General features: G+C 41.2%; 1 protein-coding gene across 4 annotated transcripts; it reads left to right on the top strand.

Moving 5' to 3' along the window:
• Positions 1–17,967: 17,967 nt before the first annotated feature.
• On the top strand, positions 17,968–44,734 carry TFAP2B (transcription factor AP-2 beta). Of its 4 annotated transcripts, none has more exons than XM_074947444.1 (8): positions 17,968–18,166; positions 21,486–21,512; positions 22,554–23,012; positions 27,937–27,997; positions 35,687–35,906; positions 38,528–38,646; positions 41,431–41,572; positions 44,312–44,734. In XM_074947444.1, the coding sequence occupies exons 1-8, from the start codon at positions 18,086–18,088 to the stop codon at positions 44,610–44,612; spliced, it is 1,410 nt and encodes a 469-aa protein (XP_074803545.1). In that variant the 5' UTR covers positions 17,968–18,085; the 3' UTR covers positions 44,613–44,734. The 4 variants fall into 4 exon arrangements, with proteins under 4 accessions (XP_074803545.1, XP_074803546.1, XP_074803547.1 ...); XM_074947446.1 differs by lacking the exon at positions 17,968–18,166 and adding an exon at positions 20,951–20,974; XM_074947445.1 differs by lacking the exon at positions 21,486–21,512 and having other exon boundaries at positions 17,972–18,166.
• The last annotated feature ends 27,355 nt before the right edge of the window (positions 44,735–72,089 follow it).

The following is a 72,089-nucleotide window of genomic DNA, read 5'->3' as shown; positions in this document are numbered from 1 at the left end:
GCTGTAGCTTCTGTCCCAAGGGGCTAGGCCGAGCTCCCCACTCCAAGCATTGCGATTCTGTGTGCTAAGTTGCAATGCCACTCAGGATTGGTGCATTTGCTTCATCTATAGAAGGGTGGACACACCAAACATGAGTGACAGTGTGTCTCCAGAAACTAGGTCACAACGACAATCAAATTTGGCCCCTCTATCCCTCTATCTCCTTCTGTGGAGGGGCAGACATGCCAAGCCTGGGGGGCAGTGACCTTGTGGGCAATGACTGGAGCGGGAAGCCAGGCTCACAGGAGACACTGTTGTGCAGGTCACAGACTTTATTAAAATTCACGATTACCATGAACACCATGACTTCTGTGCCAAAATCATAGCCTTGCTAATGAATGATGAATATCATGATTCACTGGGAAATACCACTTCTGTAGTCTAACTGCTTTTCTCCACGATCAGTTCTGTGAGTCCCTGCCCTTTGGTACGTACCAGAGAGCCAGAAGGAGATCAGTGGGAAATTCATTGCTGGTGTGAGTTCAATGCAGTTACACCAGGGATGAGCTCAGCTCATTAATTTCACATTGGGGTGTAAGTCATCCTCCCTATCTACAGGAAAACAAGAACAACAAGAGAGATTTGCAGGCAGATTTGCAAAGCGCATGTTCACTTTTACATGAATTAAATGCCAATGTACAGAAATAACCTCTGATTTGTACACATGTCTGTATGTGCGCGTGCAAAGTAGAAGGGGAGGGGTCATCCATCTGCATCATAATTGGCCTCTGAGCAAACAAGGTGCATGCAAATATGTCCATTCTGCTTTGTGCATGCACTGTTCGAAATTCTAGCAGCTCGTTTCTGGGGGCCTGATCCAAAGCCCAGTGAAGCTAAAGGGAGTCTTTGATATGACATGATGGAAGCCACCAGAATAACACATGAAAATGTTTTGTCATGGACCAGCAGCAGCATCAAAGTGCAGAGCACATAGGAGGCCTTAGACCAGATAAGTAATAAAACACAACAGGGAACCTGATCCTATGAAATGGTGAGCACCCTCAACTCCCAATCTAATGGGCATTCAGGATGGTCAGACGTTATCAGGATTGAGCCCAGCAGATATAAGGTAAAATCCTGCCCCCATGGAAATCAATGGCAAAACTCCCATTGCCTTCAGTGGGGCCAATATTTCACCCACAATGTACAGAGATATCAACACGGTTCGGGAACCTAGCTAGGCTCGAGGCCTATGGTTTTGTGATGTACCTATCTTTGAATTGCTGATATACCACGAGTGGAGACATCCCCTCCAGATTCCTGAACACTCCTTTGAAAGAACCAAAGAAAAGACTGGCCCAAGATCATCCATCCCAGATTACACCCTCTGCCCAGGGTATGATGGGACAATACTTTGGCAGCTCAGTGAGCTGTGTGTGAATGCATAGCCTGTGCAGACATGATCAATGAATCTCTTAGTTAAGTACATTAACATTAAATATCATTACAGCCTATCACTACTGAGTCCCAGGGCTTTCATTTAAGGCCCGTCCATTAACTGGGAATATAACAATCTCATCACTGAAGTAGCGCCTCTTTTCTATTTAATGTTTCAATGTACAGTTTTCATGTCCCAGACAGCATTGGGGGAGGGATAGCTCAATGTTATGAGCATTGGCCTGCTAAACTCAGGGTTGTGAGCTCAATCCTTGATGGGGCCGCTTAGGACTCTGGGCAAAAATTGGGGATTGGTCCTGCTTTGAGCAGGGGGTTGGACTAGATCAGTGGTCTCCAAACTTTTTGGCTCACGCACCCCCAGGGTGAAGACCGGAAGACCCGCCAAGGCGCACTGCTGGAGGGGAACACCAGCCGTGGACGTGCAGAGCTGCCGCCAAAGAAAAAAAAACGGCGGAGTGCCATCCGGCAGTGCTCCTGCTGCCGCGCACCCCTGGGATCATCTTGCGCACCCCACCCCAGTTTGGAGACTACTGGACCAGACAACCTCCTGAAGTCCCTTCCGACCCTGATATTCTATGATCCACTTGCCCAACAGCAGGCCTACATGGTGGCCCCTGCATGAAAGAAAGAGCTTAACTTTGCTTTCCTGTTCAGCATAAACTAAATTATGACTGGCATTGTGCGTTCCAATGGAGGGTCCTCCTCTTTTTAAAGCAGACTATTTTTCCATTTCATGGAGCACTCCCAGGCAGGGGCATCATTTGCTATGGAGAAAGGGGGCAGTTACCTCCCTTCCACGCCCGACCTTAGTTTGTCTCCCCTTCCCCACCGACTTTTCAGAGGTCTGTGTGCTCCATTATGTCTTCTACTTCCCCGGCTCCCTCAACGTTGCAGGATATAATATAGTCACATATAACGTCCCCTATGCTGACAGCTCCCACACCTCCCTGAGAATTTTTCTGAAACGATGGCCCTGCTCCCAGAGTATGAATATCAGCAACACTGGATTCAATGGCTCAAATCACACATACTCTTGTTCATTTTCTAACACTGACGTAACTGAAGGGGGAGCAGAATCATGGCGAGACAGACAGGTGGGGCAATAACTCTGACCCAGATCAAATGCCAGGGGCTGGGATATAGTTTAATACCTGTGTCATGTGATTGGCATCAATATTCGCTGACTCTAGCAGCTAGCGTTAAAATGAATCCCCTCCCCCCCCACCAATTTTCAATACTACTTCTATTATGAATTAAAACATAAAAGTCATCCTGTGCACAAGGGGGCAGCAGGGAATTTGAATGTAGCAGGACAAGACTTTTTGAAATAGGCCAGAATGACTTTCCCTGAAAAATGAAGACACTAAACCTCTCTTCAAACTATTCTATTAGAGCAAGGCAATTGGAGGAATGGGCAGAGCAGATAGCAGAAGATTGGGTAATTTTTTTTAAAATAAAGTATTTATTTGAAGCTGTAATAGGGCTGTTAAACAAAAGGCCACATTGGAAATAATTAGAAAGGGCGTGCCTCAGTGAGTACCCCCAGGCAGCATTGTGACTGACTCAGCCAGAATTCCTTGACGGGGCTGTCAGGAAGTGCACACAAGATGGGTGCTCCTAGATTTTAAGGCCAAACGAGACCATTATGATCATCTCGTCTGACTTACTGCAAAACACGTGCCACAAATTTCACCAAGTGGTTCCTGCTTCAAGCCCATCATTTTTGGTTGAGCTAGAACATATTTTTTCGAAAGGTATCCAATCTTGATTTAAAGACTTCAAGTTTTGGAGAATCCATCACAACCCTAGGTACATTTTTTCCAATGGTTAATTACCCTCACTGTAAAATATTTGCACATCATTTCTAGTATGAATTTGTCCAGCTTTAGCTTCTAGCCTTTGGATCTTTCTGTGGCTTTGTCTATTAGATTCAAGAGCTCTCTACTGTCAGAAATCTCTTCCCTGTGTAGCTGCTTACGTTCCATGACCAAGTCACCTCTTAACCTTCCCTTTATTGAGCTAAATAGATTGAGTCTCTTTAGTCTCTCACTGGAAGGCAGGTTGCTCAGACCTTGAATCACTCTTGTAGCTGTTTTCTTCACCCTTTCCAGTCGGTCTGCATCCTTTTTAAAGTGTGAACACCAGAACTAGACACAGTATTCCAGAAGTGGCCTCACTAATGCTGTATAAAGTGGTAATAACATCTCCTTAGTTGTATTTGATATTCCCCTGCTTATACAACAAGAATAGCATTTGCTTTCTTAGACTCCTCATAAACCAAGGAGTTACTGTTCAGTGGGTTGTTCACCATGACTCCTAAGTCCTTTTCTGAGTCACTCCTTTCCAAAATACGGTCCCCCCATATTGAATGTGTGTGACCTACATTGTTGGTTTCTAGATGTATGACCTTGTAGTTAGCTGTATGAAAATACATGTAGTGACCCCATCTTAACACGAGATCCAAATCATTCTGTAGGACTGACCTGTTCTGATTACTTACCATTCCACCAACTTTTGTGTAATGTGCAAACTTTGCAGGCTATATTTTTTTTCTTCCAGATAATGATATTTAAAAGCATTGGGTTAAGAACTTATCCCTCAGGGACCCGACTAGAAATGCCCCGGTAGGACAATGATGCCCCATTTACAATTACTTTTTCAAGATTCATGAGTTAGATATTTTGTAATCCATCTAATAATATGATGCATGGATTTTGTATAGTGCTAATTTTTAAATCAGAATGTTGTACAGTACTAGGTAAAAATGCCTTACTGAAGTCTATTATGTCAACACAGTTATCTTTATCGGCCAAACTTGTAATCTCTTTAAAAAATTGAGTAAAATGATCAAAACCACCTATGTATTTTAGGATTCAGATTTTTAAAGATACTTAGGCATGTAAAGATGCAAAGAGATATGCAATGGGATTTTCAAAAGCACCTAGGTACCTAACACTCAGTGTAACGCTGTGGCCAGAAGGCCTAACGTGATCCTTGGATGTACAAATGGGAATGTTGCACAGGGGTAAAGAGGTTACATTACCTTTATATTTGTCAACGGTGCAATCACTGCCGGATTACTGTGTTCAGCTCAAGAAGGATGTTGAAAAATTAGAGAGGATTAATAGAAGGGTCATGAGAATGATTAAAGGATTAGAAAACATGCCTTTTAGTGATAGACTCAAGGAGTTCAATTGATTTTACCAAAGAAAGAGAAAGCTAAGAGGTGGCTTGATCCCATTCTATAAGTACCTACATGGGGAACAGAAATATGATAATAAAGATCTCTTCAATCTAGCAGACAAAGGTAAAACAAGATCCAATGGCTGGAAGTTAAAGCTAGACAAATTCAGACAAAAAATAAGGTACACATTTTTAACAGTAAGGATAACTACCTGTTGGAACAACTTACCAAGTGTTGTGGTGGATTCTCCATCACTGGAAGTTTTAAAATCAAGACTGGATGTTTGTTTAAAAGATATGATCTAATTCAGTGGTTCTCAACCATGAGTACACATACCCCTGGGAGTACTTGGTGGTCGTCCAGGTGGCACGTCAACTCATCTAAATATTTGCCAGGTTTTGCAACAGGCTACATAAAAAGCACCAGCAAAGTTAGTGCAAACTACAATTTCATACAGACAAAATGAGAAAGTACGCAATTTTTCAGTAATAGTGTGCTGTGACACTTGTATTTTTATGTCTGATTTTGTAAGCAAGTAGTCTTTAAGTGAGGTGAAACTTGGGGGTACACAAGACAAATCCGACTCCTGAAAGGGGTACAGTAGTCTGGAAAGGTTGAGAACCACTGGTCTAATTCAACCACAGCAACAGGATTTGAATCAGGAATTAGTTCAGGGAAGTTCTGTAGCCTGAGTTATGCCGGATGTCAGATTAGATGATCACAGTGATCCCTTCTGGCCTTAGAGTCTGGGAATCTCAGTGCTTTGGAAAACATTACCCAACGTCAAGTTTATCTGGCAAGACCTATTTTCCACAAAAGCAGGTTGATTGTTATTAATTATGCTACCATCCTTTAATTCTTTACTGATGGCATCCCATAGCAGCATTCCCATGTTCTGCCATCCCTTTACAGTGCTCCTCTCCCATGCCTGCTCAGCTATACGGCCTGGTGCTCATGCCTCCTCACTAGTGCCCAACTACAGGGTCACTGGCCATCTGTAGGGTGACCATATTTCCCAGTTCTGAATACAGGATACCTGGTTCTCCGCACAGTGCTGGGAGTCAGATGTGCCCCATCGTGGGGGAGGGGAGGGATATGGAGGAGCAGCGGGGGGAGGGGATGAAGGGGCAAAGCAGGGAGAAGACAGCAAGAGGGGGAGCATATAAAGGGTAGCTGGGTGGGCAGCAAAGGTGGCATGTAACTGGCTGTGGCCTAGTGCCTGCCCACACTCACCAGACACCGCAGCTTGCGGCTTTCAGGCCGTGCCGGACGGAAATGGGATGGGAGGTGGGGACCTGCTGGCCGAGATCCGGCATGCAGCAGGGGCTGCACTGACGGACCAGCAGGGGGAGCAGCCAGCCCCGCGCACTGCATCTTTGCCCGCCACCAGCCTTGCACACCCACCCGCATCGCCGGCCACTGGACTCCCCCACTCACTGCTGGTGGGCGGGCGGCTGGTGAGCAGGGATATGGCCAGCAGCAAGACCTGCCTGTACTGATGGGCGACAGGCAGAAAATATGGGACAATTTGCCCATTTTTCAGAAAAAGACAGAACATCTGCAGGAGGGCTTAAATACAGCACTGTTCCTTTAAAAACGGGACATCTGGTCACCCGAGCCATCTGACCCGTATTGTTTCAGACTGTTTTAAGGGGATTTCGTGAATGTCAAAGCAGTTTGTTTGGCAACAATAAAAACATAGAGTCCTGCCAGAGCGGGATGAGCAAGAATGATAGCAAGGCACTTTCTCTGAGCCGGCGTCCATTCCTGAATCCGTGGCTTCCAGGAAGGACAAGATAATTCAGTCTTTGTGTCCATAAAACCTTTAGCCTCTCCTGAAACTATCGAAAGAAGTGTATGTATGACCTAGATACCTGTAACAGCGATCACAAAACTCATTTTACAGAAACCGCTATACAGCCATGAGAAGGTAATGACTTTTGTTTATGACTGATCTGGACTGGATTTGCAATAGTGACCTAGATGAAATACTCCATAGGCCATTACTGTTCTCACCCGTGAGCCATCTAGTCTCCATATGTTTTTATTAATATGTATTTAATAAAAATATTAATGAACCACCCTAGGCAATGTCATTATGACCACTGGAATGAAGGAGTCATCAAGATATAAAAAGTTTGCCAATTACCATATACTGTGAAGTGGGTAATAAAACTGCATGAGGAATTAGGAATGGTCAGCAGCCATAGCGTAAATGGAGGGGCAGGAGATAACAGATAGACTGTTTGTGAGACTACTCAGTAAACACAGGCACTTTCAACTATGATGGTGTGTCACACTATTACCAACCCATTTTTTAAATTGCGGTCTGGTCGAAAAACAAAAATTTGCCCCATGAAAAAGTTCCAGTGTCATAAAAAATGGTTGTGTCCCCAGAATGGTTTGGGTGTGGAATGTACTGATTTTTCAGTTACACAATTTGAAGCAAAAAAACGTGTTCCAATTGTTTCCAAACTTCTTTGTTGTTTCAGATCATTTTGTTGGAAAATCTGAAACTATCTAATGACACAATTTTGCTTTCATTTACATTTTCATATCGTTCGGTGGAAACGAATTTTTCATCAAAAAGTTTTGATGAAACAAATTGATTTTAATATCCCTTTGAAAGGGAATGAAATACTTGCGAAAGGGGTCAGGTGGAAAACTTTGAATACAAAATGAATTGAAATTCAAAAGTTGTAGGAAAGAACTTTTGCTTGTGAAGTATACAACGAGAAAGTATATTATGAGTACTGTCAGTGACAGCTCTCTTATATGGCCTCAATCGTGTTCTGGAAGAACCAGTTTGAAGATTGACAGAAGTAGTGACTGGGTCCTTGCCCACTGAGTAAGGCAACCAATGTGGCCAGTTAGTGCCAGTTGTGATGGTGGTTTTTGTGATATGAACTGGGACCACTGATTCATTTTCCATTGGTCTCCAAGTGAGCATCAAATGGGAATGACTTTTAGGCATTATCGACTTGGGCCACATTTGAATTGGTGACAAGTGATGAAAAGTGATCCATATTTCTTTAAAAACACTACAGTCCATCCAATCCCTCCCACATTCCTGGTTCTATAGATGGATCAGAAAGCAAGATACCTTAATATCTATTTTAATTAGCTATAGTTTCTGCCTCTGAGCTAGATCATCAGCTGATGTAAATCATCAGAGAGACGGCCTCATTGGAGTTGTGCTGATTTACACCAGCTGAAGTTCTGGCCCACTATGTTGTATTTTCCTATAGCACCATAAAAATGTTTTACTAATGCACATGCCCACATGATATAATTGGCTATAGCAAGTATATGCCCTTTAAGAGGAACAGTATGTCTACTACTACCCTCTACTGAAGTATATATGTCACACCAGCTCACCTGTATAAGAAAGCAATAATAAATACTCAACACTTAGGTGGTTCTTTTCATCTTCAAGCCACTATGAAAATGTCAACTAACTAATAATACCACATGCTAAGCAGGACTGTGTGAACCCATCTTATTTTTCTCAATTTATAGATGAGGAACAGATAAACAGAGAAATTAAGTGCCCTGCCTGAGATTACACAGTAAATTTGTAGCAGAGCTAGGAACTGAACCCTTGACTCCCCAGCCCAGTGGCTTAACCACAAAACCTTTCCGTTCAATTGCAAAACAATGGTAGCAATGTTCACTCAAACTCAAATTGAAATTGTGAATTCAATGGGAGTGTAGGATCAAACTTCGCAATGATCTGGAAGTAAATATAAAATCAGTTCTGATAAAATTTTCAGATGACATAAAGATTGGTGGAAGGGTAAATAATGGTGAGGACAGGACTTTCATACAGAGTGGGGCGGGGTGGAGGCAGGGCAGAGATGGGAAGCTTTTGAGACAGTCCCACATGACATTCTCATCTGCAAACTACGGAAATGTGGTTTAGATGAAATTACTATAAAGTGGGTACACAACTGGTTGAAAAACGAGACTAAAAGAATAGTTATCAATTATTCACTTTCAAACTGGGAGGACGAATCTAGTGGGGGCCTGTAGATATCTCTTGTGGGTCTGGTACTTTTCCATATTTTCATTAATTAGTTTTATAAGTCTGCTTATAAAATTGGCAGATGACACCAAGATGGAAAGGGTTGCAAGCACTTCGGAAGTCAGGATTAGAATTCAAAATTATCTTGACAAATTAGAGAATTGGTCTTTAGTCAACAAGATAATGAAATTCAATAAAGATGAGTGCATAGTACTACACCTAAGAAGGAAAAATCAAATGCACAAATACAAAATGGGGGATAACTGGCTAGGCAGTAGTACTGCAGAAAAGAATCTGGAGATTACAGTGGATCACAAATTGTATATGAGCCAACAGTGCGCTGCAATTGCAAAAAAGGTTGATCTCATTCTGGGTTGTACAAACAGGAGTGTGGTATGTAAGACTTAGGAGGTAATTGTTCCATTCTATTCAGCGCTGGTGAAGCCTCAACTGGAGTATTGTGTCCAGTTTTGGTCACCACAGTTTAAGAAGTGGACAAAATGGAGAGAGGCCAAGGGAGATCAGCAAAAATGAACAGAGGTTTAGAAAACCTGACCTATGAGGAAAAATTAAAAAATCTCGATATGTCTAGTCTTGAGAAATGAAGACTGGCAGGAGTCCCTGATAACAATCTTCAAATACATTAAAGACCATTATAAACAGGACAGTGTTAAATTATTTGCCATGGTCACTGAAGATAGGACAAGAATTAATCGACTTAATCTATAGCAAGGGAGACTTAGGTTTGATATTAGACAAATGTTCTAAATATAAGGTTAGTTAAGTACTGGACTAAGAAACCAAGGTAAAGGGACCTGTTTTTCAAAGAGCAGATACTCAGCACTTTCTGGAAATCAGGCCCCTTTCAAGCACTCAAAAATTGAGCTCCCTGATTCACTAACCACTCTGGGCCTTAAACTATTTAATAGAGCTGTTTGAAATTTTTTTAGTGGAGCAGTTTTGCATTGGAAAATGTTGTTTTATTGAAACTGAAATATTTCTCAGGAACGTATTGATTTTGACAGAATTTTCTATGGAAAATTTCGAAACTGTTCTGATTTTCTCATTTTGATTCAGAATCATCAAAAGGTTTCGTTTTGATAATGTTGAAATGTATCAATTTGACTTTTTCACTCTATTGCGTTTGGTTTTGACATTTATATTAGAATTTTAACTATATTACATTTCTATATTATATATTACAATTAAGACTCTATGTCATAATAAAGTACATGATAATGTTTTGACTTTATCAAAATGAAGTATTTCAATGTTTCTGTATCATATTTTTTTCGGAATTTCCATGTCACAGGAAATTTTGACTTCTCATTGCAATGTGGAATAGTTTTTTGTTTTGAACTGCCAGAATTTCCTGTGGAATGGAAATTCTTTTTTCCAACCAGCTCTACTATTTAACAATATCCCTTTACTAAATAATAATAAATCCGGTCTTTACACACATATACGTTGAATAGCCAGCTCCTTGTCTTCCAAAGCAACCTTTCTATGTGTCTGATGTAAAAATCCAGGATATTTGAGTGTCAGGTTATAAGGGCTACAGCTGTGTGAAATAAGATCCAGCCACAATGGTTCCCTTTTCAAGCACTGTGTTTCCTTCATATCTGTTCATGCCCCATCTAAAATATTGTTGAAACTGAGCATGGTCATTTTTGGCATTAATTGAACATCAGCTCCCCCTACTCCCCCAGGTTCACATTGTCACCTCTTCTTGAAAATGCTACCAATACAGCGTGTGGCAGTGGATCTATCTATTCTATCTAACAAAAATATCCGTGGCTACTGTAGACATAGAAACATATAAATGTGGTAGGGCTGGATGGGACCTCAAGAGGTCATCTAGTCCAGCCCCCATGCTGAAGCAGGACAAAGTAAACCTAGATGATCCCTGACAGGTGTTTGTCTGACTCTAACCTGTTCTTACAAACCTCCAATGATGGTGATTCCATAACTTCCCTTATTGTCTTATTCCAGTACTTTGACATTTGACAGAACTGAAAAACCAAAATGTTTCATTAATGTCAAAATGGAATGATTTGTTTCCAAAACATTTCTGTTTTTCAGGCTGGAGTCACAAAATGGCCAGAGGAGGAGAAGGTAGTGGTGATGGCAGTGACCTTTTTATAACTTTTATCCCAGTGGTTAGGGCACTCACCTGGGATGTGGGAGACCTAGGTGCTCTTCTGCCTGATGTGGAGAAAGCAATTTGAACTTGGGTCTGCCACATAACTGTCTGGACCACTGGGATAAAAGTTATAAGGAGGACACCAGCTCTGCTACCTCATGCTCCTCCCGCCATTTTGGGAATCTAGTCTTCCTTTGCTTTTTGTTAAAAATGCCTGAAAAAAAAAATGAATCAGGTCAAAATCACCTCGCTCACAACATATCGCGAGAGTTGGCAACCCTGGGTGTGTTAGTGGTGGGCTGTGCTGGTGCATGATGGGATACATAACCCAGCAAGATGCCTCTTTTGTCCCCTATGGGCCAGGCTCCCTGTCAGGACTACACCGTGATGTCCCCAGAGTCAGGTGGCTCCCCTGATTCTCCAAGCAGCTCAGTGGGCTGGACCACATTGCACTGTGGGATATATAGTCCTCCAGGGAGCCTGGCCCATAGAATGCCATGGGGACCTGAAGGACAACTCCCAGAAGGCAAGAGAAGTGCATTTTGATACTGATCTGACTGAAAAGGAAGTGTTCGGAGTCATCTCAACAAAGCAAAACATTTCAGTTTCAGGAACATCAGTGTGCTCTGTTTCAGGCAACAACACTGAAATGAAACACCTTGACATTTCTGATTCAAAATGGGTCAGAATTTCCACTAAAAAAAAATCATCTTTTTCTCCCATTTTGGGACAAAAACAGATGTTGAAAAGTCAGAATTTCCTGTGGGACAGAAATTCCCAGTATCATTCAACTTTAGTTCTTATACTGCAGCTATACTGGGAAGCATTCCATCCATTCATCTAAGCAGATTCTTATAATGATGCCAATGATTATAGTATCTAAATATCTAATTAGGGAAGCCACCATCTCACTGATTTACAGAGAGGAGTCAAGAGAAGGGGAAAAAAAAGCCCTTGAAAAAAAAAGAGAAAGGTTTTCTCCAGTCAGACAGTAGGTTAGTTTACTACCTTTTCCTCTCACTCCTTAAAGTCTGTTGACTCCCCTGTGCTATGAAATTTAAGTACTGTATCATGGCCACAGATTATTCACTGAACAGGCTGGTCAGGGAGCATCCTATAATATAGATGTTTTTGTATACATGGAAAGCAAATCTGTATTTCAAAGCACCATGAAGCAAATTGCTTACACAAATACTGTATCAAAATGTATACAGCAGAATTGAGGTAAAACAAATAAAATCAGATCTTCTGACTTTCTGACTTTACATCTCAATCTTTGAACAGACTGAAAACTTCCTTCAATTTTATTAGTATGAATATATCTCCACTAAAATTAATTTCTGACTACAACTGTACATCAAGTGATAGGTTATTTCAATGGGAACATAGCAGGAGTTTAAACAAATAAGAAAGGTTAGCTTTAATCTGATTAATAGTCCAATGATCAGTTTTGGTTTCAATATCCAATCCAAAGTAGCAGGGAAATTGAATGAGATCTTATTTTTATTTCAAAACCTATATGCAGGCACACTGACCAACACTTTTTTGTCTTGGCTTCCAGTCTGAATCCAGTTAAAAACCATTGGGGTCTGTTAAACCAAGGATTATTCTATCATATTCTTAAGCAGGGCTGCTGGAACAATTTTTATAGTGGGGGTGTTGAGAGCCATTGAACCAAACTGTAAACCCTGTATATAATGGAAACCACTTCAAGCCAGGGGGTATAGCAGCACTCCCTGCACCTCTAGTTCCACCACCTATGTTCTTAAGGGTGGGAAAATGGAAGGATGGAGAGGAAGGATTAGTCAGTGGTTAGGGCATGAGTCTACATCTTGAGAACCTCAGGATTCAGTTACCTGCTCCCTACAGAATTCCTGTCTAACTTTGGGCAAGTCTTTAGTCTCTCTGGGCCTCAGCTCACAATCTGTAAAAAGAAGATAGTAGCACTTCTCCACCTCACAGGAGGGCAGGAGGATAAATACAAATAAAAACAGTGAGGCATCCAGCTACTATTATGATGAGGACTATAGAAGTATCTTAGATAGATAATATATATGAGTGAATTAATATTAGCTTCAGCTCAGATAATTTTCTCTCCCCAATTTAGACCATATTTTAATTTTAAACACTACATCCTTCAGTAAACAGAAAATCTGGATACTCATATAGTTAAGATTCCATTTCTGGTCTGCATTCTTTAACTTCTGCTATATTTGTTTGGGGTTAATTGGTTGTGGATGGATAGTTAATACAAATCTCTCCAAACCAGATGATCAGTTATTTTATTTAGAGTTTATTTACTTTCTATTCTTAATCTTAGATCATGGGCATCATTTTTTTAAAAAAAACATACTAATTGTTCAGATATCTATCTATCTATCTCCATACACCCATCTATCTATCTATCTATCCATCTATCTGCTCTCTTTCTCATCACCTTTTGCGTCCTCCCTCTCTGATATTTTCCATTATTACACATTAGAAGATGTTGTATTGTTTGTTTCCTACAATGAAATAGGCTATTTCCTCAGTTGGAAATATTTACCCAGGAGACCTCCAGCGGTAGGGGTTGGAGTCTGCATGAGATTGCATTAGATTTTCCTGAGCTATTTCCTTCTACCACCCCCTGTACCTCTTCCCTGCCCCCAGCACACACAGATGCAGAAAAGGATAAAGAAAATCTTCAGCAAAAGACACCAAACAAAGAGTGTTTGTAGAAATGTCTAAGTGCCTTAGAACACATTGCATATGATTTATTAATAGGATTCTTGTCTAAATTGTGAACAAGGCCACAAAGTATTAGCTTATTTTGCCAGATACTTATAAATCATGCACACTCAGAGAGAGAGAGAGGTGAATTTATGTTTTGTGACTATTTAAGTGACAGTTTCATTTTTTTCTATTTGTTTGTCATAGGGTTTTATGCTGCAATCACTGTAAAATCTGAGCACCTTCCTTGTAAAATAATTAACAGTAGTGAAGTTCCCAGTGGACTTCTGGAGTCTCTGACACTTCTCCCTTGATGGGGTAAAAACAGGTACTGTTGGTTACCAAGTTGACCATATCTACCTCTTAACAATCTGTCGTCTTTGGTACATTTTTTCCTTCACAGCCTTTTTAGTGAATCTGGTGACCTGACTAGGATCATATTGAGAACTGACTATATACTGCTCTTTCACTATATACTGCTCTTTCAAATTCTAGCCAGTCTAACATTCAGGGCAGTGAATCTGTTATGCAGCCTCCAAATGAAGAGAACTTGAATTTATATTATTTTCTTAGTATACTTTAATAACTTGTAATGATTCCACTCTGATTTTAAACAGATATTCTGAGAGGGGTTATGGGGGAGGTTACTGGAAATGGAAACTGCAATCAATAACAATGGAAGATTCCTATGTCCACATTAGGATCAGTCCCGTCAGGAAAGATCCTCCGTTTAAGATAGTCAAATAACATTAACAAATTGTAAGATTCAATGGAAGTTTGATGCTTTTGTGTAGTCACTTGGGTTTATGGGCTTGATCCAAACCATTCCTGCCACTTAACAGCAGGTGCAGCTTCAAGATTATTTTTCATGGGAAAGGAGCATTGATGATTTATGCAGACTACCCACTGGAGAAGTATAAATGAAGAGTACGGATTTAAAAGGAATAAAATCAGAAACTGGATTTAATTTCTATTTAAAAATATGTGTATATTGTGTTATTCATAGATGGGAGAGCTGAATGGTACAGGGCCTAGCATCAGAACAAACGAGATTTCAGGTGAAAAAAGCAGATAAATGGTGTCATCTGAATCTTAACCATGGGTAAAAATTCCACATTTTTCCAAAGGAGTAAAGTTTAAAGAGAGCAAAAGAAGGACTGGATTCTGAAATTGTGTCTGTGTGTGAAAAAAGAGAGAGAACTACCTATAGTGCCGAGACCTACTGAATAAAAGGCATTTTCAGTTAGAAATGGTTGTCATAAAATTCACTTTGGATAAGAGCCTCCAGCTACCAGCAGAGGGCCTTGCACTAAATTGATTTAGTTTTAAACTGTAGCCAATAATACATGGGGGGGGGGGGAGTTGTTTTTATAAAGGTCCATTCTGGCTTCAAAATATAGAGAATGGATGCAAGCTTATTAGATAGATAGATAGATAGATAGATAGATAGATAGATAGATAGATAGATAGATAGATAGATAGATAAAATGGGAGTTAAAATAGAATAGTTGTTGAAATAATGTAGTATTGCCTTACTTTTTGACAAAGTAACAATAGATTATGTTGTTTGGGGGAAGAGTTATTAACTTGGGTAAAGAGACAGTATTACTTATTTTGTATTTTTATACACACTACATTTAAAAGATAGTATAAAGGAACCATTGTTACTTGACTGTGAAAGGATAAAACTATGGACAGTGCATTTTGACTTGTTTCATTTATTATTTTGTAAAAGCGTTCAACAGAAGAAGAGATGTCTGTACTAATGTCTAGACGTGAAAAGCGTTAGCTATTTGTTACTCTTAGTTGTGGACGGTAAACAGTAAGAATCACAGTTGTAGTTGAAGTTGTAGACGGCAAGAATCACAAGAACTAACAAGCTTTTAAACTCGATAGTCAAGAGTTAGTGTGTTAGGCAAAATCCCAACAGAGGGCGCTGCTACCCCGTTCAATGATGGATTTCAAAGGGATTTTAAAGCTCCGTATTAAAATATGCAGGATTTTTCAGATGTGGTCAGTTTGAAACAATTTGCTTAGATTTTGATCGTAATAACGGTGAGATTTAGCTATGGACATTTTTATTCCATATTGATAACCTACTTTTTAAATATGTATTTCCTCTTTCAAATATGGTGCTGAAGAATAAGACATAACAAATATTATATTGAAATTACATCATTTGATCAGTTCCAACAATTCTGAGTAGTTTGACGTGAAACTATTTGTTTGCATTAATTTCAGAATGTATATTAAAATGGTTTTAACACCAACGCTAAACATTTTAAACTGTAACCTGCATATTTATATTGATTGATTATTATTATTATACCTCTGACGTCTTTAATATGAAGCTTATTATACATCTTAGATAAAATAATATAATAATACAATATAAAATAATATAATTCTATTTTGAATGACCACACCAAGCAGAAATAAACTCCTTAGGGGGAAAAACAGATCCTTGATCAATCAAATCGTTTTCAAAATGTTCATCGGACACATGGCTCGATTGCGTTTTGTTCATGAGAGTCCTAATAAATCTGAGACTTGTGAATCCGAGGGCACAGTCTAAAACATTTTGCTGGTGGAGCAGCATTGGTCGATATCTCGATTTTATCTTTTTGTGTGTGATTACTTTGTTTTCTGATACGTGGCACTTACATAATCTCCCGTGCTATTCAGTTGTAACTCGTAATAACGCACAAATAGGTCATAAACCAGAGTCACTCTGCGGAACCAGCCCTTTCGAGCGTGATCCGGAGACTTCAGCGAAAGGGTGGCAAAGTGTCCCTTTAGCTGATATTTGTTTTAATCGGAATTATTGCTCACTACAGGCAGAACCGTATCGCTTGTGTGCGCGTGAGTGTAACATAATGTATAAGCCTACATGCGAAAAACACATGTAAATTTCCCTTTTCAATATCCTATTTGTACTACTGCTTGGGACGGGCGTCTCTCTCGAACCAACCGAAGTCCTATTTGATAGCCCCACGCAGCAATGGGTAACAAGACAATCTTTGCTGAGAATCCCTCTTACCTGCTTTAATAACTTCCCACCACAAAAATTGCCCTGCTCCTCTTATAAAAACTATCTGCTATTTGTTTCTTCCCCTTTGTGGGTTGAGCTTCCAGTGGAAATGCATGCTTGGAAATGGGGTGTATGGAGGGTGGGGGAGGGAATTGGGAAGGGAGAGAGAAGAAAGACGAATTTACACTTTCTAGTTTAATTTGCGGGGATGAAAAATCGGAGCCTCTGCTTATTAAGTCTCCTCACTCCTAGATTTAAATCGATCCCGATTTCTAGGAGATTAAAAAGTCCAAAGGACTATATATATATATTCCTCATGGGGGTAGTCTCTAAGGTGCCACAAGTACTCCTTTTCTTTTTAGGGACATTAAGGACGCCCTGCAGTTCCACAGATAGGACCCTGACGTTAGAAACATCCCTTTGCCTTACCCATTAGTTCACTGGAAAGCGCAGTTGTTTTCTTTCAAAGCAAGAGATGGTCTCTCTTTGCTCTTAATAACTGCTCGTGTCTTGGCAATACTAAAAATGGACAATGCAAACGAATGTTTGCCCGGGCACATCAAGGATAGCTGTGTTCCAACGCCCCAGATCAACGGAGAAATGTAAAAGCACAAATATAACTTCATGGTGTTAGTGTCTTTTGAAAGTAGCGACTAGCTCTTAGAAAGGTGTTCGGGATATTGCTAAGATCTACGCTGTGCCGAGAAAATGTCCCAAGTTATGAACTATCTGGCTTAAGCCATGAGTACAGGGATTCCAGATGAAAAGCTCTTACTTGAGATTTGCTCCTTCCGCTTTAATGTCCAAGTCTCTGCTTCTGTGTTTTACTGCATACGAGGGAGAATTTCTGGACATGTACATAAAAACAGAGTATGTGGAGGGAAACATAATATCTCATTGCAAATGGTGCATCGTTTCTCATAGAGGCAAAATAGTCTGTATTTTAGTATAAATAAGGATATACAAATATCCACTCTTCTGTCTGCTGTGTATAAACACACACAGTGGAGAGAATAGTGGATATTATTAATAAGTGGGTATATATGTGTGTGTGTTCTTGAGTAACACACTCATATTCATATATTATGATACACACAACGATAAACTTGTGTGTATGGTGGAGTATCACAGTATATGAATATGTGTGTTCATGTAAGTATATGTATATACACACACACAATGTGATCTATACATATGAATGCATATATATCTATTTGTATGCATGTATTTGTATGCTTATGTGTACATATCCGACTATATCTAGATCTATATATGTCTGTATATGTATACGTGTGAGATTATATATATATATATATATATATATATATATATATATATATATATATATATGTGATGTCTGTGTGTGCATATATATAACCAATAATGTTTTTACTATCCGATTGAGGTTTACTTCTGCAGCCTATTGTTTCAGACAACAGATATAAGTTGCGATGGAAGAGGAACGTCGGATTTGCTGTCTGTCCCCCATTTCCAATTATAGATGGATCATTACAGACAGAGAAGTACTGAGAATCCAGACATCTGCTCTTCACATGAATGCACTCACCTCCTAGAGAACAGCCTGCCATCATGCTCTGGAAACTGGTTGAAAATGTCAAGTATGAAGATATCTATGAGGTGAGTATATAATATGCATGTGTGTGAGAGATATGTTTGCAGTATATAAATATACATCTACATGTTTATATGTACGTTTATACAATACATCTATAGATAGGTACATACATATGGAGAGCTATATAGATAACACACATGCACATTCAGGAAACCCAGAATAAATGTTCATATGCTTCTTTATTTGCTTTTTTTTCTATTCAGCTTTTTTTTAAAAAGCTGTTTGGTGAGATTTAAAACATCAGCGAAACGATCTGGGGGTTGGGATAAGGCAACTTAAAGGCAAAAGTTTGATTTTTAGATCTCCAATTAAACATAATTCCATTAAACGCGGACAAATGTCAAGAAAAAAAGCTTAAGAAAGGAAACACAATCTTGTAATCCTATGCTTTGGTACATTTGTGGGTTTTGGTTTGGTTTTTTTTCCCCTATTTTCAGCCCCAATCTTAGAGCAACCTGAGGTTGTTGTTTTTCTTGTTGTGCCTTCCTTATAAGATGCATCTGTGTGTTTTTTTATAAATACACTGAAATATATACATACATCAGTGTCTATACACACATAGACACATACATAGTCAGAGGTAGCTACATAGATACAGTCAGAGAACAGTGAAAGTTATAGGGATTATTCAGAAGGCTTTGATTTTTGAGGCTCAAAAGCAAAAATGTAAAACATTTGCTAATTTTCTACTGCTTCGTGACCTGGATTTTTTTTTTTTTAAGTATGCTCAGTCCATTTGGTTCTTTTAAGTTAAACAGGGACTACATTTTCGCAGAAAGGAAAAAGACGTGTAGGGAAAAGCCGTCTGTATTGTCCCTCTCGCTTTTTTTAATTATTATTTTTTATTTTGGGAGGGGGGTTACTTTGCAAATGTGAGCAGCGCTTTTGCTAAGGAGATGTTAAGAAGGGTCCCCCTTCAATTTCAGTACAGTGGAGTTTGTTGCGATAACAGAACTCGTTCCAAACGGCAGGATATGGTGCCGATTGATTGTTTTAGCAGTAAAGTCTGTGTGGAGTGTGTTTGTCCAAAAGAAGGAACCCTGTTCCCTGCAGTCTACGGAGTGGATACCCTGTCACGGGCCGGCTGGTCAAAAGTCAGAGCCTTTAAGGACTTAATTCTGGAAGTGAGTTAATATTTAATCCAGAGATCTGAAGGAGAAAGAAAGAAAGAAAGAAAGAAAGAAAGAAAGAAAGAAAGAAAGAAAGAAAGAAAGAAAGAAAGAAAGAAATCACTTGCAGGGACGTGTTAATCTGTAGGAAGTGTTTCATAAAATGAAGTGATCGAGATAAAATGTACAAAGGTTATCAAAGTGCCTCATGCCTGAGAGTAAAACAGTAGTGAATACGATTCCGTGTGCGCTCTCTAAGCAGTCCTATGATCCTGGCGGGGAGCTGTCTTCCCGTTAGAAGGAATGTCTCAACTCTCAAAAGCTCCCGTCAGGCTAATTATCAACTGAACGCTCGCAAAATCCAGCATATGCAGAATTAGTATCGGCGCGGGCACGGCTCTGTCCCCTTCGAACAGCCCCCCCATCCCACTTCTGCTTTTCCTTAAGCAAATACTGATCAAGTGGAAAGCCATGATCTGCCCTTCACAATAACAGCCATCCAGAGGTAGATATGTCTCTGGACTCTTTTTTCTTTTCTGCCAGAGGACACTTTTAAGGCTCTTTGCCTGCTTTAAATTTTATTCATACTTGTAGGTTTATTTTATCTTGGATGCAGGGGATTTAGCAGTGGGGTGCATTTTGTTTGTGTTTTGTCTTGAAACATGATATACTCTGAGTTTGTGATGCTTGGGAAGTGATTCTGTAATGCCTAGAGTTAACAAAAAATATCCATCCTACTACTTTCCCTTGGAATCGTGTAGTAGATAGATAGATAGATAGATAGATAGATAGATAGATAGATAGATAGATAGAAACTTTCCAGGGTTTTTTAAAAAATCTCTCTCTGTCTCTCTCTCTGTCTCTCTGATTTATAGTTAATAGTATGGTCTAAAAAACCCCTTTCTACTTAAATTGATGTGTTCTTAAAACAAAAGTGGGAGAGGAACTCGCTCTGGGAAGTGTGGGTCTCTTTAGGAGGGAACGTAAGTTGAACTTTAACAGAAATGGCAGGCGGGCCAGTCGAACGGGTTCCTGAAACATCAAAAGGGTTTTTATATCGCCCCTGGCTTTGCCTAGAAACTATAAATTTAGTATCCTTTAAAATTCATTGCATAAATTTTACATCTGGGTGAAAACTGGGCGCATTTTTGGCATAGTTAGGGGGCAAATTAGCATGGAGAATTAAATGGAACCCGACTTAACACTGATTTGTTTGTACGTTTGAGATATTTTGCTTTTATAAATAAATGCGATCTACAACATTCAGCCAAAGTCCTTAATTGCCGCTCTAAACAAACACATTATAGTGGCTGAATAGTTTCTATATTTATTTTTGAAGAGAGGATCAGGAAGGCTCTCCCCTCCCCCGTTATAAGTTTACAAATATAGATAATATGAACAAAAGCACCAAAGGCAATCAGATTCTCCTATCTGGATGCATAATTAAATGTAAAAGAAGGAAATATGATTTTTTTTCTTAGCCTCTAGCATTGCTCCATAGCACTTCCTTGCTCCAAACCAGCAGTGTCTAGTTTACACTTCTTCCTCCGCCTGAGTTAATTGAAGTTATGTCTTTTCCTTGCTAAACTTCCCCCCCCCCCACCCGGACCTTCTCCCTCTCTCCCCCAACTCGGCTTCTGCCAGCCCCCCTCGTCTGATTACATCTAGTAATTCTCCACTGAATGAACGTCATTTACAATGGTAGGGGAGCTCTCGAGCTGGCTGCAAGCTTCACGCTCCATTTGGTCCTGCATTCTCCCTTTAAAGTAGTCGTGTAATATTAATAGTCATGAATATCAATTATTATGAGGCGGCGTAGGGGAGGACAGGGAGGAAGGGGCATCGGAGCAGTCTCAGCCTAGCCTTGGGTTGAAGAGGATTGCATCTGGAAGCTCAAAGGGAAATAAAAAAAAATAAAAAAATAAATAAATAAAACCAGAGGGGGAGGGGGGGATCATAGATGTCTACATAGGTTTCCAATCTCTCTCTTTCTTTTTTTTTCTTTTTTTTTCTTGCGGGGGGGGGGCTCACTGGCTAATTTTTTTTTATGATGATTTTTGATGGCTAGACTTGGAAATACCTCAAGCTGTTCTCCTGTGTCCAACACGTCCCTTTGCCGAGCTCCTTGATATTTTTCTCCTATTATTACAATTATTATTATCAGCACCACTCTTTTATTTGTAGCTGTTACAAGACTTTTTTTTATTTCCAGATGTTAGTCCACACCTATTCCGCCATGGTGAGTTTGGATCCATGTTGTACCAGAATTGCATGTTCTCTCTCTCTTTCTCTCTCTCTCTCTCGCTCTCGCTCCCTCTCCCCCTCTCTCTCTCTCTCTCTTGAACGCCTTTGGCTTGGTAATTTAGCACAATAATTGGAGGAGGCTTGCAGCTGCTTCTCCTTTTTGCATTGTGTGTTCTTGGTTTGAGCTGGGGGGAAGAGGAAAACTTTTTTTTTTTTTGCCATCGCTGGTGGGGATTTGGACACCACTTTGTGGACTAGATGTTTTCTTGTTTACTTTAGCCTTGCAGCCTCAGCTAGGATGGAGTTGGACAAAACTCCTCTCCCACACTTTCTCTGAAGACTTTCACATCCCCCCCTCCCAATACACACAGCAAGACTTTTAATTACTATTGTAATGTCCCCATCGCCCCCCCCCCCCACCCTTTGGAGTATAATACTATTTGAAAGGGATAAAATACATTCGAAGTTGCTGCAGAAATCACAGTGGCTGGATTTGTTCAGGACGGATGTTTAATGTTTTTTATATATGTATTTATTTTTTAAAAAATCCCAGAGGGCTGACTTTACATAAAGACATATTTTAAATTTATTTTCACCCTCTCCTTGTCCTCCGACTCTGACAACATTTCTTCTGACCTTCCCAGGCAGAATGAGTGGGTGATTTTTTTTTTTAACCAGCGTTTAGTGGTGAAGGGGAGTGAATAGATGTTTGAAAACTTTACACGCTGTAGTTTGGAGGGGTGCTAGGCAGCCAGAGAGTGGATCAAAGCCCCACAAACTGCACATACACAGAGAGCGCCACTCCGGCATTTTAAATTATGACATTTTAGTATATGTCTCTCCCACCTCCCCCTTCTCGCTTGTTCTTGGAAACTTACATGATCAGGACAGGGAAATGCTGGACTATTTCGATTTAAGGGGTCAATTTAAATGCATATTTTATTTTATCTTGCGGTGAGTGATTTGTTTTTCATTTCCTCTTTTTTTTCTTTCCCCCTTTTTTTTTTATATATTCCTTTCCCATTTTTGTTTTTAGGACCGGCATGATGGAGTCCCCAGCCACAGCTCCAGATTGTCCCAGCTGGGCTCTGTCTCCCAGGGACCCTATTCCAGCGCCCCGCCGTTGTCTCACACCCCGTCCTCGGATTTCCAGCCGCCTTACTTCCCACCCCCCTACCAGCCTCTTCCTTACCACCAAAGCCAGGACCCGTACTCCCATGTCAATGACCCTTACTCCCTAAACCCCTTGCATCAACCCCAGCAGCACCCTTGGGGACAAAGGCAGAGGCAAGAGGTGGGATCAGAAACCGGCTCTCTGCTGCCCCAGCCTCGGGCCGCCTTGCCTCAGCTCTCGGGACTGGACCCCAGGCGGGACTACCACTCAGTGAGGCGGCCAGATGTTCTCCTTCACTCGGCACACCATGGCCTGGATTCCGGCATGGGAGACAGCCTTTCTCTGCATGGCATCGGACACCCAGGAATGGAGGACGTGCAGGTAAGGCGTTCCTGCTCCTTCCTACTGCCAGGGAGCCTGAAGAAGTCTTAGAAGCTGGGAGACACATAGTCAACAATGATCAATTATGAATCATAGCAATTAGACAACGGAAGGACCTCCCCCCTGCCTTTTCTGTGTCGTTCCCTACTTATATTTTTCTTAAAAATAATCTTTCTTTCTGTCTTTCTTTCTTTTTCTTTCTTTCTCACACCTCACAATTTACATTAACAAGATGAAAGCTACAATAATGAACTAAGAAAAAGAAAGAAAGAAAGAAAGAAAGAAAGAAAGAAAGAAAGAAAGAAAGAAAGAAAGAAAGAAAGAAAGAAAGGCGTTTCTGAATAATCTAGGCATTTTGAAAAGGGATAAAGTTTATGGAAGCTTTTCTTATTTCAGATATTAAGCCATGTGAAATATGGGTCTCCCAACCAGCTCTTTGCAGTTTGGGGATTTCAGTGAGATCTTTCAGAATAACAAATTTAAAAAATTACTACCAGTTAGGAAAAAACAAAACGAACCCCCCCCTCCCCCCGGTGTATAGGATCAAGGATATATAAAAGGATTGCACCGGGTACTGTTTTTAAATAGTGTGTGTGTGTGTGTGTATTCTCTTTCTATCTATCTATATCAACATCATATATCATTGTTCTGTTCCATCCTTTAGGAAACAATGGAGTTTCATGGGCCTTGAGGTACAATATTTCCTAGCTCTCTCACTCCCCAGCCAAAGTCATCACGGGCTATTTCCTTAAAACAAAAGCCCCATAACAATTTCACTCAAAATGGCTCGGTTCAGATCTTATTAGCGCAGAGCTCCCACAGTAGGTGGATGCATGATTTTCGGCCCACATTTTACACGAGGGTTGATGGTTGCTGGTGTTGTTGTTTTTCCTGCTTTTTTGTTGCCGTTGCGGATATTTAAAAGTCTTGATCGCATTTTTAAAAATAGCAAGGGAGGGATCTGCAAAAAGGAGAATAAAGAACTCACTAAAATGAAATGCCTCACTAAAATAAATGGGCTTCCACCTAGTTCAACATAAAAGTACCAAACAAGCATGAGGAGTAATTGGTTTATTAGACAGAAGACCTATTATTGCCCAGCTTTAAAAATGCAAGACTGCTGAAAATACAATCCGTGGAAAGGGAGAATTGCAAATGTGATTTGCTCGGGTGTCACTTTAAAGACGCGCACGCCCCTGTACCCTTGTGCGGTAGGGTTTGCGATGATCATGGAAAAGGCTTTCCTTGGTATTTGTTTACTGCTCCCTCTGAACTCGATGGCAATTGGAGCATCGGATTGCACGGATTTAAAACTGTATTTGTAAGACCTACGCGGACTCCCTGAGCTATATGAACAGGCTTTATGGGGCTCATCCTACATTCCCTATTCAGGCAAAACTGGCAATGGGGGTGTTGCCTGAGTAAGGACAACAGAATAGGATCCCTTATCTCTCTATATCTAGTACCAAAAAGATGTAGAAAATATGAGTGCATTGTCATTTACAACGCCAAAAGAAAACGACATAATTAGCTGGTACACTCGTTGTGCTTCTGTTATAGATAGATAGAGAACGGATACAGTTATTCCAATTCAAGCATTTTTTAAAGCAAAACGAACCCTTCTATTAAACTTCCCTGCTGATTCAATAAGGCGCAAAGTACTGAATAAAAATAAGGGGCATGTCGCATGGTCATTTTCTAAACAACATAATATATCCATAGCCTACGGTATGGAGGAGCGAGTTTAGCTTGTGTTGTAGCTGAATTACTCATCCAAATAGCTAAAGGGGCGTTGCAGACAGGGTATTTCCGTGCAGGAGTTTATCTCTGGAATTCTGTGCATAATGTTTATGCAGGAGAGTGCACTGGAAGAATGAGGCAGGTACTTATTTTTAAAAGGTCGGATCTCAAACTGAAAACAAAAATATTCCAAGAGATAATTTATGAAGATGAAAGTGCTCATCGGCAAGTTAGTATAAATAGGCACAGAGGGGGTGATGGGATTGTATTTATTGACAGGCATTTTCTATTATTTTCCATCTGTGTTTGCGAGCCAGGTTAAGTGGGCGGTTTTCTTAATATGTGATTCTTAATATGGACTTTTTTTCTAGGACAGGTAAAAAAAAATCCTGTTTAGCCGATAAATACACCTACTTTCTATGCCTTATGGGGGGGAAAAAGTATTATTCAGGGGGGTTTACTCACAAAGTTTTACTTTTTGAGTAAAGTTTTTTTTTTCCTTACACCATCTGATTAAATAGATTTCATAAATTTGTGTTTGGTTGGCAGGGAGAGAGAGGGGGGGGGGAAGAGAGAGAGAAAATGGGGATATGATATAAACCCAAGTCCAGGCCATGTGCAATCCGTTGTCCAGGAACATAATTAAGTGGTTGTAACATAGGGTTCTGTTATTGTAAGCACACTGCTGTCCTTTGCGACGAATTAGGTTTACAATCTGCAATTTACAACCGACAAATATGCACAGAGAAAGAAAGTATCTTCACATTGAAACCAAATATGCCTCCCGTAGTAGAAAAAATAAATTAAAATAGCCATTGCAGTTTTATCCTTATTCCTCACTGATTAGGGGATCTGCACCTTTTGTACCTGATGGGAACTCATTCATTGTTATAGCCAAAGCTACAGGAAAGAAATGCAACTCCCCTCCTCCCCCACCCCCCCACCCCCCAGACAGACAGACACACGCATATACATCCAGAGTTTGCAAAATAAATGACAAACTCTGTGGGTTGTACTTCAGTTATTTTATAGCTGCTGGGTAAGGAGATGATGTTTAGAACGGGTCAGTGCTATCAAGTTTATTTGCAAAAATACATCTCCAGATTTGCTAAATTTATGCTGGAAACTCATCACCTCCCCCATTACAACCTCTACTCCTTCCCTTCCTCCACTCCCCCCCCCCCCCCAGCCCCAATCCCCGCCTGTGTATGCAAGCTAGGGAGACTGAAAGTTAAGTTGCACCAAAACACCCGAGTCTCTTATAAAGTAACCCCTGGTATCACTTTTAACTAAAGAAGTCTAGTAATTAAAAGTCTGAGTTGTTTTTCCACGTTTCCGCATGCAGTCCTAATTAAATCTTTACGATCCTCTCTGTGACTATTAACTGCCAGCATGCTGCGCGAATATCCTGTACAAAAACCCAGCAGGGGGGCGTAATTAGATAGAAAATCAGACAAGAGTCTTCTCATTAACTGCAACAACTAACCCACGTTGCTGATGAAGCGAGTGGCGTGCATACACATACATATAGGTATGACATAGCCATGCAATATCGAGATAAGGTGAGGTTAAAAAAGGAAAGAAAGATGGCGCTTAATATTTGCCTCCATTTTTATAGCATCGTGTTGCAAAATGATGCTCTCCATCAAGCTGCACAATTTGTCCATCTTCCTCTGTCTCGTTGAAGACAGTAGAAGCTGCTAAAGGAGAGAGAGAAAAAAGGAAGGACCTTCTAATTGTATTTGATATTTTACCCATTATTTTCTGTGATACCCTGTAGGTACGTGGCCTATTGATTAAGGGGGAGTAAAAAAAAAAAAAAAAAAAAAAAAAGACAAAAGGAACCGGGGGGGGGGGAGGGGTAATTGGGAGGCTGGAATCAAGAGGGAAAGGAATCCAAGGAAATATTGTTTATTGTTCCATCACACTTTGGATGTGCTGTTGAAAATATAATTTTCTCCTAACTCATATCCCACCTTAGATGGGGTCTCCTGAGAATAGAAAGATATTTACATAAGCTCTTGATTATGATAAACTAAGACACTACTTGGAAAGATAAAGCTAGAATAAGAGGAGAATTCCATGACTTAAAGGTGTTTAATGTGTCTTTGGGGAAAAAACCAAACCAAACCCAAAGCCATCTATCTATCTATCTATCTGTCTGTCTATCTATACAACCATCATCTATCTATCTATCTATCTACACCCGCAGTTTAGAACTGACCACAAAACTGAACCACTTATTGAAATCTATTAAAAATGGTTCTTTAGTCACCTCTGTTCTCTCCGATGATTGTTGCTCATTGAGGAGGGATTCTGTATCAGACCATTTATATTCAGAAATAATACCTAACATTTGCCCCTGCTACAGTGTAACCATCTTTGTTTGTTTTCCTGCTAAAGAAGTTAATGCCATAATAACAGGTGTGCTTCTAACCAGGGTGAAGGTAGACAGGTTGAGGAGAGAGATTGAGTGACTTTTCTAGGCAATCGATTTAATAGCTCTTATATTTTGGCTCTGTGTAATTCCCTTCCCCCCAGCTCTCTCGCTCTCTCTCTCGCGCGCGCGCGCCCACACACACACACACACACACACACACACACACACTTCTAACTTGTAACCAAACCGTGCGAGCTGTTAATCTGTTTGTTCCCTATACTATGTGGGTGTTGCACTCCACTCTGAATTGCTCAAACTTTAATTACAAGTCTATAATGTAAACCTTCCTATATAAAAAGTAAATGGCCCTTAAGTTATCAAGATGCAGCAGGGTCAAAACATAATCATAATAATAATAAAAAAAGAAGTTGTCCTTAATCGTGTTCATTTAGATACTAGATCTTGAAGATGTTACCAAATTACCAAATTTTCAAAGAAAGAAATATAAAGCTTTATTGAATGCAAAAAAGACTATGTAATATCTATGTTTTATAAGATAACAAAAACACTATTGCACCCCATATGCTTCACACCTCTTTTTTATTATAAGACCATATAATTTGGAACAATTTCATTTCCATGTCGATTTGGGGGAATAATAACAATACTACTAATAAACCTTTCTTCCCCCAGTGAATTAATATAAATGGAAATAACCGAAACTCCAGTTTGGAATGACATGATTTATGTACGCCATTCTTTAATATCCAGTCAATTTGAATAGTGATGTTTTTATATTCACAGTCAGTTGAAGATGCCAATAACAGCGGTATGAACTTATTGGACCAGTCTGTCATTAAAAAAGGTATGGATTATTCCAACAAGCTTGACAAACTTACACTGTGTAGCAATGTCTTCCTGATATGATTTTACTTTGAGGCAATTAGTTTACCCGGAAAACAAACACGCATGGGAGATAGATAGACAGAGGAGCTAAAAGGAACGAGTATTTTCTTGTCTAGGAGTTAGATAATTACATTTTATCTTAAATATTTCTTTTAATTGTTGCCAACTGATTTAAAATAAGTAACCAGCCAACAAGTTTTGAATTTGCCAACAATTCCTATTTTGATATTGGTGTAAACATGGCACCCCATATTATAAAATAGTTTTCACAGATATACCTTAACTTTTCCCCTCTAGTAGTTCTTGATCTGCACTGTGTGACTCTTAAGAATTGTCTGATTCCATGTGTGGCTTTTATGCGTTTTCCAATCGTGCCAAATGTGTTGGGGGGGGGGGGAGGGAAGAAACACATGCTTATGGAAATACAACCTTCCCCTCCAACATGCCCATTTGAAAAATCATTCTGCATATGCATACATGATTTAGTATAACTGCAGAATCACCCCATACTGGTAAAGGGAATGTGATATTAACAAATGTTTGTAGTCTCTCGTACAGCTGTAAGCAAAATAATTAACTAATTAAACTAATTAAATGTAATTACAATAACTCATTTTGGGCGTGTTGCAGCTGCTTAATTTTTTTTACATTTCTCTGACAGTCACTTGAAGATGCAGGGCTATTAGTATGGGTTGTGCTGATAGACATTAAACAGCTCTCACACTGCACATTTAGGGAGAGCTATCTTTAATTATCCAAGGAATTTCTATTTCTAGATTCAGTTTTAAATACTAGAGCTGACGCTTAGCAATGCTGGCCCTTATGTTTACTAGCAACAGCACTTATCTTCAGTGGTTTATTCTTCATCTAATACACATGAAACCGATACTTTAATAGGGATGAGTTTCTAGAATATTAAGAAAAGAACGTAAGAGTGTTGATGGAATACGAATTCAAGGCAGGGTGAGGGTATTTCAATCGTTTGTTTCCTTTAAAAATGTAATTATGTAAATTCGAGCAATCATAACTTTGGAGACGGGTGGATGAAAACCTGAAGCTCTTTTGACAACATAATTTATGACTGGTGGTGGAAGAACGTAGGGTTTTGTGGGAAACAGTGAATTGTCTTGCTCTGAGAAAAAGAACTGCTCTGAGCTTTTCAGTTCACATGGATTATCAGCCTGTGGGTTTAGGTGTGTAACGTATCGGTTTGCGAATGTATGCGCTCGCTATATCTATCTGTCTCTTTCTCTCTCGCTCGCTCACACGCAATGTTTTCTCTTGGGTCTTCTCGATTAATTGGTGGTTGATTTGTGGCTGAGAGCCTTCTTTTCAACGTTGATCTGCCTTCGTATTTTCGTTGCCTCATAAGCACATTTTGTATTTTGTTCTGTGCAGAACACTGTCATGTATTGTATGTGACCCCTTCCTCAAAACAGGTTTTTGGTTGTTTTTTTTTCAAATGAAAAGGGTAGCAGGAACATTTGGTGTCAATACACAGTGATTGTAGCTGTAAAGGCAGTCAGTGTCAAGCAGTTAAGCACATCTAATGATACTAAAAATAATATTATATAGAGAGAGAGAGTGACAGAGATCAGAAGATGCTGATAATTCTAGTGTGTATGTGAACGTGTGCACACATCTGAACCCACAGGTGTATGCTTAACCTTAGTCTATATCAGAAGACACTTAGAGTGATAACATCTCTATTTAAAAGTATAAATACACACTTTTAAAATCATATCAGTAAAAAGATACCGACATTTTCTCGGAGAGAAGGCATAGGGGTGTTATTTTTCCCCCTTAGAATTAATGCTGTGCTTTATTGAACTTTTAGTGTAATTTTGGGAGTTAAGTTTTTCTTTGAACACTGGTAGAGGGGAAGAGACACACATGGGGCCATATCTGTGGCTGACGATATTGGATCAGACTGATAGAAGGTGCAAAATGGAAAGGGTTCAGTGTGAGTTTTGCTGTGGTCCAACACTTTGCAGCCATAAGAATGTACTTTGAAATAAGAATAAGTTATCAAAGACCCGCAGATCATTCTTGCTGGCAGGTGATAGATAGATAGATTTTCTTCTTGACTATTACCAGTAAAGTACACTTGATGACAAATGGAATCTGGACAGGAGGAAGGTTGAAGGATTTGCCTGTTTCCAAAGAGGTTACTTTACTGTTTAAAACGTTCTCATAAAAATTAAGTGTCACAGATAGGATATAGAACTAAATTATTAACACAAATATCTCATCCATCCTCTCGGATATAAGTGCCTACATTTTTATGATCTTTGAGTGTCCTGGAGGTAACGATGGTCATCTATCTATCTACCTACAGCTTCAGAAAGCTTGCCTAAAATTTGAAGAAAGCCTTGTAAAAATAATATAATCATCATCGTCTTGAACTGTTCAATTTATCATCCGTGTTGATCCCACACAATAGATTACACACACACACTCCTGTTATGTTTGCTATCTGGGCTTACTTGACATTTCTGAAGTAATTTAGTTAAGAGGAAATGAGTTGTTCCCAGTAGAGAGAGCAAACGAGTGGAGTGAAGGTAGCCAGCGTGATAAATGGCTCTTTCATTTGGAGATCTCCAGAGCTCGTTTAAGGCTAATTTTCTGTATTAGCCCCCTTTGAGCTATTAATGCAATAGGCAGGGACCGTGGCCCCTCGTCTCTTAGCTGCCCCATTAGAGAGCGCATTAAGCTGCCAAGCCCTACTCTACTGTGGGGGTGATGGTAGCGGTGGCGAAATAATGAAAGGTGCTTTTTAAACTCTCCTAATCTAAACTGGCAGAGGGTGGCTAATACGATTTGAAGGGGTCTGGTCAATGAGCAATCAATAAAGTAATAATGAGAAGGACGCGGTACATTAACAGTCTAAAAATCCAACGAGACATTAAAAAATCATTCTTAACTCTTAGTTCCATTAAGATTGGCGTGGCAGAAAGGAAAGGGAGGAAGCCTAGATAAATGACTATGATGATCATCATCAAGAGTATTAATATTAGATTTATCTCAGTTTTAAGGAGTGATCCGCTACGTATTATTTGGGTTTATCCTCACTTTCCCTGTCACCCAGGTTCCTGCTGAAATCAAGGGGAGGTTTTCGGTGTGTAAAGAAGGCCGTGGCAGGTCCCCTTGTCAGCAGCTCAGTTGTAATTTGTTTGGCACAATCTATGACAAAATAAGTTGCCCTCTTTCAAAATCTCGCGTGGCCTGAGTCCAAAGTTCAATGTTTGTGACTTTGGGGGCATAGTCGGTGACCTTAAAAGTATCCTGATGTGTTTACTTTAAACTATTTCTATAAATGTTCTGCGTGTACACACACACACAAGCACCAAACGCTATTTTAAACTGAATATGTTAACATAGTGCAAAGTCGCTCTAAGCACCCCCCCCCCCAAGAATCACACAAAAGGAGCCTTTTAACCCTTTAAAAAAGTGACTCCCTCAATAAAAAGAAAAGGAGGACTTGTGGCACCTTAGAGACTAACCAATTTATTTGAGCATAAGCTTTCGTGAGCTACAGCTCGCTTCAAACAGGATAAGATCCCCCCCCCCCCCCCCCCCCGCTTCCTGAAGTGGCCAGCAATAAATGATTAACTAAAAACCAGGATATCTGGTTACAGCTTTTTAGGTGATCGAGTTGTTGAATCTGTGGAAATGTAACGTACAGAATTTGCCTAGGTTTATTTATTTATTTTTGGTTCTTTTCCTGGAACACCAACTGTCTTTTATTATCGCGTTTACTTTAATGGGAAACAGTTTCGGGGTAATAGATTTCACTGTGAAATTAGCTCCTAGCTTCAGATGCAAGGAGCGGTGGTGGAGTCGAACTCTTGCAATCGGCTCGTGAATACACGATAGATAGATAGATAGATAGATTGCTTGGTTTATAAAACAAGGATCGAGTCTCAGTGTAAGGGGGTAGTATATATATTATCGGGTTTCTAAGTTTACCTACAACGCCAAACCAAATCACCCGCTACCGAACCATTGACTGTTATGATGGACATAAACCTTTCTAACGAAGGCTAGTTCCCAATCCAGTTAATACTTAGAGATCTGTAGACAAAATGTTAATATTATACTAGCATTTGTTGCCCAGTGTAGATGATTAAAGACCAATATTTCTTTAAACCATGTTTTTGTCTTGCAATATAAATGACGGTGCTCGAACGATGTTGAATACTTACACCCCATTTATTAATTTAATCCGGGTGTGTGGGTGAAATGCTGCTTTCGCATTGCCACGCAAGTTGTGTAGAGCAACCCAACAGAGAAATGTAAAAAGACTAAGCCTTAATGTATGCACAGAAAATAGTAAACATGTAAAGAACTGAAAGCTTCACGCTGAGTTTTGCCATGCTCCATTTCCTTACCATTTCCTGCTGTCGTTTTAAAGCGTTCTCACTCATCTAGAGATTCCGTTTGCAGGAACAGTATGCTCATAATTACTAACAAATCAAGCGGCTACTGTTGCTCTCTCGGTTTATTGATAAGCTGAAGAGAAATGGAAGGGGAAATGACAATGGGGCCTAAAGGACCAGGAGAATCACTTTTTTTTTTTTCAAAGATGGAGGAGGCCAGGGGAGGTTTTGAGGGGCAATGGGAAAGGAGACACACGCAAAAGAGTTTGGGAGAAAACTATTTTGTGAAAGTGACAAGAAAATCAGCATCAATTGGACAAAGCAAAACATGCAAGAAGTAGGCAGAAACTTGTGTGTGCATGTGTTGTGTCCTTCTCTGGACAATTATTATGACGCATAAAAGCAGATTTGGAAAACACATAGACGTAGGTAAAAATACGCCAGGGAATAAAGTGGATAATTGTTTAAATAAATGCATAGCCTCTAAAATCTCAACCTTATATTATCTCTGGTAATGGTTCTAATATAGTTGTAAGGATAGAGATAGATAATTAATCCATTCCATGGTAAACTCACTTTTTTAGGAGTGGTAGGTAATTTTAAAAAGATAGAGTATAGATTAGACTACATATCTCGGAAGCTATGAAATTGCAATAGATATGCTCTCACAGGCTTGTAAGACCCCTAAATGTGTTTAGAATTGTTATATTCAAGTGATCTTGATGTATACCTAGTCCCTTTTGTACAGTTATTGTAAAGAACAGTAGCAGAAGTTTGCAAAACATAGCAGGAAAGAGGACTAACTTGCTTATCAAAATAAATTTGCACGAAAAAAATATAGGGAACATGTTAAAACCATATTGCAAAGGTTAACTAATGTAATAAATGCTCCAAAAAGGGCAAAGCAAATTGGGCGAGATATATTTAAACATATCATGTGTTCAGCTGTCTCTGTTGTGAGTTTAGACGAAGATCAAATTTTCTTAGGACTGTTGTCTCTTGTTTAATTTCTCAGTTCACTGGACAGTGACCTGATAAACTAGTCACTAAATATAGGTACTGGAAAGGTGTAGCAAAACCTTTGTGTGTGTTTGTTGGCGTGGAGAAAATTGTAAAGTGAAATGATTTCAGTTCAGGTCCTTTAAAGGATTAGTTATTTCAAAGCATGTGTATGTTCATTTATTTTCAAAAGAACTCGATTTTGTCTTGATGGGGGCACTTGAGTGACTCTGCAAAACATCTTACTGAAAAATGGAGCGCAAAGGGGAGGGGAGCGGAGCGGGTTTTTTGTTTTTAAAACATATACCCCTAAAGCATCCTAAAACCAAAGGATCTGACTGATCTGTGGAGTCGATGACAACATTCCTATTAATAGCAATGGAAAAACCGCATCGGGCTTCTGTCCCTCTTTTACAGTTGTTTTTGTGCCAATTTCAAGTTATGTGACGGGCTAGAGTTGAGAAGCTGGAAACGTCCTTTCGAAGGTGTATACATTGTCTTACTCAGAATAATACGAAACGGGAATCCGTTTCAGTTTCTGATCCCGCCCCCCCCCCCTTGTAAAGCCACTCAAAATAACTTGTTTACATCCGAGACCATATACAGTCTCTATTTGAGGCAATATGTATATATGAAATCTACATGCGTTTGGGGTTTTCGCTGTTATAGAGCTTTTATTGTGGGAGCCTGGCCTGGCGGTAGGAAATAATTTATCATAAAAACAGCGAAACCCTGTTTTGTCTCTTGCATACATTGAGGTCATACAATTGGTAGTTGCCCAGGTGTTAGCACTTGTTAAGGTATTAGGATCTCCTATCTTATTGTTCAGCAGCCCCAGACGACTTAAATATCCCCCCAACTCCAATGGGTTGATTCTCCAGACATGTTGCAACTAAAGAGGGTTTTATGATTTAACTGACACGTATTAGAAGTACCTAAATAGCTGGTGTATTTGTGTAGGAGAACCTATTACTTGCAAAATTGGTTTTGCAATTGATTGCCTGGCAATGCGATATTGCAAAGGAGAATCTGCTGTACAGGGGTGTGTAATCAATTAGTCTTCTCTGTAAAATATGCCCCCTAGACTACCACCAGCAAAGCTAGAGTTTAGGAACACAGGTTCTATGCGGAAATGAGGCTGCAGTGATTCCAAAAGGAAGCAGCAGTAGCAGCTGTCAGCTCTTATTAACTCCTGCATAAAACATACCTTAAGTACGGTTTGTTATCAATTACTTGCAGAAATGAAACAACGGGGCAAATGCAGCGACGCTGTCTATAAATTAAAGCGATTGGTTGATTGAGTAGAGCACCTGCTGTAAATCATAACAGTTGCACACAATTATGAACAAGCTCTTGAAGTTGCTTGGTAAACAAAATTCGTATCAGGAGGGGACTGCTTTCATTTTTAGTTTAGCAAAATAAGTGTTTGTTATAAGAATTAGAATAAGTCCTTCGGTTTTCCCTAAAGCCATCTTATTTGTTTCTCAAAGAAATTAACTACTTTTTCTGGTACTAGTTAGGGGGCAAACTTTTTTTTAAAAAAAATCCCCTGATGTATTTATGTTGCTGTAATCAGGCCAGTTTTATTTAGAAACTGAATCGTCCCACTTTTTTTTCTGTTTGTTACATAACATGCTAAACAATCTGATATGAGACTATTTTCTAATGCACCTTTTTAGGGGAAAAATAATTGTGCTAATTATGTTGCAAAAGCCTGTCTTAATAAAAGCCCCAAACAATAATAAAGTAATCCTTTCCTTGCTACATTCTGTAGTCCCGATTCTCATTTAAACCAGTAACTCCTTTGACTTCATTAGATGTATTCCTACTTGTTATCATTGTTACTAGTAGAAGTGTCAGGAAGAGGAGTATTAATATTCTTGTAATCCAGCAATGTGCCAGGAGCTGTCCATTACACAAGAAGATATAACGCCTGCATCACAGGGCTTACAAACAAATAATTTAGGGAGAAATACACTTAAAATACATTTATAATATACATAGTTTTTTTTTTTTAAATTGTCAAACCAATATACATCAGCTGTACTCCACTGCACCTCTACCTATCCATTATCACCCATCCAGGTCAATTTCCTGTAGACTCAAGGCAACGGTGACTCTTATTGGTGTAGCTACTAGGAAATTCTGGGCCTATGAATTCACTTTTCTTCAGCTATGCTATGGATGGCAGACTAGCCAGTCTGGTCAGTTTGTACTCTTATGTGTGGTCATGTTCTATACCTCCACTCACCCCTTCTTTCTCTCCCCAGTTCCAGTTCCTCCAAAATCCGTTACTTCTCTGATGATGAATAAAGATGGCTTCCTGGGTGGAATGTCAGTCAATACGGGAGAGGTGTTTTGCTCAGTACCTGGCCGCTTGTCCTTGCTCAGTTCCACTTCAAAGTATAAAGTAACTGTGGGAGAAGTTCAAAGACGCCTCTCGCCCCCAGAGTGTCTGAATGCATCCCTCCTAGGAGGAGTACTTAGAAGGTAAGGGCTTGCAGCAAGTGTGGGTATTTACGTAGACACATACATAGACTAAGGATTTTGTCTAAGGTCTATACTATGGTAAAGGCATTTGCAAATATGTGTTGTTCTTATTTTTTGTAGTTGTGTGTGTAGAACTCAAGGCAAGGCAAAAATAAGCAGCAACATAAAACCATGGAAATTAATGCATAAAGTTATGACAGTGTACAAGACTGTGAGAAGGCAGCTCATAGTAAGGTCAATAAGGGATCTCTCTCTCTCTCTCACACATACACTTTCTTCCCAACTCTCTCTCTCTCTCTCTCAAATACATATATTCATCTACCCAAACATACATTTTAGAGGAAGGCTTCTATTTAAATAAAAGGTCTTCCCTATGAATACAGGAGTATAGATAAGAAAGCTCAGCTATTATGATTTTTGCCTGTAAAAGAAGCAGAGATTTAAAACAAAGAAACACTATTTTATTATTTATTTATTTATTTATTTAAGTTAGGAAGTTTTAAGAAGTTTACAAATCCTTGCCAGTTAAATATCAGAAACAAAGCGTTCATTACAAAAGCTAGCTTTTGTTTAAAGAGACGTTATGCAAGAATATAGTCATCAGATATTCCTATTTAAAAGGATGTTACTATATTAGAGTGAGCATCATTACGCCTACAATATGTCCTTTCTTGTGAGTTTATTGATTTAGTGACATCTTTGTATCCACATACTTAAGGGACCAGACATGTCTATTAAATGCTAATATTTTAAAAAAGGGACCCATGTGTGATGGGTTTTTTTTTCAGGTGAATGTACTTTGTCTGATATTGACCAAAAGGCCACCAAATATCTAAGTATCTATTTGTTCTCTATCTAATTTGCTGGTACATAATTGGTGTGTTAATTTTTCCATAACAACAGCCTCCCATAGTTTTTGAACCATTCCTCTAAGGTTGGACTATTTTTCTTTTTCTAAAGAGAAGCTACCAATAGTCCAGCATCTACCAGCAGATGAGAGATTATTAATTCTTCATTTACTTTTGTGTGTGACTATTTCCACTGGGCAGCCCTTGAAGGACTACCAAAGGATTATTTGGTGATAAATATCCAACAATTTGTGATATTTAGTTACAGGTTTTATCCCGATACTTTCTAATGACTGGACATGTCCACCATATATGCATAAAATCTCCACTTTAACCACAATTTCTCCAATATTTATCCCCATTTTACATACATATACACACTAGATAGATATAGATATAGATAGATATGTTCTTTAAGGTACTGTTTCAGTGCTACCTCACACCAGTCAGATTAATGTTAATACACATATATGTGTGTGTGTGTGTGTGTGTGTATTAAAATTTACCTGACTGGTGTGAGGTAGCACTGAAACAGTACCTTAAAGAACATTTCTTTTATTGTAATAGATACTGAGGTTGCTGGTCCTCCTTCCCACAGCAAATCCCATTCCTCTGTGGTAATTTTCTGCCCAAGTCCTTCTCTCAGAGTGTCATATGTGGACATACTGTTAGGAAAGAAGAAGCCAGATTTTTTTACTTACAGATGAGAATCTGCCTGTGCATTGTAATAGAAAGTGGAGCAAAGAGATCATCTGCAAGAGAGATTTCAAATAGAAAATATAACTAGCAAGGTTAAACACATACTCCATTATTGAGCCTCATTGATTTCTGGAGAAGACCCAGGACCCAAACAGTGGTCTATGCTGACTTCACTTTGTATCTTGAGTCTACATTTTAGAGAAGTTTTTGGTTAAATATCTATATTTCAGACCATGTGAAATGTAGATGGCTGCTCTCTTGCAACCTTGCCATTGGTTCCTATCTACTTTGGCACAAAATACTGAGATACCAGAATCTAGGTAGAGAGACATTCTCAACAGGATTTGACTTCCTTTCATATTCCTTGTATACAGTTAAAAAAGCTGTTAGCGATAAAAGATCTGGGGTGAAATCCTGGCGTGCTGAGGTCAATGGGAAAACTGCCATTGACTTCAATGGAGCCAGTATTTCACCCCCGGATTTAAAACCATCTGTACAAAACTATACCTGGCCTTAACAATAACTCTGCATTTCCCATGTATATTACAGCCTTCCTTTTAATGTCCCTATCAATAATCTGCTATATATATCCCAATTAGGTACTCTTATCACTAATTATTCATGTTCCATATATAATAGTTCAACATTTCCTGTATAATATCTATGGAATTCTTCCTTAAGTGTTCTTATCGATTTCCCGTATGTCTTCCATGCTTCCTCTACGTACGCCCTATCAGTTCATCCAATACTCCTGTCTTTCCACCTAGATATACAATCTTATCCTAATACGCCTTCGTCTTATGCTGTAGGAACCAATTTGGTTTCTTCCGTAACAGCAGCTTATACAGAATTTATTTCATTCTGTTAATTTGTTTTCTATAAGCTAAAGCGGGAGGGGGAACCTAGTCAAATTAAGCAAACCTCAGCAAACTGTACCAGCAAGCACGCACATAATATGCTAACCTCAAGTTAAAACCCCTTCAAGCTCCAGTGGTCTTTAGATTGCACAGTCTAAAAGTTTGTTTCAGGGACACTCCGAGGTTAATCAGAATGTTAATTTCTTTGCAATTCCAGAGCCAAATCGAAAAATGGGGGGAGATCGTTGAGAGAGAGGCTAGAAAAAATCGGTTTGAATTTACCAGCCGGCAGGCGTAAGGCCGCAAATGTCACTTTACTCACCTCCCTGGTGGAAGGTAAGCGGTGAATTGCACGCTCTCTTCACGCTATTGTTGCTCCGAACTCTTTTCGGTTTGGGAGTTTGACATTTTGCAAAGTTTCATGGATTAAGTGGAAATCGTTGCAGCGGTGGCATTAAGATCTGTTTAGCATGCATAATACTGGGTGAAATTAAGACTTTAAGGACCCCATTTAAGTCACGCTGAAGTCACTGATCAAACTCCCATTAACTCCAATGGGTGTCTTGAATTCAGGTTTGCCTCAGTGAGATCTGCAGAATCGAACTTTCTCTGCCGTTATCCAAGTATTCCCATTCCCTACCCTGAATAATGGTCTAGTCTGTGCTGGATCCAGGACTTTAGCTAATTCATTACTTCCAACCTTAATTATGACAGATGCACATTACAATACGGCCATTCAAAGAAAATAATGAACTTTTTTTTTATTTCAGCAAAGGAAAGAAGTTATTACAAATTAACAGTTATAAGTACAGTTTACCTGAGGGTGAAAGTTTAACAAAGAAACAAACGAGCCCTTTCTTTAAGGGGGGGGGGGGGGGGTTAAAGAAAGAAACAAAAGGGGGGGGGGAGAAATACTTAAGTTATACCTCCTCTTAAATGAACAAACGCTATCCCGTACTTGACGTGAAATGTGGAATCCACAGACTCTCGTTTGTTTTTTAGGAAATACTATATTTATTCTGGGGCAAATTGGTTCTTCAGAAATTATAACTAACAATTATGTGGCTATAACTATGAATTATATGTATTTATAATATACATACACAAAGAGGCGATTAACATTCAATGTGTACAATAACACACTATGCCTTATCTCATATGCATGTGCAGATAGACTTGTACTATATATTAACTTACAATCTTCTGATTTAATTATAAATGCAATACATAATTACACACTCATACGTGAAATCAAAATCAAGACATTATTCGTTCTAGTTATAAGTATTGTTTCCATTTTGACGATATAGTGTGATATATATATTAATAAATCATACTACATTACATGAAAATGCCTATCTAACTATGAATGCATAGTTAGACACTATATATAAACATTTACAGTGTAAGAAAATACATTCATAGTCTGATATGCATATTCATATGTATTAATTAATGGGTAGTTTCAAACACACACCCAAGCACACCCCATACCTATATCTATGCAGTGTGTGTGTAAAACTATACATTCACACGAATACCAAAACCAGAACATCTTAAAAGTTGACAAATAGCACAAAGGTATGTGGAGTTCTCTCTCTCTCTATAGAACTCCACATACATTATAAATATAATATAAAACTATACAATGTTTATATCATTATATATTATGTTACTGACCTCTGATTTACTAAAAAATCAACAATTTACCTTAAAAGATTTCCCTTCTCATATAGGAGCTTGCACCTGCTCTAGATTTATCTTGTTTTCTGACAATAGGATTTTTTTTCTTGTTAAATTGTGTTGCCTATAGCATAAATGTTTCACTCACCTCCGGCCAGGATTAACAAAAAGCAGTGAGGATAGTGTCTCTGCACATAATTTAGTGTGTGTGTGCGCGGGCGGGGGCGGGGGGGGGGAATAACTGTCAGTTGAAATTCTTGCATTTGGCGAGCAGTGTGATTGATCTTTTTGGTGTTTATTGAGAAGGGTTGTGTTTTTGTTTTGTTTTTTTTACATGACGTTTTAAAGTAAGTCCTGATCGTTAAAAATAATGTGGTACTAGAATTATTAGACATAGCTGGTTTGCGTGTTAGAAATCTTCCTCATGGTCCTGCAGGCGGTGCTTTAAAGAGTTTTAATGCTTTATTCTAGAGGGGTTGAGCTGTAATCTGATGGGATCCCCCTAGAGTCTGTTCTCTTCCCCCCCCCCCCCCCAGCTACTGTGTCTTCTTCTTGTGGTAGAAAGTACATCAGTAGGAGTTTGATGACATGAACCTCTGGAGGGTAGAAACCTGAAACCAGGCAGGCAGAGGAAATGCCAATTAGAATTATAGTTAGAATAATTATTATTTTTCATATGAAAGGTCCCCGTTCATTGGGATTTTTTTTTTTTTTTTTTTTTTTTTGGGTAGGGTGCGGGTAGAATGGGTAGCTTCTGTTGCATGGTGATCAGATCTATGCAAAACTGCACTTTCCATTGGATACAATGCACTTGGCTGCTTTGTTTTCCAGATGTGGCTATAATAATGTGTAGGTGTGCAACACACACACACACACACACACACACACACACACACACACACACACACACGACATGATATTCTGTGGTAGAGCTTTTGGGCCACTTTTCTGATATATGAAAATACAAACCTATTCTGCACATTTAAAGTCCGGGTCCATTTACCTATCGGGACGTCTCTTTTGTTTTCACACCCTTGCAAGTCGAGTTGATCTATGTATGGATAACACACTTTTTCTCTGCGCGTGGGGCTAGAACCGCCACCAGGGTAAATCGCCACACTCAACTGAAGTCAATAGATCTAAGACAATATATGCCATGCGAAGACTCCTTCAACCAAAAACGAGGGATGTGCTCTGCTGAAAGAGACTGACCCAAGGATAATGGGCCCATGGGACGGTCTTGGTCATTGAATTCAGTTGGGGTTGCGCCTCTCCAATGCCAAATTGAGCTGATCTTTTCAAAGTGTGCCCAGCACCTCCAGCAATAACGTGTTTCAGGTTATTCCAGCGGGCTCCGTTGAACCACTTCCTGGTCAGCCTCCTCACTCGCCCTCCATGCTGGCCTGGGATGATCAAAGGCGGTCCGTCTCTCTGCAGGGGAAGCAGTTCACTTAGCTCGGGATTTTGGATACATCTGCGAAACGGAGTTTCCAGCCAAAGCCGTTTCCGAGTACCTGAACAGACAGCACACGGACCCCAGCGACCTCCACTCCAGGAAGAACATGCTGCTGGCTACCAAGTGAGTAGGAGCGCCCCGCCCCCGCCCCCAGCCCGCTTTGCTTTCAGGGCTTCGACATTCACTCTCCTCCGCGCGGCCCCTGCTCGCCGGAGCTCCCCGCAGAGCTTCCTCCGACAGGCTTTGCTCTGATCGCCCTCTCTCGAGCTCTTCTCCCTCGCTGTCCTCGGTCACTGTGTGGTAGGTGTGTGTGTGGGGGGGGGGGGGGGGGAAGAGGCTGTGCTCTGTGGGTGTTCCTGGCCCTGGGTCTGATTGTAGGGACCTGTAGCGCTACGTGTCTGTCTGCGCCTATCGTTGGTGCTGTGACCGCGGCTTTGGAGCTGCGTGCGCAGGAAACACGCACGGTGGCTCGACTCTTTCTGTCGGTGTGAGCGTGCACGTGTCCCCAGGTTTGTGTATCTTTCTCTTCCCCTCCCCTCTTGCTCCTCCTCCACCTGTTTGGAGCCTCCGCGTTTCTTTCTTTCCTTGTGTATGAGTTTGCAGCTCCCTCTCTTTCCTCTTGTTTGTTTTTGGGTGTGCGTTCCTCTCTTTCTCTCTTTGTGTATTTCATGCCTCTCTCTGTGTGTAGGAGTGGCTGGGCCTTGCCTCCACTCCCACTGAAGTCCAAGGAAAAACTCACCTTGACTTCAAGAGCGAGCAGCCTTATCCATCAAATACCCCGACCAAATAATTTGCAATCTCCCCTCCCCAAAATGTGCACCGTTCATCACCTGTAGACTTGAGAAATGTGCAGCTGCAGGGGGGGACCTTGTAAATCTGCCACTAGATCTAGGTCTCTGGATCTTTTGCAGGAGCTTTTCTAGTTCGCTTGATTTACTCCTGTCGTTGGCTCTAGCGCTATATGGTTTGGTGTTTCAAGGCCAGCTCAGGTCTTCGGTGGTGAGCTCTGGGTGTGGCCCCTGTGTTAACTCTCTCGCAGGCGAGACCCAAACTATTTAGTGCTCTAGGACGTCGCTTGCTTCGTTGACAGCGCAATTTAAAGAAATATATGGAGGGGTGGAAAATCGTTTACTCAAATTTGTCCAGATGTTTTTTTTAGACGTGATTGGAATTTGATTGCCCTTTTCCGCAGGGTCAAAAGATATTACTGTCCCAGAACTTTAACTGCTCGCAGACCCTGCCTTGCTCTTTGAAGCTTTAAAGGGTTTGACTCATTACCGTTTGCTCTGCAAACTCAAAGTTTCCTCTTTTGCACTTTCCTAGTAGATAAGACTTTTATCTTTCCCCACTCTCTGAACTCTTTAACCCATCGGGAATTTCAGAGGATCACAGACGAACTCTTCTCTCCTACCTCAGTGTTGCTATTATTTGGGGGGGGGGAGCGATTATCATTTCCCCTCTGGGTTTCTATTTCGCCTGGGATGATGCACCTGTTTAATTGGGGGCCTCGTGGGTGGGGCGAAGGGAGGTTTAGCCATAGGAAGCCACCCAATGAAAAGGGAAGGATTCAATTTTCATCCTCCGAGGTGGCAAACGAGCTGTTATGAAGATAAACAAGCACCAAACGTCAAACCCGCCCCCCCCCCGTTTTTGAAGCGCTGCCCCCCAAAAGGTGTTTTTTGTTCTATTCGGCCGGGCAAGAGCAGAGCAGCAACCCGTTACCGGTATCTATTTATCGCCCTGGGCAAAGGCTGTCGCTTAGGTCTTCACCTACCTTTTGCTGCCCCAGCAAAACTGTACCTGGGGGCTCGCTTTCCCTTTTTGCTCTTGGAGCGCGCGGGGCGGGGGCTCCGCAGCTTGTACAAACAAACGCCAAGCGGGCGCTCTGAAAATAGCGAGGCAGATTCCAGGAGTGGCAGCGGATGTAGTGAGACCTGATTTTAAAAGGAACGAATCGGAGTCAGATGGTCATGGGGATTCCCCCCCCCCCGCCCCGGTATTATATGAAATACCCCTACCCGGCACAGAATCTGTACAATGCTGCCCGTGTGCAAGACGGCCTGGAAGCATCTAGACTAGAGACTATGACAGAATGTGTGGACGTGACGGGCCAAGATTTTCAAAAGTGATTTGGGGGGGGTGTCTCAAGTTGGGGGTGATCGACTTGAGACACCCTAAAGGGGCCTGGTGTCCAGAAGGTGAGTGTTCGGGACTCTCAGAAAACAGAGGCACGCAAACTCTCTAGTCACTTTTGCAACTCTTGGCTTACATCATTGAACACTCCCCCAGCCCATGGGAAGAGTTCATTCAGGATTCATGGGAAGAGAAAGACCTGACTACATTTGGCATTCAGCAATCCTGCTTAGCAGTCATCCCAATGAGTCATTTACAGGCTATTGGTGGTCTTGCATTCACATGAAGGCCAGGTAGTATTCATCTCTGAGAAAATAATAATAATAATAATAATAATTAATAATTAATACCAGGATCAAGCTCCAGATAGATAGATAGATACCAGTTTTCTTTCTATCTATCTATCAGGTTTGAGTTCTGTATCCAACTTCACTACCGATTGTCTGTGGTGCCTTTGTTTGAGTCTTTCATTGACTTCAGTAGGCTTTGGGCCAGGTCCTCAGCCTCCTTGCACTCTAGTTCATTTATGTGTAAAATGACTATAGTACATTTTCCTAGCATGTGTGTGGTTGGGGGAAGGTGGGATGAGAGGGGCAGCTGCCTGTCTTAATGCATGTCAGACACCTTGGAAGTCTCAGGCTGTGTACAAAGTGTTAATCAAAGTGAAGTGAAGTGACTCTGACTACTCTGGGCTCTCTCTCTCTTTCCTTCTCTTCGCTACCCTTGCAGGCAACTTTGTAAAGAATTCACAGATCTCTTGGCCCAGGACAGGACGCCCATTGGCAACAGCAGGCCCAGCCCTATTTTGGAACCAGGCATTCAGAGCTGCTTGACTCACTTCAGCCTCATCACCCATGGCTTTGGGGCCCCAGCTATCTGTGCTGCCCTCACAGCCCTCCAAAACTACCTGACTGAAGCTCTCAAAGGCATGGACAAGATGTTCTTGAACAACAACACTGCTAACAGGCACACATCTGGGGAAGGACCAGGTAGTAAAACTGGAGACAAGGAAGAGAAACACAGAAAATGAAAAAAGGAGAAAAATAAATAAATAAATAAAAGAGAGAGAGAATCTTTTAAAACAAACAAAACAGTTTTAATTTTAGCTTTAAAAATATTGGATTGGGAGTTGGAAGAATTATATTAGGTAGGACAAAAAATAATAATAAAAAGAAAGACAATAACTTAAGATCAGAGGCGCACAATGGAGCAAGAACAGTGGCTCAAGTCTCTTACACGGAACATTTGAAGACAACCACCAGGATTTTTCCACTTCTGTTCTCACCTTTTTTTAAAATGATTTTTTGAAGGGGGGGGGGGGAATAAAATAATAATAATAAAAGGAAGAAATGAATAACTTATTGGAAGAAATCAGAGAAACACTTTGGTGTCAGTGCTTTGGTTCTTGTTTGGGCTCAGATGTACAGTCTATCTTATTTTTTAAATCAAACAATGTCCTGTGTCTACACTTGGGAAAACAAACAAAAAACTTCCAATAATATTATCTGGGACATTTCCACTCCTAGCATCACCACCCCTCACTCCCAACCCTGCCCTCATTTTATCTTGCTCCGGATCTATCTAGACTAGAAAAGGGGCTGGTTTGGGTAGCAAAGGCTACAATATGACTTGCTAATAGAATTGTAATGTATTAAACTGTTTCTACATTAATTACAGTGTCTACATTAATTACAGTACATTGGGTGTTTCAAGTCATGTTAGTTCGATCCAGTTAACTAACTCAATTTTTAAAAGGCACCCTCTTTTCCTGGTCTAGACAGACTCTCTGTTTAGATTACCAGCGTTTACAGCTAGATATGTATAATTTGGTATTTAGCATTGATGACAAAACTGCATTGGCTCTTAGGGTGCAAAATTTGAAAATAAGGTCCAGTAAGAGGTTAATGCTGTTTAAAACTCCTAATCTTATATTTAAGGTATCCTAATTTCCTCTAAAGGGTTTATATTCCCAACAATGCTAATGTCTCTATATTTAATTTGTTCTAATAGTGTGGGTGTATTGAGAGAGATCTAGCAAAAAAAAATTTTTTTTTTAAAAAAGAAGTGCTAGTAACAAAAATTGAGTATGTAATTCCTTCTCAGGAGTATGCACTATTTTATTTTCTTCTGTTTCCCAAAGCTTTGCCCGCTTGGCTTATGAGCTTCTTCAAAGAGGACTAGAGCTCCCTACACAATATATCAGGTACAGAGAAAAATAATCCACAATTCTAATACTTTTTGTCTTCTTAAATCAAAGCCAGTGGTTTCAGAATTCTGCAGGTGTCCTTCTTTAAAGAAGCTCAAAGGGAATAATTGAAACCAGATTAAAAATAACTGAAATCGAGATGTAATATTGAGAAGAAGGATACCGTTTTGTCGAAGGGTTGTTGCAAACACTTGCTTGGGCATTAGTGTTTGATACACAGAGTGAAAGGAGTTGCTAAATGCAATGGTGTGGGTGCCTGCTAGGGGAGGGGTGGGATTTCAGGCGAAAGCCCTAAATGACTCTCTCACTCTGAGGAAATCTCTTTCTCTCTAGAAAGTTATTAAGATGTTTCTTTTTTCAGAGTAGCAGCCGTGTTAGTCTGTATCTGCAAAAAGAAAAGGAGGACTTGTGGCACCTTAGAGACTAACAAAATGTATTTGAGCATCAGCTTTCCTGAGCTACATGCATCCTATGAAGTGAGCTGTAGCTCACGAAAGCTGATGCTCAAATAAATTTGTTAGTCTCTAAGGTGCCACAAGTCCTCCTTTTCTTTAAGATGTTTCTGTGACTCTCTTGTTTTAGAACAAATTCAGCAGGAGGAAAAAATAACACCGATGTTGTGGGATTTTTGTTTGTTTTGTTTTGCAGTAATTGGGTGCATTACGTGATGTTTTATGACTAATATACATTTTAAAGACATGCCCTTCTATGGCATATATGGAAAATAATACTTATGCTTAAGGAGATGAATTTCAGCTTGGATTGTTCAGTCTTGGAGAATTGTATTTATTCGGTGGGGTAGAGAGATTCATGCATTAAGGAATCCTTTCACTGGGTGAAATCCTGGCTCCGTTCAAATTAGTGGCAAAGCTCCCATTGACTTCAATGGGGCCAGGATTTCACCCTCTGTTTCAACTTGAGATCAGATGCTGAATTCATTGAGTCTCAGGCAGGTCTGAAATCCCAAAGAGACGAAAGTCAACCCTCTGGACGTGGTCTTTGTTTTCTAAATAACTGCAAGGGAGGAAATGAATTTCGTGTAAAACTATTGCCCCTTTCTCCATTTCCCCAACAATTATTTCTTAAAACAAATCAACGAACACGCCTTTCGCTTCCCAGACCCATCCTCATTTGCTTGACTACGAATACCAGACTTCGGAAATACTTACATTTGAGATCCTCTTTGGCTTTCCTACCCTTGCTACTGTTAATATAGAGGATTATCTTCAAGAGGAGAAATTTACCTTGCGTTTCAAACCAGCGACTTGAGCATGCATAAAACAAATCCCACTGACCTTAATTTACAGGATATCCCCATTCCAGCCAATGGAAATATTAACCCTGTAAAATTTAGCCCTAAATAAATCCTAATTTAAATCTCAGGCGACAAACATTATTATCCCCATTCTACAGAAGGGGTAAACGGAGGCTCAGAAAGGGTAAGTGTCTTGTCCAAAGGCTCTCAGCAAATCAGAGACAGGATTAGAATCAAGGAGTTTCCAGCTATGGCTGAGAGGCAGAGGCAGGTCACTGCGATCTTTGGTTCTGATTGTTCACACAGCATCTGAACAGCTGGGGCCAAATCCTTCCCCGTAGTTCCCTTGATTTCACCTGTAAGAGAAGTCAGCGGGCTTTAGCCTGTGGACATCATAATTCAGCCTCCTTACAAGACAGCCTACTCACCACTTCTGTGATGTGGGGGGAAACACTTGAGTGGAAATTAATCCCAATAACATTTCTTTCAAGGCATGTCTCTCTTTTCTGTCAGTTAGAGACAAGTGTGTTTCTGGAAACCAGTCACCAACTATTGCATGCAGCAGAAGCTGGTCCACGTAAAGAGCATTTGCAATGTGCCAGACAGGCATAGCTAAAAACTCTCCAACGCGCAGCAGCAGAAGTGGGCTTATTGAACGCAAAAGGCGTTGTTGTACTGAACACAAATGGCTATTATTGCTTAATATTTATGAAATGGCTCCCAGAAGCCCCAAACACCACCAGGTTCCAATCTGCACAAATAGATATAAAGATATAAAGTTCCTGCCCCAAGGAGTCTACAGTTCAGCTTCTCTATCTTGTAGCATATCTGAAAAGTGTATGCCATTTGCAATTAATCTCGGAGCAGATACATTATAAACACGCTATAAGAGCCCGGTCTCGCTCTTGCTGAAATCAATGGTAAAACTCCCTTTGAATTTGGTGGGAGCAGGATCTAGTCCCCTAAGATTTGATCCAAACCCAGTGAAGGCGACAGGAGTTTAATTCAACAGATTTAAACATCTCGATGAGGTAGAAAGAGCCAGCAACAAGCTGCTCTCTCTTTTCTCGGGCAAACAACCCATTGATTTCAGTGGAATATTTCCCCGCCCCCTCATCCCAGTAATGAGAGAAAGCTCGTGGACATTTCTAAATTGCAAAAACATGGCATGGGTTTAAAACCTAATTGATTTCCCCATAATCTAATATTTGGCAACTGGTAGCAGGCGTCCATTACTGATTATTATAACTTTGTTGAACAATCTATCCCTCTAAACACATAATTCAGCCTCCTGCTCTCAAAATATCACGAAAGTATAACTTAATTGCAAGGCATTACCCAGTCTTTTTGCACTTCCCCAGACTAGGCACCTTTGACGTTTATCTGATAATTGAGTTATTAAAAGATTTGGTTTCCTCGGGATCATAAATCAATAAACAGGAGGAGTAACATGGCAGCTTTGCTTTTAACTCAAGGGCAACGTTTAAGGAGAGACCTTGAAAAGTTTGTTTTCAAACCAAACAGGTGGGTTACTGTAAATTTAATTTCACCCTTAAACAATTTGTTTAATATATATATACATGTGTATCCCATGTTGAGCAACTCAGCTCCTGTGCTGTCTGCAGCTTTTCTGATAAGCCACTTTGTTATTAACACGAGATAGAAAAGAATCCAGAGTCTAGTTTATGTCACATAGGTCATGTCTAGGGACCCCCCCCCAAGGATGGGGAGAAAACCTGGGTATTTAATTAGTATTGGGCCATATCATGTCACCAAAAGTCTCTATTGAACCCAGAGCTGGTAGCGCAATAGGGTCCATGACCAGAGATTAGTCAGGCAATTAAATGTACCTGTGTATCTATATAATTACCGTCTTGTAGCTTGAACAAGTTCTATAACAAAATACCTTGAGCTTGTTTTTTTTTTTTAGTTCTGAAGCCCTGAAATATGCCCACGAATTTGAAAACGACAGAGCTGTTAAGATTAAAAGTTACCCTGCTAATGTTTTCTGAAAAGCTTTTCTTAGATTCTTATTTTGCACCATTTTAATCTTTTGTTAATTGGGGAAAAAACAACTAGCTTACTTCGATCCAGTAATGCGCCTTTCAGGTCCTGAAGATCGCCAGAGCTACTGGAAAAGTAGTTTTCTGTTACCCAACAAATTACCCCTTTTGACTTAAAGGAGACCATTTTTTTTTCTATTTCCTTATACCAATCTAAAAGAAAACATTTTAAAAAATACATTTTAGAAATATCTGACGGTACAAAGTAGCCTATCTCTCATAACCCCTTGTGTGCCAAAGTATGTCTACGTGTTATAATTATAATAATAAAAAACCCCACAAACAAAAATAGCTATAAAAATGAACATAAAAACTGAAAAAGTGGGAACTGATACCACCCTCCTTTCTATGCCAAAATTGATGCCTTTTTGGATCACCTTGAATAGTGAGAAATATCAGCTGAGCGACTCTTCCTAAAAAGAAATGCGGAGAGGCATTCAATGTTAAGTTTGTACATATTTATTTATGCTTAATTTAACGGGAATGTGTAAATATGGCGAGCAAGTAGTTTTGAGTTATTTATCTGTGAATCTATACCTCTGTGAATGGGTGGGGGGATTTAAAAACAAAAAAAGAAAAAAAGAAAAAAGAGAAAAAAAAAGAAAGAAAAAAACCGCTTGACACTAGATAGTATCCTATCCGAATTTTTTTTTCTGTTCTTTATAGACAAGCTGTTATGGTAATGGGTAGAAATTGGTTTCTTGTCCAGTGATGACCTGATTTACATAAATAATAAGAAGAATAAAAATTGTTGTGTTTTGTTGTATTTTCCTCTTCAGTTTTTTTGAATGTTGGTGCTGCTTCAGTTCTGCAGACGGATTTACTTATAACGCCAAGAAGTCTTTATTTTCCCAATCTGGGCTTTGGGAAAATTAGGATATGTCTCTACATTAAAAAAAAATTACAATAAATATTGCTTCTCAGAAATGTTGGCATTTTATTTCTGTCTGATTCAGAGGTGTCTATAATTTTGCCATCCTTTCCTCCTCTTTCTAAACAGACATAATAAACCTCATGCCATGTGAACGTGATCTTTTGTTTAATTTTGCCTGTACTAGCTAGATTAGTGATACATCTTCTCAGATCCAAGTAGGAGCTAGTAAAACAAAGTCCTCTGTATTATTATAACAGGAAACATTTTGTCCGAGATCCCCACTGCTGTATCACTGTACCCGTCCCTGCTGTATGTGTGGGGATCGATGGATAGATATTTCTGCTCTATTTATATGTTCAATGGATCAAGCTTGGTGTTGATATTTACAAGGCAGGATTAGCTACACCCTTCTTTTGTATAACTGCAGCACCAGGAATGAGATCATAGCAAAAAGAAATCCCAAGCAGCCCTTTTTTTGTGTTGGCAGTGACACTTGTAAGGAACGTAGGGACAGATCCTGATTTCATTTGCACCAACATAAATCTGGAGTGACACTGGAATGACTCCCGATTTAAACTGAGGGTAAATGTTTTAAATGAGATCAGAACACTGTTCAATGCAAATTAGAAACGGGAAAACTACCAGTTTAGCCCCTGCCACTGCCATCAGCCTTTGTCCGGACCCTCCCCTCTTAGAACTAATATAGGCATGTGTTTAGACAAATATGGAACATTGAGGGTCCAAGAAATCTGGATAATTAGTGGCCTATCTGTCCCAGCTTAGACTGAATGCACATCCTAGCTGCTTTTATTTTCCTGTTAGTGAAAGGCAGGGGGATGTCAGAGGATTGGTTGGAAGTTTTTGCTTTACATTTCTATAGAGCAACACAAATTCCCACCGATTTGATTCCACGAATAGAAATAATTTATTACACAAGATAAGAAAAAAAATCCAAGTCTGTTTTATGAAGAAGAATTCTAGGCGCCGTTTGCAGCAGCCAGACAAGGGCTGGAGTCAATTGTGACCTACTTTCGTCTCTCTGGGAAAGGCTCACCCGTATTATAAAAATGCGCACATAGCAAGTATTTTAAAGATCCATGTACAGTGGGTGAAGCAATATAGCCCCAAACTAAAGCAGGAAAGAAAACACAAGGAGAATAGCGACTCTGAGAGTCTTAATCCTGGCAATTAACGCCACCGTAGGCGGGCCGGGACCCATCTACTGCTTGCAATGGTTAGTAAAAACAACCACAGAATCTATTAAAAACCATCTAGAGGGTTTTCTCCAGCCCTGGACAGGAAGAGGATTAATGATTTTCCGTGGAATCGCTCAGATAAAGTTAGACACTTACGTTTATTTCCAAAGCGTTTTCTATTGCCCATGTGTTTTGCATGAAATATTCAAAACAGCGCTAGCAGGCCCACGGACTCCTACTGAAAGGTGGGGGGATGCGAGGGGAGAGGACCAGGAAGTTTCTCTGTTACCCTGCAACAATGAGGTAACAAGTCTTTGGTAACGAACCAGGATAACTCACCATGCCTTTGGCCTGATTCTACCTGCCGTTAAAACACCCTAACAGGGGGCTGGGAAGTTTCCCAGGATATCAATGACAGTGGGGCGTTTGCACTGAAACGACAGGATCGGGCTCTGTGACGTTGCTGTAATCGCAGTTTCATTAAGATTTATCATGATTAATTAATGGATTAGTTAGTTAAGTAAATTCGGGACGTGTTCTGGAAATGCAATAGCGCGAAGCAAAACAATCCTAGGGATCAGTCCTGCTCTCATCGCGCTTCTTCCAGGGGCTTCAATCCATCCGGATCAGGCCCCGGATATCTATCTATCTATCCCTATCAACTAAGATTAAAAATACACATCACCACCATTAAATCGTCGCTGTAAAACTTCCTACCATGCTGTTCTTTTATAATCTGCTCTCTCAGTCATGGCCGGGGAGGCCCTTTTCCTTTTTCTGTCTACCCTCACTCTCTGTTCTAAACTCTTGCTAGTTCTATTTTCTATTACCCAACTTCACATTGATTTATAGAGTCGTAAACATCAGTTTTGTCTTTCATACCTTTGGGGTGAACTCCTTTTTGCCCCCCCCCCCCAAACAGAGTGCTCCACATTTATACCAGATCTCATAAATACCATCTCCGCTGCCCCTGTGAGGAAAGTAGTCAAATGTCTTTCCAGCCTACAAATCTATTCATTGAACTCTCTCTCTCTGTCTCTCTCTCATTAATAGAGAGAGAGAGAGAGAGAGAGAGAGAGAGATGGGTACATATGCGTAGAATTCAGGACATTTCAGACCACATTGTTTCAAATAAATACACTTTCTTTGTTGTTCCTCCTCCAAATTCTGCATTATACACATGCAAAAGGACCCCATCAGAAACTAACAAGCGTTGTGAAGAAGTGGAGAAGCAGTTTATTTTGCCCTTCCTTTTGAAACTCTTAGCTTCAGACTTCATTGTTAAAAGGGAAAGTGACTGCAAATATTGCTCTGCCACGTGCAGTAGAGTTTTCTTTATTTACATATGTACCCGAGGCGGAAGCTGCTAAATGTAATGCTGCACTAGGTAAATGATAACACTTCGGACGCCCTTTCATGTCTTCAAATTTCATATGAAACACACACACACACACACGATTATGGGCCTGTTCCAGCTCCCATTTGAACCAATGGCAAAGTTCCCTTTGATTTCGATGGGAGCAGGATGGTCCCTCTATTTGTCAATGTCATGTCTTGAGTGTCACATATAAAATCCTTGTGTTGATCATCAACCAAGAGTGACCATTTCTTAATACGATACGGGCTAAAAACACAGTAGAAGGCACTCGTTACAGAATGGACTTTGTAGTTGCCACTCAATTTCTCTATAAAATGGCATTGGACGTCATTATTTTTGCTCCCCCAAATTCTCAGAGTGAAGTATTTCACGCTTGCACTGATGCGTTTATATTCCCACCAAGAGAGATCAAATAGACACTGTCAACTATATCCATTAATTTAAAGAGGGGAATTACATTCTTTACAAGACTTGAAAAAGCAACCAAGAAAAGTAAATTAAACAACGTCTTATCTGTGGTGTTGAGGGATGTATGCAGGTTTACCTTTGTTGCCTTTCAAAGATAGGAATATGTCGAGTGCACGATTGGGAATCAATTCTCAACTATATTATAATATCATAATTTATTGCTATTATTCTTTATTACTGATATATTTTCAGATACAGGAGCAGACAAATGCCCAATATAAGGGGACACTTAATCTAGTGTCTGAGTGTTTTGATATTTCCATATGAGTGTACATCAAAGTCAGGTATTCAGACTGACAAAGAGCATCAGTTACTTTCGCAGTTTTATTTGGAAGTACTGCCTCGGTTAAAATTATAGCATGAGTACAGTGTGTGCGTGTGTGTGTGTGCGCGTGTGTGCGTGTGTCGGGGGGAGGGGGAAATCTGAATATCTACAAAATACATTTTTAAAAAAAATCAGTTGCTATATATTTGCTTAATGGGCTCATCCACATGGGCAGCTCTCAGTTGTTATTAGTCCGGTTATAAAGAGCCCTGAGCTGCAATCCTTGTGCCAGCAGACCTTTCATGGACTTAAATGCATTCTCCTAGTGACAGCAGTGCGAGTTTTACAGGAGCAAGGACTGTCGTTCCGGGTTCAAAATAGGCTAAAAGCAGAGAGCAACAATTAGGATGAGAATCGTTATTGATCTCGCTGTGACTCGGATGTTTCTGTTTGATTCCAGAGTTCGTTCTGTTTAGGTGGTGGGAAAGGAGCATGCCCAGCTGTGTATTAAAGATGGTAGAATAATGACACAATGGCTAATTATAATGGAAGTGGGGATGGGGGGGGGGGGGAGAGAAATTGCCTGATAAAACAAAACTAACTTTTAGCAAAGGGTGCCCGGCCCACGTCCTTCATGTAAATAGGCTGGTTTAACATCAGTTTATTATTTATAATTGGAACTATATAAGTAAGAGGAAAAAAGAGAAATGCTCTAAAATGATTATTTATGTATTATAAACATTGACTTTTGATGATGCAGTTTTTCAGACCATTTTTGGTGCATGATGTGCGTAGTCATAATAAACAGATTTTAAATTGCCTGTGACATTATCTAGCTAGCTAATGTGCATGTATATTTATATACGAACGTATATACTGAAACATATACATGGAGGGAAACTCAGATTGGTCCAGTCAAATTAATTCACACCCCTTTGGTTATACAGAACCCAAGTATTCAAGTGAAGTCTGCAGGTTCTATCCCTTCACTGGTGTTTGTGGGCAGATGGAATGTGCCGCCCTCTCTTTTAAGTTTCGAAAGTTTGTTTAGCCCTTAACTTTCCGGGATACCCTCCCAGCGACATCAGACACCCTAAACGAAACAAGCACCGACCTCTAGGCTGTATGTTGTAAGCACCTCTCTTCTCTCCCCCCGCCCCACCCCGCAGCCGCCCGTAGCGTGTGGAAATCAGGATTTGCTTCCAAAGTTTGGAGATTAGAAGAATAACAAAGGCTGGGGTCGGGTTGCTCGACCTCCCCTTCTGTTTGAAATATGTTCTAATGATTTCGGGGAAGTAACAGTCCCGATCTCTGCTAGGGCGTAATTCTAACGCTATTTATGTGTGATAAGGGGATGCTTTTTCTGTAGCGAGAGATAAGTAATGGTTCCGTGGGTCTGTGTATCTACGTGTATTATTGACCTGTGGGGAGTATTTTACTGCTACTTGTCTTTTCCAGAGCAGAAAATGAAGTCTAGAGAGTTATTTTCTCACTTCTGGTTTAGTCTCTTTCTTTCTGTTTATACCAAATAGGTGGCCACCTTCCATGCGTTTTGCTCGAGTCATTCTTAGTTTCTTTCATGTGCCCGCGGTCCTTGAACATCTATGGGATGCCATAGATCTGCGGTACAATCTTTGAACCAGGTGCTCTCCCACTCAGCTGGAAGCTGAGTGTGTGTGTGTGTGTGGGGGGGGAATAGGCTATAACAGTGCTATTCAATAAGAGAGTTCTTGTCTAATGCAAACTTACATCTGTGTCACTGTACACTACATCCCTTCAGTATTGCAGTTAGGGTTTTGGATTTTATATCCAGCAACTTCAATCTGGAGGGGAGGGACAAAGTATTCTGTGGCCATGGGGTGGGGTAGGTATTGCGCGTGCTATAGAAAACGTGTAGCCAATCAGTGACACGTGTCCATTGGGCCCGATCCTACACCCAGTGCAGTGAATGCCAAAGCTGCCACTGGCTCCAGGGATGGCCCTGTTTGGATGCAGGGAATCACCTTTTAGAGTGAAAGCCCCGAGGGATCTGCACACACGGCCATTGCGGGGGACAGGGCAGCTCTGCTTCTAGCAAAGTTGCTGTTTGAAACAAATGGGTTTGCTCTAAGGAGGGCTCTAATTTCCGCCCTCCCTCTGTATCTAGCTGTCTAGAATCACAGAATGTCAGGGTTGGAAGGAGGTCAGCTCGTCCAACCCCCTGCTCAAAGCAGGACCAGTCCCCAGCTAAATCAGGACCAATCCCCAACTAAATCAGCGTCATCTCGCTCCGACTCTTTGCTACCCTTAGCCGTCTTTTTAAACTCTCCCACTGTTTGACGTTCAGAATCATATTTGCAAATCTCTCCTTATATACATTATTTAGCAAGGTGATAACTAGGTTGTCCTGCCCGCTTCCCTCCCCCTTTCCCTTTCCATAACCCCCCCCTCCCCGCAGCATTCTGTCAAGCAATAGGCTGTAAAATAGTTACCCAGACCAGCAGACAGGCAAGTGCCGTTTGAGAGTAATTTCTGCCCCGAGCGTTTCGCCAGGGGCCAAGCAAGCGTGCTCTCTAACTGATCAACCTGGATATTTCATTATTCATTAATTTACTGTTTAACCAAATCCCACTCATTATCAGAGGCAACGCTTGGCGGAGCCCAGTGAACAGTAGCAGTTGGTGTCAGGCGTGGAGAATTGGCCCATTTGATCCTGGGCTGTTTTATTATTCAACACCACTGGCTGAGAAAAAGGCCCATGAATAATAAAGAGCCAAAGCGTGTTTGAACTGAGAAGCATGACACAGCCTTACAAAACAGCAGTTAGAAAATTAAAGGCGAGGTGGCCCAGGCTTTGGTTTTTTTATTCTGGCTGTGGACCCAGACATTTAGAGCCTACATTGTTTTATAATAAAATACAATAAGAACAGCAACAATAATAAGTGATTATTACCAACAATAACATACATTATCGTGATCTCACTAGTGTGTTCCCTTCTGATTCCAATTTTGCGTCGCTGGCACACCTAGGACTTCGATTTTGGGTCGTGATCCTGCAACCACATATACACCAGCAGACCCCAGCAGTTTCAAAGGATTAGGCTAAGCCCAGGTTTTCAAAAGTTGCTAGAGAATGGGGGTGCTTCCATTTTGGGGGTGGCCAACTCCTGATAGCTGACGGGGGGCCTGACTTTGAATGGTTGGGCACTTTGCACTTCTGAAACCCCCCCCCCCCCCAAACCAGGCTCCTTTCAGATGTCTGATACATGGGATTCCCCAACATGGAGGCACTAAACATCACTAGTCACTTTTGAAAATTTAGATGGAAAGGGTTTCTTGCATAAGAAAGGGTTACAAGGTCAAAGAGAAAAGGAGGACTTGCGGTACCTTAGAGACTAACAAATTTATTTGAGCATAAGCTTTCGTGAGCTACGGCTCACTTCATCGGATGAGTTTTGTCTGAAGCCAGAATGCTGGACTGGGTGATTTAATACTTGCAACTGAAATATTCACAAAAGCAAGCCTGGAATAACCACAACAAAAACAAGTCACCGACACAAACCACCCCAAAGCCGTTTAAAATAGAAGAATATCAAGTTTTGTGATGAGGATACTCAAATATTCCCTTTGGTCATTCTACAATAATGACTCTCTTTGGTCTTTCTACACTGGTATAATTCCACTGAAATCAACAAAGTAACAGCAGGGTGAATCTGGCTCTCTTTCTGCTGACCCCTGCTGTTGACTTTGCTAGGCACACCACTCTTGGCTCTTCCCCCTTGTGATATCACTTTTGGCTCCGGCACTGGTTGAGGGTCCTGGCTGGGATGTAGGAGGAGAGGATTTTTCTCTACTCCTCTTGCCCCTCCTCCATGCATAGAGCAGGGATTCAGGAGGTAGGATGATTGGCTGTGGAGTGGTAATTGCAGGAACCAGTGTATGTTATCATCACATATTAGTCCTGGTCAGGATCAACAAAGACATCCTAACTGATTTAGGTTTGGTTGATTTGGCTCAATTGGCTATTTAATAAAACAGTGGCTAATTTTACCCCGCACCACATGTCTCTCTTTATTTGTGGCCTGGCATCCAGTAAAGGCATCTCTGAATAGGCCATGTGTCTCCTATTGTGGCAACAGGCATATAGTCATAGACTGGACCAAATCCTACAGTCTATACTCAAGCAGAACTACTATGAATTTCAGTAGGATTTCTATTTGAATAAGGACTGATGGATCCAGCCCACTGCAAGGAACAAGTTGTAGAAATATTCTAAATTTAGAAATATAAAATAATAAATATCACTGCAGCAAAAGTTGTTTGGGTAAAAGTAGCATTTTATTTTTTTCCCGATGCTACTTGACAGAGATGAGAGGGTCCATTTGAATAAGCAACTGGAAGTTTGGCTATTTATCCAGAGCTTTGCTTATCTCTCTGAATCAAAATTTGTGTAGAAATCTCTCAAGAGCAGGAAGTCTTGCCAGATTTCAGGGGCTTCTACTTCCAGTGTGGAAGCTGGAAGAGCAAAGGAACAGGAAAACTGGGGGTGGAAGGAGCTTAAAGAACTGCAAAAAGAATATAAATAAATAAACAAATAAATAAATGGTTCAGATCAAACTTAATTCTAAGCAGGGGTGAAAATTCAATGGTGTGTTTGTGCATAGCTCCTATTTTTTTGATTTGGTTCATTCTATTCATAATATTCAATATCACTGTGCAAGTTCATGGATTTCAATGTCATCAGTGCAGATATCCCTTCCTCTGACTTTTGGCCTAGACCGTAATCAGGTCTAATGTCCCAGAGGTCAGCCTGCTGGTGTTGACTTTTGCCAGAATAAGTTTTGTAGGACCAGGACAAATTGCCATTGAAATTAACAGAAGCTATCTGGGCCCAAGGCCTTCCAACAGCAAAATTGTGGGCTCAACAAAGGGAAGAGATAGTCTCTTGGATAGTCTTATGGTTATGATCAAGGTGCTGGACTGGGACTAAGAAGATCAGGATTCAATTCCCCCCTCCACCACAAACCTCCTGTGTGATTTGGGGCAAATCATGCTCTCTCTGTGTCCAGGTTCCTCATCTATGAAATGGGAAAAGCAATACTTCTTTTCCCCAAAGGCATATTGTGCTCAAGAACTCATTAATGGTTGTGAGGGGCTCATGCACTGTGTGGTGATAAGGGGCCCTTTCCCCTAACCTTTGTCTGTCTTGTCTATTTAGTTTGTTAGTTCTTCAGGGAGGGGCCTGTCTTACTGTGTTTGTATAGCACCTAGCATACTGGACCCCTGATCTTGGTTAGTTGCCATCATACTGAAATTATTCAGTATGAGTGAGTGTCTGATTGGCTGCTAGCCTGCAGGGGGCGGGCAGTAGGGTGTCTGTCTGTTTGCGTCAGGGAAGCCTGGCTGTTTAAAAATAGCCAGAGCCTCGCGAACCAGCTGAGCGGCAGCGAACCAGCTGAGCAGCGGGGACAGCAGAGCAGCTCACAGCAGGAGTTTGCCTGGGAGTTCACCTGGAGTGAGCCCAGGGAGGCTTACATCTTGCAAACGTCTCTGAGGAAGCTCATAGTAGGTAGGTGATATGGAAGGGGGGGGTTCAGCTGTTGTGACCTGCACTGGATGTGCCATGTTTGTCTTTCTTCCACAGGACAGAAGCGGCTTTGTCTGTACAAAGTGCAAGCTGGTCTCCATATTGGAAGAGAAGATTGAAGGTCTGGAACAACAGATAACGACCCTGCGTTGCATACGAGAAACTGAGGATTTTCTGGACAAAACACAGGATAGGCTTCTAGGGGCACAAAGCTCTAAAGATATAGAGCAGGTTGCACAGAGGAGCCAAGAGGCCAGTGAAGAAGCTTGGCAACATGTGACCTCCAGAAGAGGTAAGCGGAATGTCCGGGTTCCAGTAACACAGACACAGGTAACCAACCGCTTTCATGTTCTCTCCACAGGTACCATTGCGGAGAGTGGACCAGATGATATGTCTGGGGGGAGAAAGCAGAAGGAGACTCCGCTGGTTGGAAGGCATGAGATGCGATGTCCTGAGGTTGGGGGTTCCACGACCACCACTCCCAAGAGGAGAAGGCGGGTGGTGGTGGTCGGGGACTCTCTCCTCCGGGGGACTGAGTCATCTATCTGCCGCCCTGACCGGGAAAACCGAGAAGTCTGCTGTTTGCCAGGGGCTAAGATTCGCGATGTGACGGAGAGACTGCCGAGACTCATCAAGCCCTCGGATCGCTACCCCTTCCTGCTTCTCCACGTGGGCACCAATGATACTGCCAAGAATGACCTTGAGCGGATCACTGCGGACTACGTGGCTCTGGGAAGAAGGATAAAGGAGTTGGAGGCGCAAGTGGTGTTCTCGTCCATCCTCCCCGTGGAAGGAAAAGGCCTGGGTAGGGACCGTCGAATCGTGGAAGTCAACGAATGGCTACGCAGGTGGTGTCGGAGAGAAGGCTTTGGATTCTTTGACCATGGGATGGTGTTCCATGAAGGAGGAGTGCTGGGCAGAGACGGGCTCCATCTTACGAAGAGAGGGAAGAGCATCTTTGCCAGCAGGCTGGCTAACCTAGTGAGGAGGGCTTTAAACTAGGTTCACCGGGGGAAGGAGACCAAAGCCCTGAGGTAAGTGGGAAAGCGGGATACCGGGAGGAAGCACAGGCAGGAATGTCTGTGAGGGGAGGGCTCCTGCCTCATACTGGGAATGAGGGGCGATCAACAGGTTATCTCAAGTGCTTATATACAAATGCACAAAGCCTTGGAAACAAGCAGGGAGAACTGGAGGTCCTGGTGATGTCAAGGAACTATGACGTGATTGGAATAACAGAGACTTGGTGGGATAACTCACATGACTGGAGTACTGTCATGGATGGTTATAAACTGTTCAGGAAGGACAGGCAGGGCAGAAAAGGTGGGGGAGTAGCACTGTATGTAAGGGAGCAGTATGACTGCTCAGAGCTCCGGTACGAAACTGTGGTAAAACCTGAGTGTCTCTGGATTAAGTTTAGAAGTGTGTGCAACAAGAGTGATGTAGTGGTGGGAGTCTGCTATAGACCACCGGACCAGGGGGATGAGGTGGATGAGGCTTTCTTCCGGCAACTCACGGAAGCTACTAGATCACATGCCCTGATTCTCATGGGTGACTTTAATTTTCCTGATATCTGCTGGGAGAGCAATACAACGGTGCATAGACAATCCAGGAAGTTTTTGGAAAGCGTAGGGGACAATTTCCTGGCGCAAGTGCTAGGGGAGCCAACTAGGGGGGGCGCTTTTCTTGACCTGCTGCTCACAAACCGGGTAGAATTAGTGGGGGAAGCAAAAGTGGATGGGAATCTGGGAGGCAGTGACCATGAGTTGGTTGAGTTCAGGATCCTGACGCAGGGAAGAAAGGTAAGCAGCAGGATACGGACCCTGGACTTCAGGAAAGCAGACTTCGACTCCCTCAGGGAACAGATGGCCAGGATCCCCTGGGGGACTAACATGAAGGGGAAGGGAGTCCAGGAGAGCTGGCTGTATTTCAAGGAATCCCTGTTGAGGTTACAGGGACAAACCATCCCGATGAGTCGAAAGAATAGTAAACATGGCAAGCGACCAGCTTGGCTTAATGGTGAAATCCTAGTGGATCTTAAACATAAAAAAGAAGCTTACAAGAAGTGGAAGTTTGGACATATGACCAGGGAAGAGTATAAAAATATTGCTCGGGCATGTAGGAAAGATATCAGGAGGGCCAAATCGCACCTGGAGCTGCAGCTAGCAAGAGATGTCAAGAGTAACAAGAAGGGTTTCTTCAGGTATGTTGGCAACAAGAAGAAAGCCAAGGAAAGTGTGGGCCCCTTACTGAATGAGGGAGGCAACCTAGTGACAGAGGATGTGGAAAAAGCTAATGTACTCAATGCTTTTTTTGCCTCTGTTTTCACTAACAAGGTCAGCTCCCAGACTGCTGCGCTGGGCATCACAGAATGGGGAAGAGATGGCCAGCCCTCTGTGGAGATAGAGGTGGTTAGGGACTATTTAGAAAAGCTGGACGTGCACAAGTCCATGGGGCCGGACGAGTTACATCCGAGAGTGCTGAAGGAATTGGCGGCTGTGATTGCAGAGCCCTTGGCCATTATCTTTGAAAACTCGTGGCGAACGGGGGAAGTCCCGGATGACTGGAAAAAGGCTAATGTAGTGCCAATCTTTAAAAAAGGGAAGAAGGAGGATCCTGGGAACTACAGGCCAGTCAGCCTCACCTCAGTCCCTGGAAAAATCATGGAGCAGGTCCTCAAAGAATCAATCCTGAAGCACTTACATGAGAGGAAAGTGATCAGGAACAGTCAGCATGGATTCACCAAGGGAAGGTCATGCCTGACTAATCTAATCGCCTTTTATGATGAGATTACTGGTTCTGTGGATGAAGGGAAAGCAGTGGATGTATTGTTTCTTGACTTTAGCAAAGCTTTTGACACGGTCTCCCACAGTATTCTTGTCAGCAAGTTAAGGAAGTATGGGCTAGATGAATGCACTATAAGGTGGGTAGAAAGCTGGCTAGATTGTTGGGCTCAACGGGTAGTGATCAATGGCTCCATGTCTAGTTGGCAGCCGGTGTCAAGTGGAGTGCCCCAGGGGTCGGTCCTGGGGCCGGTTTTGTTCAATATCTTCATAAATGATCTGGAGGATGGTGTGGATTGCACTCTCAGCAAATTTGCAGATGATACTAAACTGGGAGGAGTGGTAGATACGCTGGAGGGGAGGGATAGGATACAGAAGGACCTAGACAAATTGGAGGATTGGGCCAAAAGAAATCTGATGAGGTTCAATAAGGATAAGTGCAGGGTCCTGCACTTAGGATGGAAGAATCCAATGCACCGCTACAGACTAGGGACCGAATGGCTAGGCAGCAGTTCTGCAGAAAAGGACCTAGGGGTGACAGTGGACGAGAAGCTGGATATGAGTCAACAGTGTGCCCTTGTTGCCAAGAAGGCCAATGGCATTTTGGGATGTATAAGTAGGGGCATAGCGAGCAGATCGAGGGATGTGATCGTTCCCCTCTATTCGACACTGGTGAGGCCTCATCTGGAGTACTGTGTCCAGTTTTGGGCCCCACACTACAAGAAGGATGTGGATAAATTGGAGAGAGTCCAGCGAAGGGCAACAAAAATGATTAGGGGTCTAGAGCACATGACTTATGAAGAGAGGCTGAGGGAGCTGGGATTGTTTAGTCTGCAGAAGAGAAGAATGAGGGGGGATTTGATAGCTGCTTTCAACTACCTGAAAGGGGGTTCCAAAGAGGATGGCTCTAGACTGTTCTCAATGGTAGCAGATGACAGAACGAGGAGTAATGGTCTCAAGTTGCAATGGGGGAGGTTTAGATTGGATATTAGGAAAAACTTTTTCACTAAGAGGGTGGTGAAACACTGGAATGCGTTACCTAGGGAGGTGGTAGAATCTCCTTCCTTAGAGGTTTTTAAGGTCAGGCTTGACAAAGCCCTGACTGGGCTGATTTAACTGGGAATTGGTCCTGCTTCGAGCAGGGGGTTGGACTAGATGACCTTCTGGGGTCCCTTCCAACCCTGATATTCTATGATTCTATTATTTTATTATAATTAATATTACTAGCAGTATCTAAGTGCTGATAGTAGAATCTAGCAGGATAGGAAGGTAACACACCCCAGGGGGTATTTTGCTGTGAGGGAGGCATTGCCTGGGGACAGTCACCCTCCATGACTACTGGTAACCAATTGTGTTTGCTTTATTTTCTATGTGGTCAAACTGACAGAGGAAGGTCTAGCTTTTCCTGTGCGTTCCTGAATATGACAAGCAGGCATGTGCATCCCAATGAGGGCTATTGACTGTAAGTGGATGTGAATGTGAGGGAAGGATTACACTGTAGGTGCAGAATTGCTGGTTTAATTGAATGTGATTGTAATTAAGTGTGGGTGTAGTCTTGGTAATATAACTGAATGGGAGTGTGAGGGTGTGATTTTAATTAGGTGGGGGTGTAGCTTTGTGAGTATAACTGAATGGGAATGTTGGGGAGTGGGTATGTAACTGAATGTGAAAGTGTCTGAGTGAGTATATGTTAATAGCGGTAAGAGGGGATGATTGTAACTGAAGGTGAGAGTAGTATGAAGAGTGAGGCTGAATGTGTATGTGACTGAATAGACGTGGTGGAATGATTGTTATGAATGTGGGTACAGCGATATGACGGTGACAGAGTGACTGTCAATTGATGTCTCTGTAGCTGATGTGTGTGATATGTGTGTGTATAAACATAACCAAAGTTCAACTGTGGTTTTCTGCAATGAAGTGTTAGATTGTACAACCCTGATGTTGGTGAGCATAGTAAGACATAGTCTCATTGACTTTAATGGGGGTAGATGTATCAGTAAGTGCTTAGCACCTTGAGAGAAAGTTGCAAAATCAGGCCCAAATTGAACATATGTTAGTGAAACCAGTTGTGAGTAGGGTTGGGCTATTCCCCAAATATTGCCTGTTTGCACAAATAAACCACTTACTATACTTTTGCTATGTTCATACTCCCATTGTGTAAGTTTCCCATCAGCATAGACGACACATTTTCTACAGGAATGTTTGTGGAAACAGAATTTAAAGTGACTGTTACAGGACATTTGTGGCAAGTGCATTTTCAACTCTTAAAAATGAGTACTTGCACCTGAAACTTGTTAGTAAGGGTACGTCTACACTGCAAATGAAGGTGTGATTGTAGCATGTGGTAGCTTCAATCTAGCTAGCACACATAACAATGGTAATGTAGATATGGTGGTGTGGTCTTCACCATGCACTAGCATCCAGGGTACAAGCCTACTAGGAACCTGGGTAGACACTTTGGTTGCTAGCCCTTGCAGAAGCCCATGGCACCATGTCTACAGTAATATAGTTACCCAAATTAGCGAGATTAAAGCTCGCACCTGTCTGTACTACAACCACACTTTCACTTGCATTGTAGACACACCCTAAAAGTTACAATCATCCAATCAGGGAATAGAAATAACAACAAATACACTCTGTCTCCAATCAGAACTAACCAGCACAGCTCGAATTTCAAATATCAGATACAATGAACTGCTCCTGGATTATCTCCAGACGAAGATTTATGCATAGAAATTATTTGTCAAATGATTTCAAATAATGAATAATCTGTAAGACTTGAAGACCATGCATGACCATAAAAAGAAGGTAAATTAATCAAATAATTCTTTTTTGCTACAAATTATTTGCTCAGCTCTAGTGGTTTGTGTGCCTGCATATTGAGCAATGATCCCATTGTTATTGCCAATACACTGAAGTTCCTTATTTTTTAGAGTTCTTAGTACTGCCTCACACAGAGACGTACACGCATTTCTTTTCATATACCTTAAGGCTTGTCGACACTTGGAAATATACCAAAATAGCTACTGCAGAAGAGTTATTTTGGTATGACCACCCATGTGGACACTCTTATTCTGGAATTAGAGTGCCTGAATCAGAAATCAGAAAAAAGTCCTTCCTATTCCAAAATAAGAGTATCTTAATGGGGCTTTATGTTGAAGTAAGTACTCCAAATCTGGAATAATGATTCTGGAATAGCCATTTTGGTAAATTTTCAAATGTAGACAAGCCCTTAGAAAGGTAGCGTAGGGGCCCAGGGTAGGAGTCAGGAATTATGGCATCTATTCCCACACCTACTACTAGCCTGCAGAAGCCCTTCATCCCTCAGTTCTTCCATAAATGGGTATAATAATACATACCATCCTTTGTGAATCACTTTGCAGTCTACAGACAAAAAATACTATACAAAAGCTAAATATTATTATAGCTTTACAAGCAGATTTATAAGTATTCAAGACTTTTACACCGTCTCTGAAGTATCCTATTCTGCTTTGATGTAAGACGCATATGAGAATTTCATTTATGACACCTAATACAATACTAAGTAGAGGCCCAAGCTGAAAAATACCGATCTGGATCCAGAGTTTGGCATCACCCCCACCTCACACTGCACAAATCTGGGAGTGTCCAAATGTCATAGGATTTATCTATGTAACCCTGAGTTCAGAGAGGTTTTGGCACCTAAGTATTAGGTGCATACTTTGGGCCTGATGCCGAGAGGAGCTCATTTCTCTGACCCCCAAAGTAGGATAATAGTTATCCTAATAGATAAGGATGTGTGTGTGTGCTCTCCTATTGTACTTGCATTGCGCTCTGCTATTTATATCTCACTAGATGCCTTTTTGGCTTTGAATCATCTGCAGAGCTGAGCACAGGCATAAAGAAATGTGAAGTAACCAGAAAAAGGCACTGTGACAGGTGCTATGGTTTAAAGAGGGGCCATTGCCTAAAATAGGGATGTTTGCTATCAGTTTGGAAACACAATGCTATGAAGAGTAGCAGCAGCAGCAGTGAAAATCCTCAGTGGCCTCTGAATCTGGCAGAAAAAGCTGGAGAGCATTTTACATATGTTGGACACATAGTGTCTCTGTTTCAGTAGACCCAGTTATTAGTGTCTGGGCTTGAGTGCCTACAACTCCCATTGATTTTAACTAGAGCTGTGGATATAAAACCACTGATTCTCTGATCCTGCACCAATTCAAGGCAGTGGCACAGTTCCCGTTGACATCAGTGGTGTACGATTGGGTCCTTCATACATCAGTCTCGAAGAATGAATCACTGCGGATTTCTATAAAGGGTTTCAAAGGGAAATGACCTGATTAAACATAACATGCTTGGGGAAAGTAGTTTCAGTGCCAGACCAACCTCATGAATAGAATCACTGATGTTCTCCCTGGCAAGCCTGCAGTTAACTCTGCTGCAGCCTTGTTGATGAGGTTGACTGAGGTTTGCACCACCCATAAGAAATACAGTTGGAAACGCATCATCCTGGGGAGGCTATAATCCTAGTTGTGGTAAAGGTATTGAGAGCTTTATATTTCCTGACAACAGGATCTTTCCATAAAGTGAACAGGAGGAGGGATATTACTGGGGTTAGCCAGCTAGTTACTTAAAATTTCTCGTGAGACTATAGTCAGATTACTGTACTCAAAAGGTCAAAACTAAGCTTTCTTCTGATCTTTCTTATTATGGGATGAAAGGAAGGATTGACAATGTCCTTCTCAGGTCACGCATTCCTTGTACCAACAGCAATAATATCAGACAAGACTCTCAGGGGGTGGCAGCAAGCAGCAGAAGCAGCCGCAGAATCCAGAAAAAGTTCTCTGCTTTCCTGAAGACCAAAGTGTGAGCATGTTTTTTGCAGAATAGGGCACAACATCTGATTCATATCTGTACATTGTCATTATGGGCCCCAGTTTTTCAAAGCACTTACACATATGCACAACATTCAGCACATTTGACTTCAGTTGGACTACTCCGGTGCCCAAAAGTATGCATGTACGTAATCCGAGCCATAACATGCTTCCCATTTAAGTTAGAAGATCCATGGAGCAGCAACTTTCGCATGAGAATAACAATAATACTTAGCATTTATATGGAACTTGGCATATTCAAAGAACTTCACAAACGTTAACTAACTACGGGTTTCAGAGTAGCAGCCGCAAAAAGAAAAGGAGGATTTGTGGCATCTTAGAGACTAACAAATTTATTTGAGCATAAGCTTTCGTGAGCTACAGGTGAATGCATCCAATGAACTAATGGCTATTACCTAGGATTTTTGAAGAGCAATATCGTATTCTGCATACCACACAAATATTGTCTAAAAAATAAACATTTGGGTGCAGGCTCAATCTAGGGAAAAGGAGAGATAACCGGGTATGTAGTTGACTGGAAAAAAAATATCTTGCCCTTCAAAGATCCTCCCACTTCTTCCATCAGTAATTTGCAATGAAATGTAGAAAAATGAATAAATTAAATCATGCTTAGTAACATTTTGATCTTCTCTTCCTTTCTTCTCTTTGTCCATTTTCCCCTTCACTTTTCCTCTCCTCTCATTCCCCTTTTTCATATTCTTTCTTTCTTTCTTTCTTTCTCTTTCTTTCTTTCTTTCTTTCTTTCTTTCTTTCTTTCTTTCTTTCTTTCTTTCATCTACTTAAGTGTAACCCTTCAGTTACGTTTTACTCCACCTTCATAGTCTACCATAACAATTATGAGAAGGCAGCAGTTAAAGATGAAGTCCTGTCCTCAGTGATGACAATGGAAGTTTTACAATTGTCTTCTGTGGCGCCAGGATGTCACCCTAAGTTTCCATGCTTGGCAGGTAAACAACTTATTAAAAAAGGGGGCTTGTTGCTATCCTGCCACTGGTGTGAATTTCAGTCCATTTACGTTCTAAGCTTAACAGAGGTTGTGAGGCTGATTTCTACACGATGGCGTTGACATCAGCTTTGCCATTCAAAGCCCTGAAGATGTAGCTAGCTGTCATCCTGTTTGGAGAAAAGACAATGTGAAAGCTTCACAAGTAAGAAAATATTCAAGGATATATCCAATCTGATGACAATTTTTGGACATGGAGAAACACTAGGAAACTCAAAAGTCCAGCTACATTGTATTATTTCAGACATAAGGGTGTCTATTATGGGAATCTTCAAGTTATTATTCCACCACATTTAAAAAAACAGATTCTGGAACATCCTCGTGCTGGACACTGCAGTGAGATGCCCCTATGGGTGACATTTGCCAAAGATAGTGAAGAGAAGACAAAAGTTTTTGTTACTCTGTCTCGGTGTAAGGAATATTATTTAATTGGCACTACTGCATTGGTGGTGAGAGCCTGAGAATCCCAAGCAGTGCCTTCAGAATGGATTTTGCTAGCCTTTTCAAAGGATCTTGATGGTCATTGACATGTACTCAGAAGAGTTGACAGAGCTTTGTGATGTGTTATCCAGAAACTGCTTGAGAAGTTTAGCCATCATAACTTATCAGAACTGACAACAAAAGACAATAGACCTCAGCTTCTTTCCAATGAGTCCGTCAGAACTTTTGTGAAGATGAATGGTGTGTATCATATCAGTGCAGTGTGGTACCAGTCAGCTACTAACGGTCTAGCACAAAGATTTATTTAAACAATAACAACAAGGCTTGCATAGTTAATAAGGCATATAACTTAATCACAGACACCTGGACCATTTCTTATAATTTTATTGAAACATAGCCTGTCATTGTGACAGTACAAAGAAGTCTCCAGCACCTCTAATGGTCAGAAAGCAGTTGCTTACCTGTTTTGACTTGCTGAAATCTTTGAGGATGACACAAGTGCAAGAACAATGGACACAGGTAGGCCAAGTGTAGATATGAGTAGCGTTTATGAATCAGGACCGGGACAACTTATAACCATGTTATAAGGGGTTCCCACTGTGAACATTGCTGAGACAAGTTCAGTATTAAATGCACAGTGCATATAGCTCAGTTTTTAGCAGGAGCTACAGCACCTTCATGGGATGAATCAGCCTGAAAGGTCAAGACGAACCATCTTTTGCATTCTGGCATCCTCTTCATTAATGGAATCAACTGAAGATTTTGTACCATTGTGACACTCTGTATCTCAAAGTAGCTCCCTGGAACTCCCATATTCACCACCGTCATATCATTATGATGTGTTTTGTACAAAGTACACCTTGTGAGGTATCATTTTAAAAGTCAATCTGTTGAATATTAATATCCTGTTGGACTGTATGTGCTACCATTACACGTGCAGCTATGAAGTATTGCTGTATGTGTCACTGCAATATGTTGGGAGGTTGGGAACACCCACAACCAGCCTTTCAGTTACAACAAAGGAACAGCCACCAATAGGCAGACAATCATTAACGGCTTATCAACACACAGTCCACTATTCCAGAGATTTCTCGGAGAAGGCACATACACCATGGTAGTGGATTTAGGCTAGATCTACACTCGATACCTTACAGCCACAGAGCTATACCGACGCAGCTGCTCTGCTGTAAGAACTCCTGTGTAGCTGCTCTATGCTGACGGTAGAGAGCTCTCCCATTGACATAGTTAAATCACACCCAACGATAGAGAGCATTTCCCATTGACTTAGTGCTGTCCACACCTATGCATCTGTCAGTGTCACTTATGTCATTTAGGGGGGAGGTTTTTTCACACTCCTGAGCGACATAAGTGATACCACCAAAAGTGCTATTATAGATGTAGCATAACCCATGTCACAGTGAGAATCTTTCTAGCAACTGGAAGAAAGTATAAAAGAGGGAGAGTGACATCATCACACGGCCTCTCTTCCCTCCTAACTCAACGCCCGGAAGGAGTTCTGGAAGAAAAAGACTTTAAACTGAGGGAGTTTGGTCCCAGGCTGGAAAAGGTCCAGTCTGTGTACTGAAGAACTATAAGCTGCTTGTACCATTTGTTCGGGTGAGAAAAGGTGTTTGGTTCAGCTTTTGCTTAGTGTAAAAGCTTAGGACTTAGAATGCGCGTTTACTTTTCATTTTCTTAAGGTAACTGTCTCTGACCTTTATGTCTACCACTTATGATCACTTTAAATCTATCTTTCTGTAGTTAATAAACATATGTTAATGTTTCAGCCTTACCAGTGAGTTTGTCTAAAGAACTTAAGAAATCTCAGGTTACAAAGGCTGGTGCATGTCCCCCTTCCTTTGATGAAGTGGCGAACTAGATAATGAACTTACACTGGCCAGGCTTCTGATTAGTGCAAAATAGTACAGTTCTCGGGTGCAAGACTGGGGAGCTGTGGGGAATTGGCTGGAGCCTCCCTGTTGATGGTTCGTATGTGGCTGGGAGATCATTCATATAACTCAGTTGGGTGTGTCCCTGCCTGTGGATGTCTGTGCGAGTGCAGTGCCTGTCAAAGGATTGTAGCTTGACAGCAGAAGCACAATGTGAGAGGCAGCCCGGGTTGGTGGGTTTTGAGAACTCAGTGGTCCCACAGACCAGGCTGCATCCCGAGGACCCCATCACAACCAGGTTCTCTTTAGAAATCAGTAACTGACTCCACCACTGTGACACTTATTTTGCTGCACCATACTTTGATGTAATATCCAGCACACATTGGACAGGAGTCAGAGGGCCTCCCCAGCATTTGCAGTTGTAGTTATCAGTCTCCAAGAGACACTTCAAGGTAGTCTACCTGAATATTTTAGTTCTAAGCATTCCCATGCTTTGGTAATGGTGCAATGAAAATATCTACACAGACCCTAATTCAGCAAGGTACATACCTAACTTTAAGAAAATGAATAATCCCATGGAGTTTTTAATGGCATTTCATTGAATGGATGCAACAGATAGATAGATAGATAGAAAAAAATGATAGAAAAAACTATTCCTTTTAGTAGCAAGGAAGATATCACCTGTTGGTATTCTCTGTGGTTTTCCATTGAGTGACTTATCTGCCATGACAATCAATCCTAAATATTTAAGGTATCGTAGCAGGTATCTTAGGTCTTTACCAGTTGAAGAAAAAAAATAATTAAAAAGAAATGTATTGCTGGCCTGTGACTGTTGTGACTTATTTATTTGGGAATCTAAGTTGGAAACTCAAGAGGACATAGTAGGAGAGTGACAGCAGCTCAGGGAATTGCAGGAAGGTCAGTACCTGCCTATATGTGAGGGTGGGAAATGATCTTGGTCTGCAATGCCAAAACCTGCTAACCCTGTTGTAATTAGATAATAAAATGTGTGCCCTCTTCTATGAAGGGATCAAACCGTACTGTTTACATCCTATGTTAAATTTCACTTAGACAAATTATCATATGTAGATATTATATCATATGTCATAGAGACAATGGTCTGTTACAACATTGCCTTCTCCCACTTGTGCACCCTCCACCAAAGCTGGTTACAACTACAGCCCCTGCTCATGGGATCGGCAGAGCTTTCTCCATCAGTGCATCCCTGGTAGGGTGACCAGACGTCCCGTTTTTAAAGGGACAGTGCCGTATTTAAGCCCTCCTGCAGGTGTCCTGACTTTTTCTGAAAAATGGGCAAATTGTCCCATATTTTCTGACTGCTCCCCATCAGTACGGGCGAGTCCTGCTGCTGGCCAGATCAATGCTCACCAGCTGCCTGCCCATCAGTGGTGAGTCCAGTGGCCGACGATGGACACGGATGTGCAAGGCTGGTGGCAGGGCAAAGATGCAGCGTGCGGGGCTGGCTGCTCCCCCTGCTGGTCTGTCAGTGCAGCCCCTGCTGTGTGCTGGCTCTTGGCCAGCAGGACCTCACCTTCTACCCCATTTCCGTCCAGCACTGGCTTTGCACCGCAAGCTGCGGTGGCTAGTGAGTGTAGGCAGGCACCTGGCAGTGGCCGATTCCGTGTCGCCTCTGCTGCCCACCCACCAACCTTTATATGCTCCCCTTCTCTCTATCTTCTCCCTGCTTTTCCCATTCACCCCCCCCCCAACCCCTCTGCTCCTCCATATCCCCCCCGGTGGGTCACCTCTGACACCCAGGGCTGTGCGGAGAACCAGGTGTCCCGTATTCAGCATAGGGAAATATGGTCACCCTAATCCCTGGGGTCCCACATTATTTCAAGAGGGGTGCAGAGGAGGAGGTGGAGGTACACTCTGAAGAAGCAGTTTGCAAAGGTTGGTGCAATCTGCACACCAAATAGCTCAGGCGCATCAGGACTCCCTTACCCATGGCTATTCCTAAATGGCACAATCTAGGCCTATATAGGTGGGGCCTGAGCCTGCGAGGTGCTGTGAGTGCCTCCTGCAAGGTGCTGAACACCCTCTGCTCATACTGACTTTGATGAGGTTGGAAAAAAAATCAGCACCTTCCAGGATCAGGCCAACGGTTGGCACTGCCTGGTCTGCATACCTTTGTCTGTCCCAAAACCATTCCCTCTTAGCCTGAACTGAATGGGAGGAGATCCTGTGTGCCCCTCACTAGCTACATCCTAAAGCTCTACAGCTCTCAG

Source organism: Natator depressus, chromosome 3 (genome assembly GCF_965152275.1).
Source record: "Natator depressus isolate rNatDep1 chromosome 3, rNatDep2.hap1, whole genome shotgun sequence".
Lineage (NCBI taxonomy): Eukaryota > Metazoa > Chordata > Testudines > Cheloniidae > Natator > Natator depressus.
This window is presented reverse-complemented; position numbering and strand designations above follow the sequence as displayed.

Bases quoted from the DNA above. Each gene is read 5' to 3' on its own strand.
- TFAP2B (XM_074947444.1), top strand. From the start codon at position 18,086: ATGCACTCACCTCCTAGAGAACAGCCTGCCATCATGCTCTGGAAACTG. The intron at 27,998-35,686 runs GTATGGATTATT...TTCTCTCCCCAG, and splicing joins CCAGTCTGTCATTAAAAAAG to TTCCAGTTCCTCCAAAATCC. The intron at 35,907-38,527 runs GTAAGGGCTTGC...TTGCAATTCCAG, and splicing joins CTAGGAGGAGTACTTAGAAG to AGCCAAATCGAAAAATGGGG.